Below are 72,089 nucleotides of genomic sequence, written 5' to 3'. Positions count from 1 at the left end.
GCGATGGCTTATGGCCTTAAAGGATGTTTGCTGAAATAGTAACCCGTCTTTGTTCGATTGAGGTCAAACTCTCCTCTTGGGCGAAGGCCCTTGGCCTTAAAGGGTGTTATTTCGAACTAATCGAAATAGTAACCCGTCGTTGTTTGATCGAGGTCGAACTTCTTCTTTTTGGCGAAGGCTCTTGGCCTTAAAGGGCATTATTTCGAACTTATCGAAATAGTAACCCGTCGTCGTTTGATCGAGGTCGAACTTCTTTTTTGGCGAAGGCCCTTGGCTCTAAAGGGTGTTATTTCGAACTTATCGAAATAGTAACCCGTCATTATTCGATCGAGGTCGAACTTCTTCTTTTTGGCGAAGGCCCTTGGCCTTAAAGGGTGTTATTTTGAACTTATCGAGATAGTAACCCGTCGTCGTTCGATCGAGGTCAAACTTCTTCTTTTTTGGTGAAGGCCCTTGGCCTTAAAGTGTGTTATTTCGAACTTATCGAAATAGTAACCCGTTGTCGTTCGATCGAGGTCGAACTTCTCCTTTTTGGCGAAGGCCCTTGGCCTTAAAGGATGTTATTTCAAATTCATCGAAATAGTAACCCGTCATCGTTCGATCGAGGTCGAACTTCTCCTTTTTGGCGAAGGCCCTTGGCCTTGAAGGGCGTTATTTCGAACTTATCAAAACAGTAACCCATCGTCGTTCGATCGAGGTCGAACTTCTTCTTTTTGGCGAAGGCTCTTGGCCTTAAAGGGTGTTATTTTGAACTTATCAAAATAGTAACCCGTCGTCGTTCGATGAAGGTGAAACTTCTCCTTTTTGGCGAAGGCTCTTGGCCTTAAAGGGTGTTATTTCGAACTTATCGAAATATTAACCCATCGTCGTTCGATCGAGGTTGAACTTCTCATTTTTGGCAAAGGCACTTGGCCTTAAAGGGAGTTATTTCGAACTTATCAAAATAGTAACTCGTCGTCGTTCGATCGAGGTCGAACTTCTCCTTTTTGGCGAAGGCCCTTGGCCTTAAAGGGTGTTATTTTGAACTTATCAAAATAGTAACCCGTCGTCGTTCGATTGAGGTTGAACTTCTTCTTTTTGGCGAAGTCTTTTTGCCTTAAAGGGTGTTATTTCGAACTTATCGAAATAGTAACCAGTCGTCGTTCAATTGAGGTCAAACTTCTTCTTTTTGGCGAAGGCTCTTGGCCTTAAAGGGTGTTATTTTGAACTTATCGAAATAGTAACCCATCGTCATTCGATCGAGGTCGAACTTCTTCTTTTTGGCGAAGGCTCTTGGCCTTAAAGGGCGTTATTTCGAACTTATCAAAATAGTAACCTGTCATCATTCGATCGAGGTCGAACATCTTCTTTTTGGCGAAGGATCTTGGCCTTAAATGGCGTTATTTCGAACTTATCGAAATAGTAACCCGTCATCGTTTGATCGAGGTCGATCTTCCTCTTTTTTAGCGTAGGCTCTTGGCCTTAAAGGGTGTTATTTCAAATTTATCAAAATAGTAACCCGTTGTCGTTTGATCGAGGTCAAACTTCTTCTTTTTTGGTGAAGGCCCTTAGCCTTAAAGGGCGTTATTTCGAACTTATCGAAATACTAACCCATCGTCAGTCCCAGTTTTTGGAGAGCCAGACATTTTCTGGGAGAGTCCCAGTTCGTTTGACATTGCTTGCATCAGGGGGTGCAACGTTGGAGAATACGAAACGTTGCTATTTCGCTTAGGTTTGTTCTGCTCACACATTGTAGTTTCCTTATCTGACTTCTGCCTTCCGGCTTGGAGGTGTCACTGTCAGGCAGTGTTTCGGTTGTTTTGCAGTAGTTTTTCGTTCTTTAGTTGAGATGTTTCTTCACACGCTCGTCCGCACGGCCTTTGTGTTCCTTCTTGAGAAAAGAGCAGAAGGTGAGTTAAAATGATACTTTCTTGCCCCTACTCAGTGGTCCAATGGGGGAGAACAGGTTGGTAACGTTGTTCGTCTTGTTTGGCATTTTGATGGTTGATGGGGCGAAGGTTTCTAAATTTGGTGATTCTACTCGGCTCTCCTCCCCCTATCGTGTTGTGCTTTTGTCTCGCGTGGGTTGGGTTTTTCCTTCTCGCTCTTTTCGGTGGGTGATCATATTTCTTGTCTTTGATCTGGGAGAGACTAGGAAATTTCACTAAGAAATCTCTAAAGACGGGGCAAGATTGTTTGACTCAAAAGATATCGAAACCTTTTTGGGCAAATCAATCAAAGAAGATGAAGGGGTAAATCTTAGTCAAGCATAATAAATTCCATATCAAAGAGCTAATAGTATGGATTGTATATATGACGAAAAAGATATAAACGATCTTATTGAAATTCAACATGGACTCTCATCGATTGATGGGAGAGATAGCTTTACATGTTCTTCTGTAGATTACTTCTTTCTTATCAAGATTATAAGAAGAGAGTTTCGGAGAGAGGAAAGAGGGAGAAGCCTCCCTTAATCGAAGGTTTTTCCCTACTATATATAGTCATGGCACCTTTGCCATTTACTTGGTCTGACGTTCTCTCGCCTCCAGTGTGTCTTGGTCGTCTTTTTAGGCATCGCTCTTTCCGACTCGACGGGTGTCGGGAAAGGGATGTAGAGTGGGCTATGTTATCTTTCACTGCCCAGTCACTTAAGCGGGATGTTGGTCAGTTCGGCCGTGACGGTCAGATTTTGACCAATACATGAATGACGCTCACTCGTCCAATTTTATTTGTCATGTTCTTTTGTGGTTTGGCTCTATAAGGTGCATATCCCGGAAATTTTGTTAAGTAAGCTTTTAACGTAAAAATTCAGAATATTGATTTTCCCTAATCTTTGAAGAGGTTTGCTATGTGTCTTGTTATCCACCTCATTTAAGAGGATAAAGAATTTTTTTTAATGAATAAAGTAAAATTTACTTCCGTTAAATGGTAGGGATTCATTCCAAAAATCATATTAACTGAGAAAATGAATAAAAAGACGTGATACTTGTGTTTTTAGTCCGAATTCCACAACTTGTTGCCTTACTATCGGATTTTAATGGGATTATGTTTTATTTGAGTCGAGCATCTATCCAAAATAACTTTTTTACCTTTACAAGGTAAGAACAAGAAATAAGATTTACGTACTCAATATCTTCTCTAGACCTTACTGATAGGATTTTACTGAACATGTTATTGTTGTTATTTATTGCTTTACTATATTTAAAGACAAAGTCACATTTTCCGGTATTCTCTCCTTTATTATACCTAACTTTAATATAGTTTCCTTATTATATATGAACATTTAAAAATGGTACATATAGAAGAAGATGGAACAGTACATGGGAAAGGAAAAAAGTTAGAAATCTTCTCTCATTCGCTTTCCAAATCCTCCAACGCTGACTTTGGAATGCTTAGCACGTCCTCACTAATTAATAAAATAAAAGTTACTTTATTTTTTATTTTTTTAAAAACACCATATAGGAGCAGGGTACATGCCCAACACCACGCGGCATTTGTATAAACAAGAAGAGAGAAACAAAAATTTGGAAGAGGGAATTTGAGGAAAAAGTTTTAAAAAAATGCACAGGTCGGTTCCAAAATTCATATTTACCCATCATGAATTTGAATTAGCCGATAAAAATGGGTGAGTATTGTATAACGGAGTATGAAGGCCAAAACCTAATTGTTAGGTAAATGTTCAGTGGTGGAGTTAGAGGCTACGTTTCGGGCTCCTAGGAATCTAATAATTTTAATCAATACGTTATATATGTATTAAAAAATTCATTAAATATCTATAAATATGTGACTGTGAATCCAATTATTAACTTGAGATTATTAAGATTAGTTATACATTTATCTCTAGTATTTAGTTTTCTCTTTCTTTTCCTCTTAGTTCTTTTCCAGTTGGTTAGTTTTGTTCCTTGTTAGTTTGTTAATATAGCTATTAGTTGTTATTAGTTAGTGGACAACTGTTGCCAGCTGTCAAGTGTGTGAGCCACTTGTATAAGTAAGGTGCTTGGATATTTTGTACAGTGAATATTCAATTCATTTTCAATTACATTTTCCCCAATTATGCTTCTCGAAGCTTCTCAGTTCTCTCTTCTCTCTTAGCTAGGGTTACTGATTTTCCTCTATTGGAGCTCGTCTGAGCTCAATTTTATCTCTTTCATTTAAGATTTTGTCATGGTATCAGAGCAGAAGTTCTAATCTCTAGCTCAATTTCATCTTTTCGGTCCAGGAAAAAAAAATCAAAGTTCAGTGTTGTTTCGTTTTGAGGCCTGAGGTTAACCGTAAAGTTGAGATCGGCATAGAAATCCAGTGATTGAGCTTCTTCTGCGCACACACATTGATTAAAATCATGGCGATTAAGGAAAACACATCAGATTCCACCAATCCGCTGCTTGATTCAAGTAATCCGCTTTACATGCATCCATCCGAAAACGCAGGTTCCATGCTTGTACCAGTAGCTTTTGATGGATCAGGGTACAGATCATGTAGGCGAGGAGTGCTTAGGGCACTTTCTGTGAAAAATAAAGTAGGCTTCATAAATGGTAAGTGTGGGAAACCAGACTCAAAGGACCCTACTTTTGATCAATAGAAACGGTATAATAATGTAGTGACCTCGTGAATTTTGAACTCTCTATCAAAGGACTTAACAGACAGCCTGCAGTATATAAACGATGCCAAAGAGCTTTGACAAGAGTTGGAGGACAAATATGATCAAATAAATGGGCAAAACTATATTAGTTGCAGAAAGAAATCAATGATTTGAGTCAAGGAACACTCGACATTACTGGATACTATACTAAGATGAAGAAGTTGTGGGAAGAGTTGAATACCCTGAATGCCCATACTCAATGCAAATGCCAGTGTACATGTGGTGCCAAGGCGAGTATGCATAAGGTTGAACAGGAAAGGAGGTTAATTCAGTTTCTAATGGGATTAAATGAAGTTTACATTGTTGTCAGGGGAAGCATTCTAATGATGAACCCCTTACCTTCCCTAGCACAAGCATTTGCCATTCTCATAAAATAGGGAAAAAGGAGATGAAGCCAAACAATCAATTGATGATTGATTCCAGTGCTTTGAGTGTGAACAGGACAACAAACAACAACTTCAAAACAAGTTATGGTCAACAAGAAAATGGATCTGGAGGGAGTCCTTACACGAACTACAACCAGCCAAGTGGGACTGGGGGCAATAGCTTCAGAGGAAATTACCCTACAAATAGACCACAACCAGTCTGTGATTATTGCAAGAAGCCTGGGCACACCAAGGACATATGCTACAAGCTCCATGATTATCCAGAAGACTCTAAGTACAATAAGGTAAAACGAGTAGCTTCAAATGTGTTTGGAGATTATAGGGATAAGGTTACAAGCATAGGAGAAGGGGAAAGGCTACAGACTCAGGAAGAAGGACGAGTGATGAAAAACTTGACCAAAGAGCAGTATAATCAACTAATCAGCATTCTAGAAAATTTTCAAACTGGAAACACAAAAGACAATTCTGAAATGAAGGCTGGAGCAGTAAATTTTGTAGGTATTTCAACTTGCTCTAGTTTTTCTGATTCTAATGTTCGTTCATATGAATATTTTAAACCAAATGCTGACTCTTGGATATTTGATTCCGGGGCCACAAATCACATGACATACAAAATCCATTCTAACTAATATCAAAACCTTAGTCTATCATTTTCTAGTCACACTGCCTAATGGATATAAAGTGAAGGTGACACTAGTGGATGATGTAGTTTTGAGTCTTAAATTCACCCTCAAAAGAGTTCTTTTTGTACCCAGTTTCAAATTCAACCTAATATCTATCCATTATTTGACAGACATGTTTGATTGCTATGTTATCTTTACCAAATTTTCATGTATTCTTCTGCAGGCCCCTTCACTGAAGAGGCTTCTGGAGATTGGTAAGGCTTCTGATGGCCTATACTATCACATTTCAGAACTCTACAAGAATATTTTAACACCTACTCAAATTCTTACTCAAATTTCATATAGTATTGTGACGACCCAAAGGGTCATCACCTGTTTTCTTATCCATTATGTGCTTCTGAGGCCTTGAAAACCTCATTTAGAGTTGCTTCGATTTGCGTGCGCAGTCTGGGCGCATAGCCGAAAAGCTTAAATATGAAATTCTGTGGAAAATGTTAAGTCTTGACTTTAAAATGAATAAATTTGTGTTCGGTCAGCATTTTGGGTAAACGGACCCGGACCCGTGATTTGACGGTCCCGGAGGGTGCATAGGAAAATATGTGACTTGGGCGTATGCCCGGAATCGGAATTCGAGGTCCCTAGCCCAAGAAATGAATTTTTAAGTGAAATTGTTTTCAGAAATTATTTAAGGAAATTCAAAGTGAAAACTGATTAGAAAGCAATGGTATCGGGCCCGTATTTTAGTTCTGGCACTCGGTACAGGTCTTATATATGACTTGAGTCATTCCTCTGAAATTTGGTTAAAAACGAATGTCGTTTGATGTGATCCGGACCTTAATTGAGAAATTTGATATTTAAAAGAGTTATGAGAAATTTTATTGATTTCGATGTTTAATTCGATGCTCGTGATGTTAATTTGGTCATTTGAGTACACATATATGTCCGTAGGATGTTTTTAAGGTTGTGTGTATACTTGGGTTGGAGTTTCGAGGGCTCGGGTGAGTTTCGAGTCAGCTCCAGAATGCCTTAGGCTTAGAAAGTCAGATGTTGCAGGTTTAGGAAGTTGCAGTCTCAGAACTCTCTAGTGCGGTCCGCGAAAAATCACGTGCGACCGTGGAATGGCCAGCGCGGCCGCAGTCGCCTTTGTGTGGTCCGCGGTGGACGTTATGCGGCTGCAGTCGCCGTTGTGCGGTCCGCCCAAGATGCTGAACTATAGGTCTTCAGGGAGGGGCCAGTGCGGCCGCGGTCGCCTTTGTGCGGTCCGCGGTGGAGGCTGTGCGGCCGCGGTCCATTTGATGCGGTCCGCACTGGGGGTCTGAGAGGGGTATAAATAAACAGGAATTTCAGTTATTTTTTCACTTTTTCAAAACCCCAAAACATAAGAGGCGATTTTTCAAACAACCTTTCTTCTCCAAAACGTTGGTAAATGATTTCTAACTCATTTTCTTCACTCCTTAACATCTTATAACATGATTTCAATTTCAAATCAAAGATTTTCATGGGGGAAATTGGGTGTTTTGGGTAGAACCTAGATTTTCTAAAATTGGGTATTTTGACCTCAATTTGAGGTCCGATTTCAAAACAAATTATATATTTGGATTCGTAGGGGAATGGGTAATCGAGTTTTGGTCTGAACCTCAGGTTTTGACCACGTGGGCCCTTCGGTGATTTCTGACTTTTGGGTAAAACTTTAGAAAACCCATTTTCATGCATTGGGGTTGATTCACTTAGCACTTATTCATGTAATTAAGTAACTTGTGGCTAGATTCGAGTGGATTGGTGGTGGAATCAAGGGGTAACTCTATATTTGAGACTTGAGTGGTGATAAAGGCATTGATGTAAGTTTTTGGTCTAACCCTAGCTTGAGGGATTAGGAGTCGAGTTCTATTTGCTACTTGCTTCTTGTTGAGTACGACGTATAGGCATGGTGACGAGTATTTATACGTTGGTGTCAAGCATGACTGTGAGTCTTAAATTGAAAGTTGTTGTTTTCTTAAATGACACATGGGTGCTTTACTTAATGATCTTCTATGATTGAGCATTTTCAATAATTGAACTGAGTACAAGTTGAGTTGAGGCTGGTTATAGCTGATTCTCTCTTGCCGGGTTGACTAATTCAATATTGTTGTTCCCTTGCCAGGAAAATTATAACATTATTGTGTTCCCTTGCTGGGAAGTTATTATATTATTTATGTTCCCTTGCCGGGATTTCTTGTGATTGTGTGATGAAATGTAAAAGGGAACAGGTGGTACGCCTACAACGAGATATAATGAAATGGGAGCGGGTGGTACGCCTACCACGAGATATAATGAAATGGGAGCGAGTGGTACGCCTACCACAAAATATAATGAAATGGGAACGGGTGGTACGCCTACCACAAGATATATTGAAATGGGAGCGGGTGGTACACCTACCACAAGATATAATGAAATGGGAGCGGGTGGTACGCCTACCACGAGATATAATAAAATGGGAGCGGGTGGTACGCCTACCACAATATATACTGAAATGGGAGCGGGTGGTACGCCTACCTCAAGATATGAGAAATGGGAGCGGGTGGCACGCCTGCAACAAGATGAAACTGAAAGTGAAAGTTGCCTTATTTCTCCTTATCCGTGTTAGAAGTTAAATTGTAGTTTCCTTACTATTCTTTGGTATTCTGTTTTATCTGCTACCCCCAGAGCATGTTTCCCCTTTCCAAGATTTGATTGCTTATTACCTGTTTACTTTTAAGCCATATAGTATATAACTGCACAGGTTTATCTGGAGTCTGGTTCTAGCCTCGTTACTACCTCGCCGGGGTTAGGCCAGACACTTACTAGCACATGGGGTCGATTGTGCTGATACTACACTCTGTGCTCTTTACACAGATCCAGGTCTTGAATAGCAACAGTAGCGCGGGAGCCAGCTTACAGTCCAGTGAGACACCGAGGTAGCCTTGCAAGTGTCTGCAGGCCCGGCGTCTCCTCTATCTTTATTTCAGTCTGTTATCTCATGTATTCGAGACAAACAGTTTATATTTTTCTTTCAACCGGCTGTATTTAGTACTCTTAGAAGTTCGTGAGTAATGTGACAACAGTTCTTGGGTAGAGACATATGTTGATTTCTGTATTATTGTTCAGTTTCTTTAATTTAAGTCTTCCGTACATTTATTAAATTCCGCTATTTTCATGCTATCACTGATAATCGTTAAAAGGAGTGATTTGTTAATGAAGTAGGCTGTTAAGGATTGGCTTGCCTAGTTCATATTAGTAGGCGCCATCACGACTCTCGAGGGTGGGAAATCTGAGTCGTGACAAGTTGGTATTGGAGCTCTAGGTTACATAGGTCTCACAACTCACGGACAAGCTCAGTAGAGTCTGAAGGATTGGTACGGAGACGTCTGTATTTATCCCCCAGAGGCTGCAGAGTTGGGAAAATCTCACATTTGTTCTTTCTTGTCGTGCGGATTTGTTCCTCAAATGCTAATTGGATTTCTACTATGTTCTTTCGCAGATGGCGAGAACACGCGCTTCCTCATCTACCGCTCATTAGCCCGAGCCCCCAGCAGCAGCTCCCACTAGGGGCAGAGGCCGAGGTCATGCTAGAGGCCGAGGTAGGGGCAGAGTTCAGCCCCGAGCAGCAGCATTAGTAGTGGAGCCTCAGGTTGATTTTGAGGAGGAGGTTCCAGCCTCAGCAATTCCAGTGGGCCCAGATCAGGTTCCAGAGGGTTTTATTGCTACCCCAGTTCTTCAGGATGCTCTGGTCCAATTGGTGGGCCTCATGGAGAGTGTCACCCGAACAGGTTTGCTTCTAGTATCCCCATCCACTTCTCAGGCTAGAGAAGGGGCTCAGACTCCTACTACACGCACTCCGGAGCAGGTAGCTCCTCAGATTTAACTCCAGCAGTTCAGCCAGTTGGAGCAGTTCAGTCGGGTGTAGTAGCTCAGACTGGTGATGGAGAGGCTATGTCTGTTGATGCTTTGTAGAGGCTGGATAGGTTCACCAAGCGCTTCACTACTACTTTCAGCGGTGTTTCTTCTGAGGATCCCTAGGATTTTCTATATAGCTGTCACGAGGTTCTTAGGAACATGGGTATCGTTGAGACCAATGGGGTTTATTTTGCTACATTTCGCTTGTCTGGATCCGCCAAGACTTGGTGGAGGGATTATTGTTTAGCTAGGCCAGTCGGGTCACCATCTTTGGCTTGGGAGCAGTTTAAAGTATTGTTTCTGTAGAAGTTTCTCCCTGTTACTCAGAGAGAGGCCTATCGGAGGCGGTTCGAGCGCCTCCAGCAGGGTTCCATGACGGTCACCCAGTATGAGACCAGGTTCATCGACTTAGCTCGCCATGCTCTTGTCATACTTCCTACCGAGAGAGAGGGTGAGGAGGTTTATCGACGGTCTTATTCAGCCAATTCGTTTTCAGATGGCCAAGGAGGCCGGGAGTGAGATCACTTTTCAGGAGGCGGCCAATGTGGCCCATAGAGTTGAGATGGTTCTGTCGCAGGTAGGTGATCAGGGGTTTGATAAAAGGCCCCGTCATTCAGGCAGATTTAGTGGTACCTCGTCTAGAGGTAGAGATTCATATGGTGGAGACCATCCTCCTAGGCCCTTTCAATCAGCTCTTCAGGCTTTTCACGGTGCTTCAAATAGCCGTGGTCCTCTGCTTTAGTATTCTGATCAGCAGTCCTTCAGTGTACTACCAGCACCTATCAGTGCACCACCACTTTAGAGTTTTCAAGGTTGTCAGACCCAGCAGCCGAAGGGCTTGTTTTACTTGTGGCGACACGAGGCACATTGCTAGGTATTGACCTCGGGCTTCGAGTAGTTCTCCGCATCAGGGTTCCCGTGCTATAGTTGAGGCACCAGATGTTCCACAGCCCGCCCATCCAGTTAGAGGTGGGGGTAGAGGTGCTAGAGGTGGAGATAGAGGTCCTAGAGGTAGAGCTCTGGACGCCATAGGTGGAGGCCAGCCAGCAGCAGGCTGTCCCAGAGAGGTAGTTTAGGGTGGTGGGGCCAAGCCCCGATGTTATGCTCTCCCAGCCAGGCCCGAGGCTGAGGCTTCAGGTGCAGTTATTACAGGTACGGTTCTGGTTTGTGATAGAGATGCTTCAGTGTTATTTGATCCGGGTCTACATACTCGTATGTGTCATCTTATTTTGCATCGTATCTAGTCATGCCTATTCGTTGAGTATTCATGTTTATGTGTCTACACCGGTGGGTGATTCTATTGTGGTAGATCGAGTCTATCGCTCTTGTGTAGTTGTGATTGGGGGTCTTGAGACTCGTGTGGATTTGTTGCTTCTAGACATGGTCGATTTCGATGTCATATTGGGGATGGACTGGCTATTACCTTATCATGCTATCTTGGATTGTCACGCCAAGACTGTGACCTTAGCTTTATCGGGTATGCCTCATTTAGAGTGGAGAGGGACTCCTGGTCATTCTACCTGTAGCATCATTTCTTATGTGAAGGCTCGGCGTATGGTCGAGAAGGGGTGCTTGGCCTATTTAGCTTATGTTCGTGATTGTAGTGCGGAGGTTTCCTCTATTGATTCTGTGCCCGTGGTTCGTGAGTTTCCTGAGGTATTCCCTTCAGACCTGCTGGGTATGCCGCCCGATAGGGATATTGACTTTTGCATTGACTTGGCTCCGGGCACTCAGCCCATTTCTATTCCGCCGTATCGCATGGCCCCGCCTGAGTTGAAAGAGTTGAAGGAGCAATTGCAGGACTTGCTTGAGAAGGGTTTCATTAGATCTAGTGTTTCGCCTTGGGGTGCGCCGGTGTTGTTTGTTAAGAAAAAGGATGGTTCGATGAGAATGTGCATTGATTACCGGCAGTTGAACAAGGTCACCATCAAGAATAAGTATCCACTACCGAGGATCGATGATTTGCTCGATCAGCTTCAGGGTGCCAAGGTATTTTCAAAGATCGACTTAAGATATGGCTACCATCAGTTGAGGAGTAAGGCATCCGATGTCCCTAAGACAGCTTTCCGCACTCAGTACGGGCATTATGAGTTCTTGGTCATGTCATTTGGGTTGATCAATGCCCCAGCGCCTTTTATGGATTTGATGAACCGAGTGTTCAGGCGTTATTTGGATTTGTTCGTGATAGTCTTCATTGATGATATTTTGATATATTCCCGCAGCCAAGAGGAGCACGAGCAGCATCTCAGAGTGGTTCTTCAGACTCTGAAGGATAGTCAGTTATATGCTAAGTTCTCGAAGTGTGAGTTCTGGCTGAGTTCAGTTGCATTTCTGGGTCATGTTGTATCAGCAGAGGGTATTCATGTTGATTCGAAGAAGATTGAGGCAGTCAAGAACTGGCCTAGACCAGCATCAGCTACAGAGATTCGGGTTTCTGGGGATTGCCAGGCTACTATCGTTGGTTTGTGGAGGGGTTCTCATCTATTGCAGCCCCGATGACCAGGTTGACCCAGAAGGGTGCCCAGTTCAGATGGTCAGACGAGTGTGAGGCGAGCTTTCAGAAGCTCAAGACAACTCTAACTACCGCACCGGTGTTGGTTTTGCCCACAGGTTCAGGGCCTTACACAGTTTATTGCGATGCTTCCCGTATTGGGCTTGGTGCAGTGTTGATGCAGGATGGCAAGGTCATTGCCTATGCTTCGAGGCAGTTGAAGATTCATGAGAACAACTATCTGGTCCATGATTTAGAGTTGGCAGCCATTGTTCACACATTGAAGATTTTGAGGCATTATTTGTATAGCGTGGCATGTAAGGTGTCCACTGATCACAAGAGTCTTCAGTATTTGTTCAAGCAAAAGAAGTTGAATTTGAGGCAGAGGAGATGGTTGAGTTGTTGAAGGATTATGATATCACTATCTTATATCACCGGGGAAAGGCCAACGTGGTGGCCGATGCTCTGAGTAGAAAGTCAGCCAGCATGGGCAGTCTTGCTTATATTCCGGTCGGTGAGAGGCCGCTTGCATTGGATGTTCAGGCTTTGGCCAATCTATTTGTGAGATTGGATATCTCTAAGCCTACCCGAGTATTAGCTTGTGATCACTGCCGACTCGACATAACACTATGGTAGGAAGAGCGGATCGCAATAGCTTTTACCCGAATACAGGTCCGGGATCGAATTTCCACAGGGACCTAGTAGTGGAGTTGTATTTTCTGTCTAGCCTAGAGTTCCGGTTGTGCTTCTAATGTCACTTCAACCATCTTTTGAGTTTTTGTATTTATAACTACTATTATAAAACTATGGATTAAAGCTAGATTATGCTAGGAGAATATTGCTAAGTTGTAATTATTGGGAAGGAAGAGCACTAGGGTTGTGGCATTACTTTGGTGGCTAATTGACGGGTAGATGTTACTTAGGTTCTATTGACTTATTTGGGGCTTATGCTATAACCGTTGCACAATTTTACCCACTCTCACACCTCTCGGTAGAGAGAGTGATTTTGCCCAATTGACTCTCTCGAGACCAATTGGGTTGGCAAATTAGACCAAGCAACTAGGGTTCAAGTAGGGTGATTACTCTCTCGAGATTTAACCTATTAATTGGGACTATCATTTCTCATGAGTCCATCTCAATTCCTTGTTGGGTCAATTTTGAGGTCACAGACTCTCTTTCTCAAGAAGAGTTAAACCCACAAAGCTTGAATCAGTGTTTGCAACTACCAATTCTAAATTAAATAATAAAATCAACCCAAATAACAAACACTCATAGTCAATCTAACCCTAGATGGCAACACCCATCAATTACCCACACTAGGGTTGAGCCACAACCCTAGCTAATGGGATTAGCTACACATAATTAAAAAAGAAACTGAAGAAATAGATGAAGAACTATACATATTAATTAATTACTAAGAAGAAACTACAATAATCTATTGTTAATGGGAAGCAAATATGCCAAAAATGGCTACAACACCAAGCGCAGCTGTTCTTCTGTTCTCAGATCTGACCATTCCTTTAAAAAAATAGTACAATGTTCTATTTATACTAGGCTGAAAAAACTGGACAAAAATACCCTTGTGGGGTCAGTGCGGGCCGCACAAAATGGACCGCGGCAGCACTAGCTCTTGGGCTTCAGTTGTTTGATGACTTGAATTGGGGGATGCGGACCGCGTGGGAGTGTACCGTGGCCGCGAAGGCAACTGGCTTGGTCCGCGCAGACGTGACCGCGGACCGCGTGGGGACAAATGCCCTTTGCTGAACCCTATGAACGCAAACCGCACAGAGCAGGAGTGCGGCCGCGCAACTTCTCCGTGGGCCGCGTGAATCCTACCGCGGCCGCGTGAATTTAAGCTTGAAAATTTCCAGTCTCTGAACCTTCTAGTACGGTCGCGGTCATTGTTACGCGGTTCGCACTAGGCCCCTTTTTCTTCACTTCTCTTGGTCTTTGATACATGAGCAGGTTTCACTCCTTTTTGAGATGATCTTTGACATTTCGTCACTTTGTCAATCAAGCACAACTTGTGAGCATTTTGGGACTGTTTTTGTATCAATTTATACTCAAAGCATAGGCAAGTAGGGACATAAACACTTTAAAATCCTAACTTATCAACTCCCTCAAACTTAAACCTTTGTTTGTCCTCAAGCAAACAAAATAAGACTCACCCCTTAAAGGAACATCCAAGTAATTCCAGCTATCCTAAAATAACCTCAACAAGCAACAATTGGACTAACAATTGCCCTCAATACGAATGCATAATTAACACATTTAAAACTTTGAAAACTATGGATCAAGTGTGACACAAGAGCACAAGAGTTGACACATTTCATCAAAGAGCTTTTCTCACTTACTTTGGTCATTGTGGAACCCAAACTCTCACATCCTCAACTCTCCCTAAGCGAACCTCACCTTTTAAATATTGACACACAAATCGAAGCAAATGAAATTTCACTCATCTCTCTCAAAAAGGAAGGTCACAAGTCCGGCTCTAAGTACCATATGCTTGCCCCTTATGTAAGTATCCGCTAATGTAAGATCCCTTCAACTTGAGATCAAATAGGGCTTTTGTGGAGTCATTGTGAAGGCTTTTAGGCAAGGGTATGACATATTTTTATTCACGTGGGTTCAATCTTCCCTTAAGCACTGCTTTTGATTTATTTCGGCGCAACTTTCTTGGCTCTTTTTGAGGATTTCACTTCTTCACAAGGGGTTAGAGGGACACATTGTCACTCTTTCTTATACAATTCAAAACATTTCTCCTTTTTCTACTTTCTCCACATCTTTTTCACTTTTGTTTTCCTTGATCCCTTTTTATTCTTGTTCACATGGGACTTTCTTTTTGCCCTTTTTATTTTCTTGCTTTTTCATTGCCTTCTTTTCTTTCTTTTGTACCTTACTGCTTTGCTTCCTTTCTTGTCTCTCCCCCCAAACTTAGATTTTTGCCATTACTCAAGGGAAGATTTGGGTGCCGAGAGAGGGTAATCGTTTAGAACGGGTATAGGCTTGTAGCATTAGTTCTTAAAAGAAAAAGGTTTAAGTCTCAAAAGGGTTAACTAGGGATTATTTCATTGGAAGGCTATGAAATTGTTCAACTTAGAATTTGGATCAAGGAGAGCCTATAATCATTTCTCAAGTCAAATTTCACCTAGGATTTCGCCTCAACAGACATTCAGGGAAAGTTCTAGACCATTGGCTCGGGAATTGGACTCAAATTTCATTTCCTCACCACACACGCTAGGGATTTGCTAAAGACATCGAGTCGAGGGCCCACAACGACCTTAGTTATAATTTAAACACACAATGGTCCAAAAAGACCACATGATGATCGTTTGGTCAACGCAAGAGTCTCAAAGCCACGACTTTCACCATCCTAAACACAACATTATGTCTTTGACCATGGGATCAAAGGCAAATGTGCTAGGCCCAAGTGAAGCTTTGTTTGAGGTGCCTATAACTACGCTATCAAAAACAAAAGAAAAATCAAAGAAACGGACTCAAACCCTTAAGAAGGTTGTCACGCCATCTATCATTGGGAAGAGCCACCCGGTTCGCACAATACTCCACCCTTGGAAAGAACCGTGGCATTAAGAAAAACAAGGGCTTATTGGAAACGCCAAAATCAAAACAAGCGGCTACGAGCCTAACTACAAAGCTAAAAACGAAAATTTTGCGAAAATAGAAAATAGAATGAATATGTACAATAGGGGAGTAGAATATACAACGGGGGATGAATATATACAGAAATGTAAAGTTATATATAGCCCAAAGTAAAAAAGCACAAAATCAATAAAAATAAACTAAAAAATATATATATACAGTCATCCAGAAAAAAGTAGGGCGCACCCCCACGAATAAAAGCTGGCATTGTCTTCAATGCCAACTATCAAATAAATATCAAAACAAAAGAAAGGATATAGGATCTCCCTAGGCTTGGTCCGTCTACATGGGATCATCAGTGGTCCCCAAGTCCTCTGTATGTATGGGAACCTTAGACTGGTTCCCGATCTCCAGCTGCTCAACTGCTAGGACTGGGGCCTGCTCTTGAACCGGCTGACTGATAGGTGCATCATTGGAGGGGGTCTCCTATGGGTCTGGTACTGTCTATGCACATTGAGGTTTAGGGGTAGAAGGTCTTTGTCAATAATTCTCCGCTCAAGTATCAACTTCCGTGACGGCCACCATTCTCTAAATTTGTGGAACGCCACCTGGCTGACAAATCGATCTTCCCAAACTTCAGGTTTTCTAGTTCTCTCAACACCCCCAACCTGGGGCACCCCGCTGTCCGGTACCTCATTTTTACTATTAGTCCCGCCTTCTGCACTCTCCCTAGATACAGAAGCTCTGGGGGAGGTGGAGTATTCACCACTACCTGCTGCTGAGCCATCAGACGACTCAGAAGGTATACGTTGTGGGGCTTGGGCAATATGTGAAGCCGGGACTGCAGTAGCTGGCCCTGAATCAGAAGAGAGGTCCTGAGAGGGTATGTACTCACTCCCCGATTGGTCGTCTTTAACAATTTGTTTCCTTGTTTTCAGTTTAGGTTGGGAAGTGAGTTTAACTTGTTTCCCTTTTCCTCCCCGGGAGGAGTCACCTCGGCCGGGTTGTTTAGCACCTCTTCCTCGTTGTTTTACCATTGTCTATAAACAAACACATCTAACATTGTTAGTTGAAGCACAGGCAGTGAAACATGTGACTGAATTAAAATTGCAAAAGCAAAATGAAAGTTGCAGACACTGCTGTAGAACCAGGAACCGCGGACCGCACCATCAAGAATGCAGCCACATTGGAGGCACCGAAGATCATGCTAAGGCGACCGCGGGCTGCACTGAACAAAACCTTAGGAAGGGTCTTCTCTGAATCTCACACCGCGGTCAACACAAAATGGGATCGCGGCCTCGGTGGGCCAGCGCGCACCGCACAAAAGTTACCACGGCCACGCTGGACACAAGTTGGTCCTCAGTCATTCAAGCATCGCGAACCGCGTGGAAGCATAACGTGGACCGCGTTAGGGCACCGCGGACCACGCTAAGGCGACCGCGGGCCGCACTGGGTTAGGTTTAGTGAGTAATCTAGGGATTGCATGCTTTTGTTCTATTTTTGTTCAACTTTTTACCCCTACTTGTCCCTACTCATGTACCCAATCCTTGGTTATTTCAAACTAACATGGAAGCTACCCTAGACTAACAATTCGAAGACAATTGTGAAGGCAAAGAAGTTACAGACTACTGGCAAGCAATTAAAATAAAAATAAAAGAGTAATAATCAAAAATGCATGAAATGTTACCAGGATTATGAAGAATGAATGCAATCTATCCACACAAGCAAGAATCTCAGTCTTGGACGGGGATGAACAGTAGAATTAGGGTTTTTGGTTTCCAATTTGCAAAAAGGGTAAAATGAGACCCTTGGTCTCGATTTATAGAGCCCCAGTAGGACCCGTACTTACCTACCAGTGCAGCCGCACAAAAGTGATCGCGGACCACACTGGATTTATTTGTGTGACCCCTCATGATGAAACCTACGCGGACCGCACAAATGTGTAATGCGGCCGCGTCAACCCAACACGGACCGCACTAACTTGACCACGACCGCGGTGAAGAACTTCAGAGAGTCCCCCTTTTAACTCATGCCAGCGCGGATCGCACAAAATGCACCGCGGCCGCGCTAGCAATCATCTGAGACTATGCCATTTTCTAACTTTGTTTTGCACTACTTCAACATAATCCCTGCAACATCTCATAAACAGTTAGCTCAAAAATCCTAAGCTACACATGGGTTGCCTCCCAAGAAGCGCCTGATTTAACGTCGCGGCACGACGCATGTTACCACCACATCACTTTAGATGAAGAAGTGCCACTACGTGGCTGCCATCGAACTTTCCGAAATAATGCTTGACCCGGTGACCATTGACTCTGAAGACTTCACCATTTTTGTTTTTTAGATCAAGAGCACCAAACAGGGTCACGAACACAACTTCAAATGACCCACTCCACTTTGACTTGAGCTTACCCGGAAACAGACGTAACCGGGAATTAAACAAGAGAACCATATCCCCAACTTTGAACTCCTTGCCCCGAGCATATTTGTCGTGAAGGTACTTCATTTTGTCCTTATACAAGGACGAGCTGGAGTATGCATGGAATCTAAACTCATCGATCATTCCCGACAGCCTTCCGAAAAGTGAAGCACTAGTTCCGAAGGAGTCAGAATTCCCCAGCAGAGTCGCCAGAGCTGTCACACCTCCTTTTTCCGCACCCGCGAGGGTGCAAGGGAGTTTTTTCCAATTAAAGGACAATCGAAACAGGATTGGTTTATTTATTTCAGAGTCGCCACTTGGGAGATTTAGGGTGTCCCAAGTCACCAATTTTAATCCCGAATCGAGGAAAATAATGACTCTATATTACAGTCTGCGTACCAGAAATCCGGATAAGGAATTCTGTTAACCCGGGAGAAGGTGTTAGGCATTCCCGAGTTCCGTGGTTCTAGCACGGTCGCTCAACTGTCATATTCGGCTTGATTATCTGATTTTATACAAATATGAACTTATGTGCAAATTTTAACTTTTTACCGCTTTTATAATTATTATTTTAAAAGAATGTGAACATCATTTAAAACACGTCTTTGGACTGCGTCACATGAAATGCACCCATAATCCGGAACACATTTTATTTGATGTTTTGGGATTGGGATTTGGGTCGCATGAAATGCACACCCATGTTTAAGAAAGTAAATTATTAAACACGCGCCTAAAGAGACTATCGCGCTATTATTTTGGGAAGGCCACGAAATTCGCTAAGCGGCCCTCCTGAATTCTAAGTAATTTAAAACAAGTATTTACTGAGGGCCCCGCAATTTGTATTTTTATTCGGCGAGGCTCATCTCATTCTTATTTTTTAAAGGAATTTGCAACGTCATGGAAATGCATCTCGGGCCACGCCACAATCAATGTGCCCGTGATTAGAGGCGTATTTCGATCCCGTTGAGATTTGGATTTGGGTCACATAAATGTGCACCCGAGTATAGGGAGATAACATTATTAAAGGCGTGCCTAACGCAACTAGCGTATTGTTATTTTGGGGAAGGCCGTAAAATTCGCTAACCGGCCTGTCCCGAATTCTAAGTGTTTTAATATATATACATTTAGAGGGCCCCGCAACTTTGTATTTTTTATTTGGCGAGGCTCATCTCATTCTATTATTAAAAGGAATTTCCAACGTCATGGAAATGCATCTCGGGCCACTCCACAATCAATGTGCCCGTGACTAGAGACATATTTCGATTCCATTGAGATTTGGATTTGGGTCACATAAATGTGCACCCGCGTTTAAGAAAGTAATTTAATTAAATCGCGTCTAAAGAGGCTAACGCGTTATTGTCTTTGGGGAAGGCAGTGAAATTCACTAAACGGCTCATCCCGAATTCTAAGCATTTATTATGACTAATTATTGAGGGCCCCGCAATTTGCATTTTTATTTGGCGAGGCTCGTCTCATTTATTATTTACAAAGGCAAACCTAAGGCAGCTACATTTTTTCTATTTTTTTTTGCGAGGGCTACGGAAAATCCAACCAATAGCACACCTCGATTTCTAAAGAGTTGAAATTTAATTAAGGGCCATGAGTTACGGAAAATCTTTACAAAAGGGAATGAACGACTTAACTGTTAAAACCCAAAAGACATATCGTAAAAATCTTTCAAAAAAATTCTTCCCTACAAGTTACTTTACAAATCACAACGAAACAGAAACGGAAATTAATTTATTCGAATCATCATTCCATACCCAAAATGCATGCCTTAAACAGATTATTTGCCAAAAATATAATTATAATATGAGTGATTTTTCTTGCCTGCACCAACAATTCTTAATACTTGACTATCCTAATAATTAAGAATTAAACCATATTGAATATCCATCACAACAAACTACAAGTAAGATAGCATTTGAATACAGTAACAACACTTATAAGAAAATAACTTTATTCAACTGTCATTCATCAATTTTAGGAGAATAAGATATCAAGAGAAGGATTAGAAGCGGACCTTACTTTGTCCTTAACGTAACGGACCTCGACGAACAACGACGACCTCAACGGAACCGACGACTCAAACCAAGATTGTCAATGACCTCGACACTCACCTTCTCTCTTTCGACGACCTTGACGGGCTGTGGGTTGTTTGGGTGATGACTGACGTAGGGTTGAGCCGGAGGTTTGGTGGACTGGTTGTCGACCGGTGGTGTTTGACGACGGGGAGTTGGGGAAGCTACCATGCTTCTGTTGGTGAAGCAGAAGAAACACAGCAGCAGCTGGGCTTAACAACGCAACAACGCAGCAACTGGGCATGCGAGTGGTGACGGGATAGTTACCTGATATGGCATTACTGCTGGTTCGTGGCTGGGGTGAGGAGGAGGCATGGGGTTATGGTCGCCGGACTGTTTGGATCAGCTGGGCGCGAGGGAGAAGCTATGGCGGTTCGTTTGGGCAAGATGGTGCAGCAGCCATGGTTGTCTTGGTGGAGCGGAAGCTCGCGAGCTGGGGGATAGGGTGGTTGACGACGGTTTTGGGACTGATTTGTCGACTGGTCGTTGCGGGTAGTGGTCGACGGTGGTTTCGGACAAGAGGGTGACGGAGTTAAGAGGAGACGCGGTGGTGTTTGGACGGTGGTGATGGAGTTGGGCTGGTAGTCTTTTCACAGTAGGTTTTCTTCTTTAGGAAGAAGAAGGTCTACAGTACATGTTTTCAAAAAAATGGAAGTCCCCCTTTCAAAAATGTTTGTCCGTGTATTTGACATGGCTTTGCCCAGGGAAATGAGCCCACGCGTGGTGGGGTTCGAGATTTGTGTCCCCCACGCGTGGTGGGGTTCCCCATGTGTCCTGGACTCGGTTTATTATGGGTTAGGTATGGAATTAGGCCTAAAACCGGGTAGTTTGAACCCGAATATTATTCTTTTGCCCGGACCCGAGAAATAGGAACACGACGTTGCTTAACTAGTCCTATATAAGCAAAATAGCTACTAAAATAAGACTAATTATTTAAAACAAAACTATATTATTATTTTCTTAATATTTTTCAAGATTTAAAATAGCTACAAAATATTAATAAAACTATTTTTTTGTAATTTTCGTTTTTTATATAAAGATAAAATATAAAGTAATATTTTTGCATTTTTTCCAAATTAAAATGACTACAAAACCTTAATAGAATTATATTTTTTTTGTAATTTTCGAAATTATATAGAGTACAAAAATAAAGTGCAATTTTTTGATTTTTTCAAGTTTATGAGGGATACATAAACTAAAATTTATATATATTTTTTTTGTAATTTTTTCTTTTGCGAGAAAAATAAAGTAAAAATATTCAAAATAGCTATATTAGTCCTAAATTAAATATTTAAGATAAGAATGTAAAAATTCCCGGGGAGGGTCAAAAATCACGTGCTTACAGCTGCCCCTCTTTGACTGGAAACACGAAGAGTTTTCCGACAAAGAATGACTAGACGTGTTTTTGACCCGACCATTACTTGGACGGACTACACTTAAGGAAAGGGAGGGAATGTGACCGAGCCCTGGTATCTGAGCTGCCTACATATCCTTGGTTTTACAGGAATCAGGCCACGCGTAGTTCGGATATGAGAGAGATAGTGAAGTGTACCGAGGTGAAGAGCCGATCGAGGTGCCGTTCCGTTGAGGTTCCGGTCCGCGGTCCTATCATTACAACAAAAATGAAAACTGAAAAAGACTAACTAAGCCTATCAGCTACTAGTTACAAGGATTCTTATCTCTAAGTCTTCTGAAACTTGATCTTGAGTCTTGAATGGTGCTTCATACAGACTTTGGATTTGAACCTTGATACTTGCTAGTTGTAGGCGCTAGTTCCTGAGCAGATCACATTTGTTCTCCACTTCCGTATTTTGGGCTCTTTTCTTTCTTTTTTTTCTTCTTCTTTTTTTTCTTGTTTTTTTGTTTTTGTGACCAGCTTCTGTTGATCATCCCAGACTATTGATTCGCGTTCTTGAGGCGAGCTTCTAACTTGGATTGAATGCTGGGGATTTCTGTTGTAATCCTTCTGCTTTCCAGTGGGTCACTGCTTGATCTTTGACAGGCGGACTCATGACTTCTTCGATCTTTGACATACCACAAACTCCGTTCTACAGGTGGGTCCCTGACAATCAAAACAAACAAAACAAACAAAATTTCCTAACCCAGTTTGCACTGGGAAGGTTTGTGAGTCGTTAGCAAAATCGTAGCCCACTGATACTACTGATGCAGTGCTGAGAGTGAACTAAACACTAGATTAGGATGTATTCCCTTGTTATACAGGTGGGCGCCTAACTTCAATGCTTGAAATGTAAGGACTGAAATGTATTCCTCTGTTCTATGGGCGGGCTCCCAACTTCAACACTTGTAATGAAAAAGACTGAAATGTATTCCTCTCGTTATACAGGTGGGCGCCTGGCAAGAAATTTAAAGACTGGAATGTATGCCTCTGTTCTATGGGAGGGCTCCCAATTTCAACACTTGAAAGTAAAGACTGAATGTATTCCTCTGTTATTATGGGCGGGCTCCCAATTTCAACACCTGAAAAGTAAAGACTGAAATGTATGCCTCTGTTATTATGGGCGGGCTCCCAATTTCAATACTTGAAAGTAAAAACTGAATGTATGCCTCTGTTATTATGGGCGGGCTCCCAATTTCAATACTTGAAAGTAAAAACTGAATGTATGCCTCTGTTATTATGGGCGGGCTCCCAATTTCAACACTTGAAAGTAAAGACTGAAATGTATTCCTCTCGTTATACAGGTGGGCGCCTGGATTTAGGAAAATGACTCTTTTTCAAAATGTTTTTTTTAGCATCTTAGGAGAAAGATTCATCGGACTAAGATTTTGATCCTAGGAGAAGGTTCGTCAGACTAGGTCTCTATCTTAGGAGAAAAATTCGTCAGACTAAGATTTTGATCCTAGGAGAAGGTTCATCAGACTAGGTCTTGTTTTTTTTGTTTTTTGGTTATCTTAGGAGAAAGATTCATCAGACTAAGATTATGATCCTAGGAGAAGGTTCATCAGACTAGGTCTCTATCTTAGGAGAAAAATTCGTCAGACTAAGATTTTGATCCTAGGAGAAGGTTCATCAGACTAGGTCTTTTCTTTTTGTTATCTTAGGAGAAAGATTCATCAGACTAAGATTTTGATCCTAGGAGAAGGTTCGTCAGACTAGGTCTCTATCTTAGGAGAAAAATTCGTCAGACTAAGATTTTGATCCTAGGAGAAGGTTCATCAGACTAGGTCTTTTCTTTTTGTTATCTTAGGAGAGAGATTCATCAGACTAAGATTTTGATCCTAGGAGAAGGTTCATCAGACTAGGTCTTTTCTTTTTGTTATTTTAGGAGAAAGATTCATCAGACTAAGATTTTGATCCTAGGAGAAGGTTCGTCAGACTAGGTCTTTTCTTTTTGTTATCTTAGGAGAAAGATTCATCAGACTAAGATTTTGATCCTAGGAGAAGGTTCGTCAGACTAGGTCTCTATCTTAGGAGAGAAATTCGTCAGACTAAGATTTTGATCCTAGGAGAAGGTTCATCAGACTAGGTCTTTTCTTTTTGTTATCTTAGGAGAAAGATTCATCAGACTAAGATTTTGATTTTTTTTTTTTTTTATCTTTAACAACCACTTAGGAGGAAATGCATCTCCTACGGGTGAAACTAAAACTTAAACTTAGGAGGAAATGCGTCTCCTATGGGTAAAATAAACTTAGGAGGAAAGGCATCTCCTATGGGTGAAAGTAAACTTAGGAGGAAATGCATCTCCTATGGGTAAAAACTAAACTTAGGAGGAAATGCATCTCCTATGGGTGAAACTAAACTTAGGAGGAAATGCATCTCCTATGGGTAAAAACTAAACCTAGGAGGAAATGCATCTCCTATGGGTAAAATAAACTTAGGAGGAAATGCATCTCCTATGGGTGAAAGTAAACTTAGGAGGAAATGCATCTCCTATGAGGCGAAACTAAAACAATCTTAGGAGGAAATGCATCTCCTATGGGTAAAACTAAAACTTAGGAGGAAATGCATCCCCTATGGGTAAAACTAAAACTTAGGAGGAAATGCATCTCCTATGGGTGAAAGTAAACTTAGGAGGAAATGCATCTCCTATGAGGCGAAACTAAAACAATCTTAGGAGGAAATGCATCTCCTATGGGTAAAACTAAAACTTAGGAGGAAATGCATCCCCTATGGGTAAAACTAAAACTTAGGAGGAAATGCATCTCCTATGGGTGAAAGTAAACTTAGGAGGAAATGCATCTCCTATGAGGCGAAACTAAAACAATCTTAGGAGGAAATGCATCTCCTATGGGTAAAACTAAAACTTAGGAGGAAATGCATCTCCTATGGGTGCAACTAAAACGAACTTAGGAGGAAATGCATCTCCTATGGGTAGAACTCTAACGATTTCAAACTAGGAAGTGCGTCTCCTATTAATGAAACCTTCGCTTTCTCTTTTTTTTGAATTATTTACTTACCTGTGTTGTCTTCCCTCGAAACTGTTGGGGATTATTTAGACGGGGATAACTTTCCTTTTCTTTTGCTTTTGTTTTTTTTATTTTATCTTTTTATTCTTTTTGTTTTTCTTTTTATTATTCTTTTTTTTATTCCTTTTTTGTTTTGTTTTTGCATAGCTTCTTCCTTCAAAGACTACCTCCCTTGATTTACTTACCTGTTGGGGGGTAAAATGCTATCTGCTGGGGGTACCTGACTTCCAGAAAATTTTCTAAATGGAAGGAAAATTTTCTGCCCCAGTTTGATAATATCCCTTGTGGCATGCGTTTCTGCATCAATGCCATTTCCTTTACCTGTTTCAAATCAAACAAAATTTGTTAGTTTAAAACATGGTGGTTGGCTGTGATACTCCTATTGGGATTGCTTTCCCTTTCTCCTTCATTGCGCTGTGCTCCACGACTTGTTGGGGATGATATTATGTGCTGGGGATAATCCCTTCCTGCTGGGGATATCCCTCTTCTTTTGTGGCATAGCTTGGAAACTGGCATTTCCCCGACCTTTTAGTCTAGTATGGATTTCGCCGAATCATGCTCACTGCTCTCCTTGCTTTGTTCACGGGCCTTGTCTTTGAGGTTTATAACCTTGGTTTTGGCAAGGATATCCTTCTTGACGCTCGTCAATCCTTTTTGTCAATTCCCTTTTGCTGGGGATATCTTTATTGACACTGGCCTCGCGCTTGTTCCTTGCTGACTATACCATTTGGATGTACTAGTCAGATCTCATCTTGAAAAGCTGATGGCATATTTGAAGTCATTTCATACTTGTTCTGGCCCGACAGACTCTATTGGGGAATTTTTCTATGAAAGGAGAAAGATAAAAGAAACAAAGTAAAAGACAAAGGAAACGAATGACTCTTTTACAGAAGAAACTATAAATAAAAATCTATCAAACGCAGATACTGACTCTAATGGCCATGACATGCGTATGTGGCCTATCTTCTGCCGTCAATCATCTTTTAAGATCTTCAATTGGCGATTCCCCCTCTGATTCTCAATCTTATTCGACTTGTAGTGCCTGAAGGGTTTTCACTATCAAGTCTCTCTCATTTTTGGGTTCTTCTCTCAGCTTTCATCGCCTTATGGTGCCTGTGAAGGTTTTCACCAATAAGACTCTCTCGTTTTATATCTCTCTCCAGCTGGGGATTTGGAGTGTTGCTGGTATGACTCTTTCTGTTAGAGATTAGAGTCCTTTCTGCTGTGGAACAGAATGTTATGTTCGCCGGTAAGACTCTTCATTTGTCTGACTTGGCATTTTTCGAAAACTGATCAGAAGGTCTTTCTTTGGACCGTAATGTGGGTTTTTGGATAGGGCTAGAAAAAAAGGGTATTAAACGCTCAAAAAAATGCATTAGTTTTGGGTTATTAGTTACAACCTTCGGAATTAGATTTATTTACAACGACCGCAACCTCTGCCCCAGTTTCTTGCTTGGGGATATCTTAATTGTTTTTTTTTCATTTTTCAAAACTATGACCGAGCCGTGAAGCGTCTACGTATCCTCTTTGAGGAATCAGGTCAAACGTAGTTCCCAATTCCTCTTTTTCATTTGACTTTCTTTTGTTTTTTTTTTGTTTTTGTTATCATTTTCTCTTTTTTTCCATTTTGTTGTTTTCTTTTTTTTCCCTTTTTTTTTCGTTGCTACTGATTCCGAACGAGGGGTATGAAAGAAGATAAATAAGGCTCAAAAGGGGTTAACGAAGGATAAAGTGTTTAGGTAGCAGAACAAAATGCCTTCGTCATTCCAATCTTCAAAACATGCCAAGTGCAAACAACACAATTTAAATTTGTAGTCTCTTCTGATGGTGCTGGACTTGACAATTATGTTAAACATTTTATTTTTCCTTTGTCATTTCTAAGCACCGTTGGGCGACACTCTCATTATCATGACCGACCCTCATGCCAATTTGGCGAACCTTGCTTTTAACGGTTTTCTTTGTGCTTAACTTGCCCCAGTTCCACATGACTCGAGCTCTGAATAATCTCAAACCGTCCTTATTTTCTTTAAATGGTCTGATCGCCTTTCCAGGGTTTTATGATTAACTTTAAAGACTAGGCCCAAAGTGTGTGCGCATGTCATGTCACTAGAATCGGCGTTGAATAAAAAATGATAAGAAGACTAAACAAAAGAAGACCGGAAATAATAGAAGACCGGAATTTGCATTAGATTGCCGGTGAAATAACAAAACAAACAAAACAATCCAGAACAAAATCCTAAAACAAACTGGACAAGACAATGTCCGACTTATAACCCTAAATCTGAACAATAGAAATGACAACAAAATAAGCCACCACAAGCTTCTCTCTTGTGGACCAAGGAAACGAAACGTCCTCCCACTTTATCAAAAACTGGCATCTTAGCCACTAAGCTTTGATCAATATTGCCAAGACTATTGCCAGCTTCAACATCATCAACCTCCGTCAACAAGTTCTTGATAGGGTTCGAGTGCTCCATGTCACTGTTATTAATCACAACCCGCCCTTCTCGGATCATTTTCTCTACTTCCCTTCTCCAACTATGACAGCTCTCAATGTTGTGTCCTATGACATTGGAGTGGTAGGCGCATCGCGCTGCCGGATCAAAGCTCCTTGCAAGTGGATTTAGAGTACATGCGGGGAGTGGCTCAATCGAGCCAGTATGCCTTAGCCTTTCAAACAGACTGGCATAAGATACCCCGATAGGGGTGAGAGCCTTTTCTCGTTTCAGCAACCTCTTCATTCTTGCATGTTGACAGGGCCGGAAACCTGATCCAGATGGCTTTTGGTAGGCCTGTATGGGTGGGTAAGCATTTCGTGGAGTCGGGTACCTGGGAAGTGAGGTATGGCTTTTGAGGTCACGGGGAAAGAAGTGGTGTTGGGGAGCAGAGAAGTATTGAGGAGTGATGGAGCTACTCGGATAGCAGGGAAAGCTGCCATAAGTGGGTTGGGATGGAGAGTATGGGGGATCTTCCATTATGGTGTTGGGTGCTTGGGAAATGACCGAGTTCAAGAGACTTGGCGGTGGAGGGGGTGGTGCTTTTCCTGTTATCCATGCCTGATACATGTCTGCCACATGCTGTCTCAGCATTTTCACTTCTTCTACCAACCCGTTGTTCCGTTCGACCAATTATTGTCGGTCATCAGTACCGACCCACTCGGTTCTGCGGTTCTGAGCCATTGTCCTTTGATTTTGCTTTGCAGGGAGGAGTTACCACAACCAACCACTCTCTATATATGGACATATCAAAGGGAAGTCATCACGTTAGTGTTAGGGCATTGGACAGACAATCATATATCAAAAATGTACCCAAGCAGTTAGACAATTGTGCCCCCTGAAAATCTTCCACACTCTCTTTTATTTATTTATTATTATATATTTTTTTTATTTTTTTTATTTTATTTTTTTTCATTTTAGTGGTGGTCGAATCTTATGGAGATTGCCTACGTATCATGTCCCCGCATGAATCAGACCTTGCGTAGTTCGGACCGCTGAAAGATAAACAATACTAAACCTTTTTCATATTAGAACAAACTGGGTTTCAAAGGTTTGAATATGACCTACAAACTCAAAAATCAAACAACACATATTTTAATCAAAAGCTTTACAAACTCAAAAACAAAAGGCTAGCTCCCTTTCTCTGTTCGACAAATGCAACCAAACGGTTATTTTTGCAAATGTGGCCCCTTCCAAATTTCACATGAATTTTGAGGCCGGGGAGGATTATTTATGACACTTTACAAACTTGTCCGTTCTTTTACGAAAATAGCCTTTCGACAACTGAAAGATACTCTAAGGCTATTTCGGCAAGAACGGTTTAAGACGCGGCCGAAGCTGGCTCGGCTTATTTTATTTTTTCATTTTTTTTTGACTAAACATCCAAACGGCATTCACCTGACCGTTTACTCTTTGTTTTTTTTTCAAATTACGATAAAAACCTTGTGCTGCAAACACGGCCTTTCGACGTCTCGGGGACGAAGCTTTTTAAGGCTGTGTGGGTCAACTGGACCAAACTCCTAGACATGACCCAAAAGGTGGCTGTTTACGCAAAGTCAGCCTTCCGGCGTCCCTTTCGGGAACATTCGGCTATTTATGACAAACAGCATCTCCTGACTTAGTTATGACTCTTTATCGTTTTTCAAAGATAGGAAACTCAATATTGCAAACACGGCCTGTCAACGTCTCGGGGACGAAGATTTTTAAGGCTGTGTGGGTCAACTGGACCAAAACTTAAAATGACCCAAAGGTGGCTGTTTATGCAAAGTCAGCCTTCCGGCGTCCCTTTCGGGGACATTCGGCTATGTCTTGATAAAACAGCGTCACTCGACTTCTTTATGACAAAAACTAAAATTTGACATATATATTTTTTTTTATTATTATTATTTGTTTTTTGGCTTTTTAGAAAAAGGTGGGGTTAGACCCGATGAGGGTTGCCTACGTATCTCACATCCGGTGAGAATCAAACCCGCGTAGTTCGGGCAAATAAACTATTTTTGAGAAGACCCTTTTCCATTTTTCTATTCTTTTTTTTATATATATAACAAACAAACAAACTATTATTTTTCATTCATAACAAACAAACTAACTAACGTAAAACCTAAAATATTCCTTCTTTTTCATTTGTTTTTCTTATTCTAAAGAAAATGTTTTTTTTTTTTTGGAATTTTTCCTTTAATAAAAGAAATGCTTGAATTTTTAAAGAAGAATCAAAATTTTTTTTGAAAATTTTTTTTTTGGATTATATACATATTTATTTTGGAACAAATAATAAAATCACGTTCAACGCCTGACTCTTTTTATTTTATTTTTGGCATTTTCATAGACAAATAAAATAAAATAAAACATTTTTTAAAAACCAGACTCTTTTTCATTTTCATTTTCATGGCAAAACAAACTATTTTCTTTTCTATATTTTTTGACAGAACAATGATGATTTTTTTTCTATTTTTCCTTTGCTTTTAATATAACAAACTAATAAGACATTTTTTTTCATTTTCAAAATTTCGGCAGAGTTTCGATACTACTCGGACATTCGTTTTTTTATTATTATTTATAAGTAGTTATATCTCTACACTGTTATTTTCTCATTTTTTCACATTTTTTTTAATCCGTGGAAAATGATGGAAACATACAAAATCTTTTGAATTTTCATGCTTTGTTTTTATATGTATTTTTTTATATTTATATATATATATATATATATATATATATATATATATATATATATATATATATATATATATATATATATATATATATATATATATATATATATATATATATATATATATATATATATATATATATATATATATATATATAATGGGGGACATAGGGAATTTCAAGACTTCTTGGATTCCGCAAATGTTCTCCATGTGCTTTTTCCAAAAATGAAGCGTGGGGGACATAGGGGAATTCCAAGGCTTCTTGAATTCCACAAATGTTCCCCATGCTTTGATTAAAATAATACCATGTTGGAAATAACCAAATGACTCATTCGCCCTTGACTAAATACAACATGTAGCACATAGGATGCCGAAAGATGGTCTATTATTTTCAGGTTGCTTGTCCTAGACGGACCCAACCCCTATGTTGAGTCCCCTAAGTCAAATGCACATGATGCAAATAAACGTTCCTACTAGGGATCCGGCATGTGGCTTTGTTATACTAGGTTCAAAAACCTGGGTCGGTGTTCTAGACAGTGTACCCGAGCGGACAACTCGAGCTGAGGAAGGAGCTCCTTTCCGGGAACCAAAAGGCCAGCCGGCTTAGAAACTTTCCGAGCCTCTTTTATTCAGGGTATGACACTAACAGAATAGGGAGTCTCAACCAGTAAGCACATCCCCGAAGGTAAGAAGAGAAAGGTTTCGGCACAATTTATATACAGTTCAAATAATATCAAAGCGGTAAAAGCAGCATTTAGCACATTAGGCTCAAAACACGTAATAAAATCAGATAATAAACAAAGCCAAATAATAACAATTATTCTAAGCTCGAATTCTTAACCCTGAACCAGTGGTTCTGGGTTGTGTCCCCAGCAGAGTCGCCAGAGCTGTCACACCTACTTTTTACGCACCCGCGAGGGGGCAAGGGAGTTTTTTCCAATTAAAGGACAATCGAAACGGGATTGGTTTATTTATTTCAGAGTCGCCACTTAGGAGATTTAGGGTGTCCCAAGTCACCAATTTTAATCCCGAATCGAGGAAAATAATGACTCTATATTACAGTCTGCGTACCAGAAATTCGGATAAGGAATTCTGTTAACCCGGGAGAAGGTGTTAGGCATTCCCGAGTTCCGTGGTTCTAGCACGGTCGCTCAACTGTCATATTTTGCTTGATTATCTGATTTTATACAACTATGAACTTATGTGCAAATTTTAACTTTTTACCGCTTTTATAATTATTATTTTAAAAGAATGTGAACATCATTTAAAACACGTCTTTGGACTACGTCACATGAAATGCACTCATAATCCGGAACACATTTTATTTGATGTTTTGGGATTGGGATTTGGGTCGCATGAAATGCACACCCATGTTTAAGAAAGTAAATTATTAAACACGCGCCTAAAGAGACTATCGCGCTATTATTTTGGGAAGGCCACGAAATTCGCTAAGCGGCCCTCCTGAATTCTAAGTAATTTAAAACAAGTATTTACTGAGGGCCCCGCAATTTGTATTTTTATTCGGCGAGGCTCATCTCATTCTTATTTTTTAAAGGAATTTGCAACGTCATGGAAATGCATCTCGGGCCACGCCACAATCAATGTGCCCGTGATTAGAGGCGTATTTCGATCCCGTTGAGATTTGGATTTGGGTCACATAAATGTGCACCCGAGTATAGGGAGATAACATTATTAAAGGCGTGCCTAACGCAACTAGCGTATTGTTATTTTGGGGAAGGCCGTAAAATTCGCTAACCGGCCTGTCCCGAATTCTAAGTGTTTTAATATATATACATTTAGAGGGCCCCGCAACTTTGTATTTTTTATTTGGCGAGGCTCATCTCATTCTATTATTAAAAGGAATTTACAACGTCATGGAAATGCATCTCGGGCCACTCCACAATCAATGTGCCCGTGACTAGAGACATATTTCGATTCCATTGAGATTTGGATTTGGGTCACATAAATGTGCACCCGCGTTTAAGAAAGTAATTTAATTAAATCGCGTCTAAAGAGGCTAATGCGTTATTGTCTTTGGGGAAGGCAGTGAAATTCACTAAATAGCTCATCCCGAATTCTAAGCATTTATTATGACTAATTATTGAGGGCCCCGCAATTTGCATTTTTATTTGGCGAGGCTCGTCTCATTTATTATTTACAAAGGCAAACCTAAGGCAGCTACATTTTTTCTATTTTTTTTTGCGAGGGCTACGGAAAATCCAATCAATAGCACACCTCGATTTCTAAAGAGTTGAAATTTAATTAAGGGGCCATGAGTTACGGAAAATATTTACAAAGGGGAATGAACGACTTAACTGTTAAAACCCAAAAGACATATCGTAAATAAAAATCTTTCAAAAAAATTCTTCCCTACAAGTTACTTTACAAATCACAACGAAACAGAAACAGAAATTAATTTATTCGAATCATCATTCCATACCCAAAATGCATGCCTTAAACAGATTATTTGCCAAAAATATAATTATAATATGAGTGATTTTTCTTGCCTGCACCAACAATTCTTAATACTTGACTATCCTAATAATTAAGAATTAAACCATATTGAATATCCATCACAACAAACTACAAGTAAGATAGCATTTGAATACAGTAACAACACTTATAAGAAAATAACTTTATTCAACTGTCATTCATCAATTTTAGGAGAATAAGATCTCAAGAGAAGGATTAGAAGCGAACCTTACTTTGTCCTTAACGTAACGGACCTCGACGAACAACGACGACCTCAACGGAACCGACGACACGAACCAAGATTGTCAATGACCTCGACACACACCTTCTCACTTTCGACGACCTTGACGGGCTGTGGGTTGTTTGGGTGATGACTGACGTAGGGTTGAGCCGGAGGTTTGGTGGACTGGTTGTCGACCGGTGGTGTTTGACGACGGGGAGTTGGGGAAGCTACCATGCTTCTGTTGGTGAAGCAGAAGAAACACAGCAGCAGCTGGGTTTAACAACGCAGCAACTGGGCATGCGAGTGGTGACGGGATAGTCACCTGATATGGCGTTACTGCTGGTTCGTGGCTGGGGTGAGGAGGAGGCCTGGGGTTATGGTCGCCGGACTGTTTGGATCAGCTGGGCGCGAGGGAGAAGCTATGGCGGGTCGTTTGGGCAAGATGGTGCAGCAGCCATGGTTGTCTTGGTGGAGCGGAAGCTCGCGAGCTGGGGGATAGGGTGGTTGACGACGGTTTTGGGACTGATTTGTCGACTGGTCGTCGCGGGTAGTGGTCGACGGTGGTTTCGGACAAGAGGGTGACGGAGTTAAGAGGAGACGCGGTGGTGTTTGGACGGTGGTGATGGAGTTGGGCTGGTAGTCTTTTCACAGTAGGTTTTCTTCTTCTTCTTTAGGAAGAAGAAGGTCTACAGTACATGTTTTCAAAAAAATGGAAGTCCCCCTTTCAAAAATGTTTGTCCGTGTATTTGACATGGCTTTGCCCAGGGAAATGAGCCCACGCGTGGTGGGGTTCGAGATTTGTGTCCCCCACGCGTTGTGGGGTTCCCCATGTGTCCTGGACTCGGTTTATTATGGGTTAGGTCTGGAATTAGGCCTAAAACCGGGTAGTTTGAACCTGAATATTATTCTTTTGCACGGACCCGAGAAATAGGAACACGACGTTGCTTAACTAGTCCTATATAAGCAAAATAGCTACTAAAATAAGACTAATTATTTAAAACAAAACTATATTATTATTTTCTTAATATTTTTCAAGATTTAAAATAGCTACAAAATATTAATAAAACTATTTTTTTGTAATTTTCGTTTTTTATATAAAGATAAAATATAAAGTAATATTTTTGCATTTTTTCCAAATTAAAATGACTACAAAACCTTAATAGAATTATATTTTTTTTGTAATTTTCGAAATTATATAAAGTACAAAAATAAAGTGCAATTTTTTGATTTTTTCAAGTTTATGAGGGATACATAAACTAAAATTTATATATATATTTTTTGTAATTTTTTCTTTTGCGAGAAAAATAAAGTAAAAATAGTCAAAATAGCTATATTAGTCCTAAATTAAATATTTAAGCTAAGAATGTAAAAATTCCCGGGGAGGGTCAAAAATCACGTGCTTACACCACCGGAAGATGGCAAGCTTTCCCAAACACCAACCGGTACGGGGACATGCCAATCGGAGTCTTGTAACTTGTCCGATAGGCCCAAAGAGCACCATCCAATTTTTTCGACCAATCGGTCCTATTTGCATTTACAATTTTAGACAAGATACTCTTAATTTCTCGGTTGGAGACTTCCACTTGACCGCTAGCTTGAAGATGATAGGGGGTGGTTACTTTGTGATTAACTCCATATTTGACTAGCAATGAATCAAAAGCTTTGTTGTAAAAGTGAGATCCCCCATCACTAATGATAGCACGGGGAATGTCAAACCTCGTGAAGATACTCTTTTTAAGAAATGCCACAACACTCCGGGCTTCATTGTTGGGCAAAGCCACGGCTTCAACCCACTTGGAGACATTATCTACCGCCACTAGAATGTAAGTGTTTCCACAAGAGCTCACGAAAGGACCCATGAAGTCGATGCCCCAAACATCAAAAATGTCTACCTCGAGAATTGTATTGAGGGGCATTTCATCCCTTTTTGAAATTCCACCGGCTCGTTGGCATTCATCATATCTTTTGACCACATCACCGGCATATTTAAACAAAGTAGGCCAATAAAATCCGCAACTAAGCACTTTAGAAGCCGTTCTCGCCCCGCTATGATGGCCACCATAGGGTGAGGAATGTCAAGCTTCCAAAATACCCAATTGCTCCTCTTCCAAGACACATCGTCGAATTACACCATCGGTGCAAATCTTAAACAAATAGGGCTTGTCCCAATAATAATCCAAGCTATCCCATTTGAGCTTCTTCCTTTGGTTAGAAGAGAGCTCACATGGGATGATTCCAGTAACAAGATAGTTTGCAATATCCACAAACCACAGTATTCCACTCATTGACACCGCAAGGAGTTGATCATTGGGAAATGTATCATTGATATCAAGGCCGTCACAAGACCTCCCCTCCTTCTCCAAACGGGACAAGTGGTTCGCCACTTGATTCTCGCTACCCTTCCGGTCAACAATTTCTAAATCAAACTCTTAAAGGAGAAGAACCCATCTCATCAATATTGCCTTTAAATCTTTCTTGGTCATCAAATACCTAAGGGCGACATGGTCGGTGTGCACAATAACTTTTGCCCCCATAAGGTAAGGATGGAACTTTTCCATAGCAAAAACAATAGCCAACAACTCCTTTTCGGTGACTGCGTAGTTCCTTTGAGCCTCATTCATGGTCTTGCTTGAGTAGTACACCGGATGGAACATCTTGTTGATCCTTTGGCCTAAATCTGCCCCACCGCAACGTCACTCACGTCGCACATGAGCTCGAATGGTAAGCTCCAATTTGGTGCGGTGATGATGGGGGTAGTTGTCAACTTTTGTTTAAGGAGCTCAAAAGCCTCCATGCATTTCTCATCAAAAACAAACTTGGCATCTTTCTCTAGCAATTTGCACAACGGGTTAACTACCTTAGAAAAATCTTTGATGAACCTCCGGTAGAAACCCGCATGTCCAAGAAAACTCCTCAACCCTTTGACAGAAGTAGGGGGAGGAAGCCTTGAAATAACCTCGATCTTGGCCTTATCAACTTCAATTCCTCACTTCGAGATCTTGTGACCCAACACTATACACTCTTCTACCATAAAATGGCACTTTTCCCAGTTTAGAACAAGGTTGGTATCTTCACACCGGGCCAACACTCTATCCAAGTTTACCAAGAACTCCTCAAAAGAATCCCCAACCACGCTAAAATCATCCATGAAGACCTCCAAGATATCCTCCACCATGTCGGTGAAAATAGCCATCATGCAACGTTGGAAGGTCGTCGGAGCATTACATAATCTAAATGGCATTCTGGAGAAAGCGAATGTGCCATAAGGACATGTGAAAGTCGTCTTCTCTTTGTCCTCTAGGGCAATGAGAATTTGATTGTATCCCAAGTAACCATCCAAAAAACAATATAAAGCCCGGCCCGCAAGACGATCAAGCATTTGGTCAAGGAATGGCAATAGAAAATGATCTTTTCTAGTCACCTTGTTCAGCTTCCAGTAATCTATGCAAACTCTCCAACCTGTCACTATCCGAGTCGGAATAAGCTCATTGTTGTCATTGGTCACTACAGTCATTCCACCTTTTTTCGGTACGCATTGCACCGGAAAAGTCCATGAACTGTCATAAATAGGATAAACCACACCTGCGTCAAGCAACTTGATAACCTCTTTCTTTACCATTTCTTGCATAGCCTCATTTAGTCTTCTTTGATGCTCAAGTGAATGCCTCGCATCCTCCTCCAATATGATTTTATGCATGAAAAAGGCGGGGCTTATACCCCGAATATCAACTAGAGTCCATCCGATTGCACTTTTTCGCTTTTGAAGAACCGCCAAGGTGGCCTTAACCTGCATGTTAGTAAGGCAAGAAGAAAGAATGATAGGTAAAGTAGAATTTGAACCCAAGAATTCATACCTGAGGTGTGGAGGAAGTGGCTTCAACTCCAACACCGGTGGCTCCTCAATCGATGGCTTCGTTGGTGGAGTTTTGCGGTTTTCAAGATCTAAAGATGGCCTTCTAGGCTCATAAGAATATGAACCCATACCATGTAATTCATTCACGCACTCCACTCTACTTGCATCATCTTTGACATCCATGTTAAGAAGCACGGCCTTAAGAGGATCTTCAACATTGATCATGGAACTTGTGTCATCCACTATCACGGCTGTGACAATGTCCACAAAAGAACACACCTCTGTGCTATTTGGTTGTCTCATTAACATGGAATACCACCTTCTCATATCCCACTTGGAATGTCAACTCACCAGCTTCAACATCAACTAATGCCTTCCCCGTAGCTAGGAAAGGTCTTCCAATAATAATCGGCACTTCAAAATCCACCTCACAATCTAATATGACAAAGTCGGATGGCAATATGAATTTATCAACATGGACAAGAACATCATCGATTATGCCCAAGGGTCGCTTCATCAATCGATCTGCCATTTGAAGTCTCATTGAGGTAGGTCGAGGTTGCCCAATTCCCAAAGTCTTGAAGACTGAGTACGACATCAAATTAATACTAGCCCCCAAGTCACAAAGGGATTTAGCAAAATCCGCACTTCCGATAGTACAAGGGATAGTAAAAGCTCCGGGATCCTCAAGCTTGGGTGCCATTGAATGCACTATGGCACTCACTTGATGAGTCATCTTAATTGTTTCACACTCCATCGACCTCTTCTTTGTAACCAAATCTTTCATGAACTTTGCATACCCCGGCATTTGTTCAAGTGCCTCAACCAAGGGGACACTGATTGTGAGGCTTTTCATCATGTCAATGAATTTTTTGAATTAATTGTCACTCTTTTACTTTGCTAACCGTTGAGGATAAGGTGGAGGTAGCCTAGACAAAGGTGCCTTGGCTTTTTGTACAACCGGCTCGGGCATATCAATCACATGTTCCCTAGACGGGTTCATGGCATCTTGAGTTTCTACCTTGGCCTCATCATTAATATCAATCCGCACATCATTGTTCTCATTTTGATTATCCACATCATCAACAATCAAAGGTACATCATCATCCCGCAACTCAACATCTTAATTCATAACTTGCTTTTGCATTGCGGCATTCACATCACCGCCTCTCCCACTTCTTGTTGTAACCGCCATCACATGATTATTATTCCCACCCTTTGGATTCACCACCGTATCACTTGGTAGCGCACCCTTGGGGCGAGTATCCAATGCTTGAGAGATTTGGCCTAATTGCACTTCCAAGTTCCGGATAGATGTGTTATGCGAAGCTAGTTGGGCCTCGGAATCTTGGTTCTTTTTCATCATTTGCCCGAACATGCTTTCAATTCTCCCCATATCACTTCCGGACGAACTCGGACCTTGAGAAGGAAAGGGTGTGGGTTGTTCGGTTGTTGGTACATGGGGGGCCTTTGAAAGCTTTTCCCCCGATTACCTTGGTTCCCGCTATTGTTCCACCCTCCTTGATTTGTTGTTGTTGCCCCAATTATTGCTACTACCATTCCAATTTCCTTGGTTGTTTTGATTACCCCAATTGTTGTTTTGATTGTTGTTATTCCAATTACCTCCGCCTTATTGTTGATTGCCCCAATTTCCTTGAGGGCGCCATTGTTGATTTGAAGAGTTACCTCTATTCCCTTGGTAGTTGTTGACATATTAGATCTCTTCGCTTTGATCATCATAGCACTCATTTGAATAACCACCACCATCATTATTGTTGTCATATTGTTCACAATTACCTTGAGGTTGTTGTCCTCTTTGCCTCCTTTTCAACATAGAAACACCTTCCATTGCATTGACTTGGTGCGGGTTTTGGACTTGTTGCAATTGCGCCTTTGCCAAATGATTCATAGCTATTGTAAGCTCGGTGATGGCTTGGCCATGATCGTGCAATTCCTTATGCAAATGGATGACCGTGGGGTCACCTTCAGGAACATTTGCTCGACTTTGCCATGCCGAAGAGGTGTCGGCCATTTCATCAAGTATATCACATGCATCTTGGTAAGAAAGTTTCATAAAGTTCCCTCTTGCCAATTGGTTCACAATGCATTGATTTGTGGTGTTGATGCCCCGATAAAATGTTTGTTGAATCATAGCCTCGGTCATGTCGTTATTAGGGCATTCTTTCACCATTGTTCTATATCTTTCCCATATCTCATGTAAAAGTTCCGTTGGCTCTTGCTTGAAAGCTAGAATTTCATCCCGAAGAGCTGACATATGACTTGGAGAGAAGAATTTGGTAATAAATTTGTCCGCCAATTCATCCCATGTTGTAATAGAATGATTTGGGAGCCTTTTTAACCAATCCAATGCTTTACCCCGAAGAGAGAACAGAAAAAGCCTCAATCTCAACGCATCCTCGGACACATTTGTCTGTTGGCTACCCCAGCATGTATCTACGAACCCCTTCAAGTGCTTGTAGGCATTTTGATCGGAGGCACCCGTGAAATACCCTCTTTGCTCGAGCAAGGTCAGCATAACATTTGTGATTTGAAAGTTCCCCGCCCAGATTCGAGGAGGAACAATAGCACTGGCGTATCCTTGATTTGGTAAAACTCTAGGATCCACTCTCGGTGGTGCCGGAGGAGGGTCTGGAATGTTGTTGTTCTCATTTGCATTTACATTGACATGTCGGCCTCTCCGTGGAACTTGAGGTAAGACCTCATCTAGTTCTAGATCCTCTACCTCCTCCCCCGCTATCACATTGCCGAGAGGGTCATTTGCATTAAGATCCATTGTACCTGATTGATCGACACAAAAAAAATTTGTAAACAAGAAGGAAAGAGAAGTACAACACAAAACTAACTAAACAGATAGTCAACACCGTAAGCTCCCCGGCAACGGCGCCAAAAAGTTGATCGCTGCCGACTCGACACTACACTATGGTAGGAAGAGCGGATTGCAATAGCTTTTACCCGAATAGAGGTCCGGGATCGAATTTCCACAGGGAGCTAGTAGTGGAGTTGTATTTTCTATCTAGCCTAGAGTTGCGGTTGTGCTTCTAATGTCACTTCAAGCATATTTTGAGTTTTTGTATTTATAACTACTATTATAAAACTATGGATTAAAGCTAGATTATGCTAGGAGAATATTGCTAAGTTGTAATTATTGGGAAGGAAGAGCACTAGGGTTGTGGCATTACTTTGGTGGCTAATTGACGGGTAGATGTTACTTAGGTTCAATTGACTTATTTGAGGCTTATGCTATACAATTTTACTCACTCTCACACCTCTCGGCAGAGAGAGTGATTTTGCCCAATTGACTCTCTCGAGACCAATTGGGTTGGCAAATTAGACCAAGCAACTAGGGTTCAAGTAGGGTGATTACTCTCTCGAGATTTAACCCGTTAATTGGAACTATCATTTCTCATGAGTCTATCCCAATTCCTTTTTGGGTCAATTTTGAGGTCATAGACTCTCTTTCTCAAGAAGAATTAAACCCACAAAGCTTGAATTAGTGTTTTCAACCACCAATTCTAAATTAAATCATAAAATCAACCCAAATAACAAACACTCATAGTCAATTTAACCCTAGATGGCAACACCCATCAATTACCCACACTAGGGTTGAGCCACAACCCTAGCTAATGGGTTTAGCTACACATAATTAAAGAAGAAACTGAAGAAATAGATGAAGAACTACACATATTAATTAATTACTAAGAAGAAACTACAATAATCTATTGTTAATAGGAAGCAAATATGCCAAAAATGGCTACAACACCAAGCGCAGCTGTTCTTCTATTCTCAGATCTGACCGCTCCCTTAAAAAATTAGTAAAATGTTCTATTTATACTAGGCTGGAAAAACTGGACAAAAATACCCTTGTGGGGTTAGTAAGGGCTCACAAAACGGACCGCGACCGCATTGGCTCTTGGGCTTCAGTTGTTTGATGACTTGAACTGGGGGATGCGGACCGCGTGGGAGTGTACCGCAGTAGTGAAGGCAACTGGCACGGTCCGCGCAGACGTGACCGTGGACCGCGTGAGGACAAATGCCCTTTTGTTGAACCCTATGAACGCGGACCACACAGAGCAGGAGTGCGGCCGCGCAACTTCTCCGCGGGCCGCGTGAATCCTATCGCGGCCGCGTGACCTTAAGTTTGAAAATGTCCAGTCTCTGAACCTCCTAGTGCGACCGCGGTCATTGTTACGCGGTCCGCACTAGGCCCCTTTTTCTTCACTTCTCTTGGTCTTTGATACTTGAGCAGGTTTCACTCCTTTTTGAGCCGATCTTTGACATTTCGTCACTTTGTCAATCAACCCTGCAATCAAGCACATCTTGTGAGCATTTTGGGACTGTTTTTGTATCAATTTATACTCAAAGCATAGGCAAGTAGGGATATAAACACTTTAAAATCCTAACTTATGAGCTTGCACGGTCGCTCGATCTTTATTATTGGAGCGTATCCGTGATCAACGGTTTGATGATCCCCATTTGTGTGTCCTTAGAGACACGGTGCAGCGTGGATGTGCCAAGAAGGTTACCTTAGGTGATGATGGAGTTTTGAGATTGCAGGGGCGAGTTTGTGTGCCTAATATGGATGGGCTTTGAGAGTTGATTTTAGAGGAGGCCCATAGTTCCCGGTACTCTATTCATCCAGGTGAAGCGAAGATGTATCAGGATTTGCGGCACCATTATTGGTGGCGTAGAATGAAGAAGGATATTGTTGCATATGTGACTCGATATTTGAATTGTCAGCATGTTAAGTATGAGCATCAGAGGCCTGGTAGATTGTTTCAGAGGATTAAGCTTCCCGAGTGGAAGTGGGAGCGGATCACTACGGACTTCGTTACTGGACTTCCGCTGACTCGGAAGAAGTTTGATGCACTTTGGGTCATTTTTGATAGGCTGACCAAGTCATCGCATTTCATTCTTGTGACAGTCTCCTATTCATCCGAGAGGTTAGCTGAGATCTATATTCGGGAGATTGTTCGCCTTCATGGTGTGCCTGTGTCTATCATTTCGGAACGAGGTACGTAGTTTACCTCGCGTTTCTGGAGAGCAGTTCAGCGAGAGTTGGGCACTCAGGTGGAGTTGAGTACAGCCTTTCATCCCCAGACGGACGGCCAGTCCGAGCGGACTATTTAGATTCTGGAGGATATGCTCCGAGCTTGTGTCATTGATTTTGGAGGTTCGTGGGATCAGTTTTTGCCTTTAGCAGAGTTTGCCTACAACAACAGCTACCAGTCGAGTATCCAAATGGCTCCTTATGAGGCTTTGTATGGTAGGCGTATCGATCTCCGGTTGGATGGTTTGAGTTGGGAGAGGCTCGGTTGTTGGGTACGGATCTGGTTCAGGAGGCCTTGGACAAGGTCAGGATCATTCAGGAGAGGCTTTGTACGGCTCAGTCTAGGCAAAAGAGTTATGCAGACCGCAAAGTTCGAGATGTGGCTTTTATGGTTGGTGAGCGGGTATTGCTCCGAGTGTCGCCTATGAAGGGCGTGATGAGATTCAGGAAGAAGGGCAAGCTTAGCCCTAGGTTCATTGGTCCATTTGAGATTCTTGATCGAGTGAGAGAGGTGGCTTATAGACTTGCATTGCCACCTAGCTTATCAGTCGTGCATCCAATATTTCATGTGTCTATGCTTCGGAAGTATCACGGCGATCCATCCCACGTGTTAGATTTCAGTACTGTCCAGTTGGACAAGGACTTGTCTTATGAGGAGGAGCCGGTGGCTATTCTAGACCGGCGGGTCTGTTAGTTGAGATCGAAGAGTTTTCCTTTGGTTCATGTTCAGTGGAGAGGTCAGCCTTATGAGGCATCGACCTGGGAGTTCGAGTTCGATATGCGGAGCCGTTATCCGCATGTATTCCCTGACTCAGGTACTTCCTTCTTTTGTCTGTTCGAGGACGAACAGTTGTTTTAGAGGTGGAGAATGTGACGACCCAAAGGGTCATCACCTGTTTTCTTACCCATTATGTTCTTCCGAGGCCTTGAAAACCTCATTTAGAGTCGCTTCGATTTGCTTGCGCAATCCGGGCGCGTAGCCGAAAAGCTTAAATACAAAATTCTATGAAAAATGGTGTTGACTTTAAAATGAATAAATTTGACTTCGGTCAATATTTTGGGTAAATGGACCTGGACCCGTGATTTGACGATTCCGGAGGGTCCGTAAAAAAATATGGGACTTGTGCGTATGCCCGGAATCAGAATCCGAGGTCCCTAGCCCGAAAAATAAATTTTTAAGTGAAATTGTTTTCAAAAATTGTTTAAGGAAATTCGAAGTGAAAACTGATTAGAAAGCAATGGTATCGGGCCCGTATTTTGGTTCCGGTGCCCAGTACAGGTCTTATATATGACTTGAGTCATTCCTGTGAAATTTGGTTAAAACGGATGTCGTTTGACGTGATCCGGGCCTTAATTGAGAAATTTGATGTTTAAAAGGGTTTTGAGAAATTTTATCGATCTCGAGGTTTAATTTGATGCTCGTGATGTTATTTTGGTCATTTGAGTACACAAATATGTCCGTAAGATGTTTTTGAGGTTGTGTGTATACTTGGGTTGGAGTTTCGAGGGCTCAGGTGAGTTTCGAATGGGCTCCGGAATGCCTTAGGCTTAGAAAGTCAGATGTTGCAGGTTCAGGAAGTTGCAGTCTCTGAACCCTCTAGTGTGGTCCACGAGAAATCGTGTGCGACCGCGGAGGGGCCAGCGCGGCCGCAGTCGCCTTTGTGCGGTCCGTGGTGGAGGTTGTGCGACCGCAGTCGCCTTTGTGCGGTCCGCCCAGGGTGCTGAACTGCAGGTCTTCAGGGAGGGGCCAGCACGGTCGTGGTCGCCTTTGTGCAGTCCGCGGTGGAGGCTGTACGGCCACGGTCCATTTAATGCGGTCCGCACTGGGGGTCTGAGAGGGGTATAAATAAACGGGAATTTCAGTTATTTTTTCACTTTTTCAAAACCCCAAAACATAAGAGGCGATTTTTCAAACAACCTTTCTTCTCCAAAACGTTGGTAAGTGATTTCTAACTCATTTTCTTCACTCCTTAACATCTTTTAACATGATTTCAATTTCAAATCAAAAATTTTCATGGGGGAAATTGGGTGTTTTGGGTAGAACCTAGGTTTTCTAAAATTGGGGATTTGGACCTCTTTTGAGGTCCGATTTCAAAACAAATTATATATTGGGATTCGTGGGGGAATGCATAATAGGGTTTTGGTCCGAACCTCGGGTTTCGACCACATGGGTCCGGGGGTAATTTCTGACTTTTGGGTAAAACTTTAGAAAACCCATTTTCATGCATTGGGGTTGATTCACTTAGCACTTATTTATGTAATTAAGTAACTTGTGACTAGATTCGAGCGGATTGGTGGTGGAATCAAGGGGTAAAGCTATAGTGAGACTTGAGTGGTGATCAAGGCATGAAGTAAGTGCTTGTTCTAACCCTAGCTTGAGGGATTAGGAGTTGAGTCCTATTTGCTACTTGCTTCTTGTTGAGTACGACGTATAGGCATGGTGACGAGTATTTATACGTTGGTGTCAAGCATGACTGTGAGTCTTAAATTGAAAGTTGTTGTGTTCTTAAATGACACTTGGGTGCTTTACTTAATGAACTTCTGTGATTGAGCATTTTCAATAATTGAACTGAGTACAAGTTGAGTTGAGGCTGGTTATAGCTGATTCTCTCTTACCGGGATGACTAATTCAATATTGTTGTTCCCTTGCCGGAAAAATTATAACATTGTTGTGTTCCCTTGCCGGGAAGTTATTATATTTTTTATGTTCCCTTGCCAGGATTTCTTGTGATTGTGTGATGAAATGTAAAAGGGGGCGGGTGGTATGCCTACCACGAGATATAATGAAATGGGAGCGGGTGGTACGCCTACCACGAGATATAATAAAATGGGAGTGGGTGGTACGCCTACCACAAGATATTATGAAATGGGAGCGAGTGGTACGCCTACCACAAGAAATAATGAAATGAGAGCTGGTGGTACGCCTACCACAAGATATAATGAAATGGGAGCGGGTGGTACGCCTACCACGAGATATAATGAAATGGGAGCGGGTGGTACGCCTACCACAAGATATACTGAAATGGGAGCGGGTGGTATGCCTACCACAAGATATACTATAATGGGAGCGGGTGGTACGCCTACCACAAGATATGAGAAATGGGATCGGGTTGCATGCCTGCAACAAGATGAAACTGAAAGTGAAAGTTGTTTTATTTCTCCTTATCCGTGTTAGAAGTTAAATTGTAGTTTCCTTACTATTCTTTAGTATTCTGTTTTATCTGCTACCCCTGAAGCATGTTTCCCCTTTCCAAGCTTTGATTGCTTATTACCTGTTTACTTTTCTGCCATATAGTATATAACTGCACAGGTTTATTTGGAGTCTGGTTCTAGCCTCGTCACTACCAGACACTTACCAGCACATGGGGTCGGTTGTGCTGATACTACACTTTGTGCTCTTTGCACAGATCTAGGTCTTGGACAGCAGCAGTAGTACGGGAGCCAGCTTTCAGTCCAGTGAGACACCGAGGTAACCTTGCAAGCATCTGCAGGCCCGGCGTCTCCTCTATCTTTATTTCAGTCTGTTATCTCATGTATTCGAGACAAACAGTTTATATTTTTCTTTCAAACGACTGTATTTAGTACTCTTAGAAGTTCGTGAGTAATGTGACACCAGTTCTTGGGTAGAGGCATATGTTGATTTCCGTATTATTGTTCGGTTTCTTTAATTTAAGTTTTCCGTACATTTATTAAATTTCGATGTTTTCATGCTATCAATGATAATCGTTAAAAGAAGTGATTTGTTAATGAAGTAGGCTGTTAAGGATTGGCTTGCCTAGCTCACATTAGTAGGCGTCATCACGACTCCCGAGGGTGGAAAATCCGGGTCGTGACAAGTTGATATCAGAGCCCTAGGTTACATAGGTCTCACAATTCACAGATAAGCTTAGTAGAGTCGGGCTTATAATAAGAGGTGTGTTGATTCACATGAATACTCCAGTGTAAATACTTCATCCTCAAGTAGTAAAGAAAATATTTCTCTGTCAAATATATCTACCTCTGTCTCTACTTTCACATCTGCATCCGATGGAAATATGGTTGAACTTTTGTGGCACAATAGACTAGGACATGTTCCATTTGCCAAGATGAAGGGAATTAATGAGATACCTGTCAAATTCACACCTACACAACCTTTTCTTTGCCCTATATGCCCAATGGCCATACAAAGCAGACTACATTTTCCGGAAAGAACCACTCTTACAACTAAATTTTTAAATATTACATGTTGATTTGTGGGGACCATATCACATTGCAACTCATGATAGACACAAGTATTTCATCATCTTTGTAGATGATTACAGTAGGTGTACATGGACACATATGTTGAGTTGTAAGAGCAATACTCTACAAATCATAAAAGCTTTCTTTGTTATGGCGAAAACTCAGTTTAACACCTCTATCAAAACTATAAGAACAGATAATGGGATTGAGTTCATCAATTTGGAAACTACCTCTTTCTTTCAATCTTGGGGAGTTAATCACCAAAGAACCTGTCCATACACACCTCAATAAAATAGGGTAGTGGAGAAAAAACATAAGTACTTGTTAGAAACAGCAAGAGAACTGTTGTATCAATCAAAACTACCCTTAGGGGTTGTTTGGTTGGAATATGATTTATACCGATATAAGTTATGTCAGTATAAGTTATATTGAGATAAGTTATGCTGGGATTAATTATGCTAGAATTGTTGTTTATTCATTGTTTGGTATGTTGTATTAAGAATGACAATTGCATAATTTCTAAGAAGGTATAAGCTATACATGTACTAATTACCCCACCTTCTATAAGGTATAAGTTATCCCAGTGTTAAAATTAATACCAGGATAACTTATACCTGGTTTGCTAACTAAATAGAGTATTAAGATGGTATTAAATTTTTATACCACCCTTATACCTTCTTATACCTCATACCAAATAACCTCTTACAGTATTGGGGAGAGTGCATTCTTACCTCCACTTACATAATAAACAGATTACCTTCTTCTTCTCTCAAAGGCAAATGCCCTATTGAGCTACTCTATAAGAAAAAGCCCTCCTATTCACATCTCAAGAGTTTTGGTTGCATGTGCTTCCCTACCACACTTAAGATTCATAGGGACAAATTTGAGGCTAGAACTCTGCCTCATGTGTTTGTGGGGTACCCCTTTGGGACAAAGGGCTACAAGGTGTTAAATCTAATCACAAAGAGGATCCATATTTCAAGAGATGTAGTTTTCCATGAGGATGTCTTTCCTTTCACCTTGCTTTCTAAGTCAAACAAAGTTTTTCCTTCATTTCCCCAAGTCAATACAGACTTAGCTTCTGATTTCTTTCCTCCCAGAGAAACAGTCTCAAACCCATCAAACCACCATCACAATGCAGTGTCACCTGAACCTTCACATAGGCAGTTTTCACCACAATCCATCTCCAACAGGACACAGTTCACAGAGTTCAACCACAGTGAACACATGTCAGCTAACAATGAATACCAAGAATCTTCACCCAATACAGGCAGTCCAAGCATTGCAAGCTAACAAGAGTATCATTTAGGACCCACACAAACTAGACCCTCTAGAACACACAAAATTCCTACATACCTAAAATATTATAACTATTCTCTTCCTAAGCTACATGACCTACAACATCAATCTTCTCCACAGACTGATTTTTCAAATGACGGTAACTCTTCTCTTTCTTTTGCCACTTATGTATCTAATGCACAATATATCTCTTAATATGTTAAGTTCTGATAGTCAGCAATTGATAAGAAATATTTCATATGAACGTGAACCTGCTTCTTTTGAAGAGGCAGCTCTAAGCCCTGCATGATAATCAACCATGAATCAAGAGTTTGAGGCTTTGATGGTTAACAATACATGAAGTCTTGTACTACTGCCAGTTGGTAAAAGTGCAATAGGGTGTAAGTGTGTGTATAAAATAAAATATAAGTTTGATGGTAGTATTGAGAGGTTTAAGGCTAGATTAGTGGTAAAAGGATACACACAAAAAGCAGGAATTGATTACATAGAAACATTCTCACCTGTTGTAAAAGTGACAATTGTGCGAGCACTAATAGGGACTATTGTGAAGAAGGGTTGGCAGATGTTTCAATTAGATGTAAACAATGCCTTCCTTCATGGAGATCTATATGAGGAAGTATACATGGAGGTGCCTCAGGGCCTAGTAGTAGACAGGCCAGGTTTAGTATGCAAGTTGAATAAGTCTCTATATGGACTCAAGCAAATATACAGGCAATGGTATGAGAAATTGACTACAGCTTTATGTTACAAAGGATACACACACTCACTGTTGGACTATTCCTTATTTCACAAAAAGAAGGGACCTTTAGTGGTATTTGTGGCTATATATGTAGATGATGTTATTGTAACAGGGACTCACCAGGAAGAGATTGATTCTTTGAAGAGTTTCCTGCGTGAAACTTTCAAGATAAAAGATTTAGGAAGGTTACACTACTTCTTAGGAATGGAAGTACTTTACAAGGAATATGGAGTGCTGATATCTCAAAAAAAAGTTCACTATGGATCTGCTGAAAGAGATTGAGTGTGCTCAATATTCCAGCCTAACATCACCTCTTGATCCCTCTACAAAGCTGAAGGCAGATGAAAGTTCATTGTTGATTGACCCTTCCAACTACAGAAAACTAGTAGGTGAGCTGAATTTTTTGACAAATACAAGGCTTGATATATCCTACATTGTCTAGCACCTCAGTCAATACATGTAATCACCTAAAAAAAACTCATTTGAAAGTTGCATATCATGTTCTGAGATATTTAAAGGGTGATCCAAGCCTGAGGATATTCTTTTCCAACAGTAGGGACTATGGAATAAGAGCTTTTTGTGACTCTGATTTAGCAGCATGCCCTGAGACTAGAAAGTCAGTCAGTGGCTTCATTGTGTTGCTTGGAAACAGTCATATTGGTTGGAAATCAAAGAAACAGTCCACCATATCTTTATCTTCAGCTGAAGCAGAGTATAGAGCAGCTAGACAAGTTGTGGGTGAACTAGTTTGGTTGGTTACACTTCTTGAAGAGTTAACTATACCCATGAATCTTCTCATTCCGTTTTGTGACAGTCAAGCTGCCTTGCAGATAGCCAGAAATTTAGTGTTTCATGAACGCACAAAACATATAGAAGTTGACTGCCATTTTGTTAGAAACAAGCTACAAGAGGGACTGATCTCTTTACACCATGTGTCCACCAGCAATCAGCTCGCAGACTTTTTCACTAAGTCCTTAACTGGAATCAAACATTCAGACATACTCAGCAAGTTGGCAGTGCATTCCTACCTTGCAACTGGGGGAGGAGGGGTATTAAGATTAGTTATACATTTATCTCTTGTATTTATTTTCCTCTTCCTTTTTCTCCTATTTTTTTTCCAGTTGGTTAGTTTTGTTAATAGCTGTTCGTTGTTAATAGATGTTAATTGTTATCAGTTAGTGGACAGTTGTTGCCAGCTGTCAAGGGAATGAGTAGGAAGAGCCATGTATATGTATATAATATTTGGACATTTTTTGTAAGGTGGAATATTCAATTACATTTTCTCCAATTATGCTTCTCGAAGCTTCTCAGTTCTCTCTTCTCTCTTAGCTAGGGTTATTGCTTTTCCTCCATTGGAGCTCGTTTGAGCTCAATTTTATTCTCTTTCATTTACGATTTTGTTAGAGATAACAATAAAACCCTATGAATTTTAAACTATGAATCCGCCTTTATAAATATATTTTTTACTTCTACAGAAACTTGAAATTCTGATGAACAGTACAATGTCAATTTTCAGCAATATTACGAAATTCTAAGCTTTAGTCCAAGTCTCTTAGGTAATGAGTATTACGGTATATGCTTTTATTTAATGTCTAAAATATATAAAAATCAAAAAAAGGTATAGAGTAATCTGGACTACTTCGCCCTCGAAATAAGAAAAGAGGAAAGAGAAATAAAAGGTAGTAACACACGAAGGTTAACAAGGATTATTAAACAACTAAGTAAAGTTTTTTGTGTGTATAAGAGATGGAACCGTCTAATTTTGACCGAATCAATCATACTCAAACGAGAAAAAAACATAGTCAAACAACAAGAAGTCTTTCTTTCTTTTAAAGCATTAAATAAATAAACTACTATAACCCACTAGCTGGCATGTGAGTTCCATCACAGCAAAACTCGAAAATTTGTTACTTGCAAGATAGATTTTTTATTTTTTATTTTAAAAAAAAAAATCGAACCAAATAATTTAGGAAACAAAATAATTCAGAGATAGGGCTTTCAAAATTTCACACACATACTCTCCAATAACTTTTTCAAATTTAAATTTGATTTGAAATAATTTATGCTATGTACATACAATATAGAATATATTATACAATTAAATTATTACAATTAATTTTAGATTTAGAAATAGGTAACCTAATAAAAATTACTATAATTAATTCATTAGTATAAGTTTAAATTGATAAATTATGTAAAGAATTGAGATCCAAATCCACACGCCCATGACTCGTCAGCCAGTGATGTTAGCTTCAACTGACAGACGGTTACTTTATCTTTCCCTTCCCAAACCAAAATCTCTGGCCTCCCTTATTTTCTCAGTCTCTCTCTCTCTTTCTCTCTCTGTCATTTACAGTTTCAAAAGAAAAAAAAAATAGAATCAATATGTCACAGCGTCGTTCATTTCTCTCACGAAGAATCCTTAGTCGATCCTTTACATTTTCCAAATCCTTCAAAGAATTCAAACTTCCAGAAACTTCTACTCAATCGGATTTCGCTGTTTTTAGCGGCGGTTCGAACAAATTAGTATTAGGAGGTGAAAATGACGGCGCCGTCGAATCGGATTCCGGCGATGCCACGTCATCGTGGTCAAATATGTTGCCGGAGCTGCTAGTAGATATCATACAGCGAGTGGAAGCTTCTGAGGACCGCTGGCCGCTCCGTCAAAATGTCGTCGCATGTGGATGTGTGTGTAAGAGATGGCGGCAACTTACTGAGGAAGTTGTTGAGTCGTCTCTTCAGGCTGGAAAAATTACCTTCCCTTCTTGCCTTAAACAGGTGCTAATTACTTTTTTCAAATATTTTTTGTTGTTTAAGAAAAAAATAAAACGATTTTTAAAAATATTTTCTGTGATTTTCCGTAATTGGAGGTTCAATTGGATATAATCTAGGTCGTTTGAGCTTTAATCTGTGCTTACATTGTGAGGGGAATTTGTTGCGGGTAATTTTTTTTATGCTTTTTTATAGTTCTCATTGTTGCATAAGCTTAATTGTCGTGGTGTTCTGATAAATGAAGCACTGAGGAAAGGGAAAGAGTTCGTACTTTGGGTTGGGGTTGGGGGGGGGGATGAAATGGGCCTGAGTAGAGCTGAATAGAAATAGAGGATTTATGTAGCCGTCATAGTTGATTGATTTTAGTTCCGTAGTCAAGTGAACTTGTTGCTTTGGAGCCGGGAGCAAGGGACAGATCCAGGATTTAAGCTCTACGGGTTCAACCTTTAAGGTTTTAGTGTTGAACGCGTTGTATTTCTTAAATTGGGTTCATATCTAGTATTTTTGCAATTTTAGTGGATTCTTACATAAATTTTTGCTATGCATCGAAAGTGCTGGGTTTAAATGAGCCCGGTGCCCCTCTGACTGTGAGTGCAAAGGGACTCTCTTTTTAGGTGTTTGGATTGTCCGTGTTGGATACATGCTAGGCTAAATCAAATTTTTCCGGAGAGGTTAGTAGGCCAATTTTGATTATGGTTTAATTTCAGCGAGCTGAGTCCATCCAAACTTGATCAACTCGTACTACACAGGGTTTCCTGTATGTGCAAAAGTTGGGCCCATAATAGTTCTGATAGAACATAGAAGAAGCAATCCCAGGGAAAAAAGGGAAATTATTTTACTGTTCTTTTCGAATACTGGGTTTGTTTTAGTAATTATTTCAGTTGAAAGAAATATTGTAGCTTGATCATCTGTGTAATGTATGTAATTAGGAGCTTAGCATACCTCATTCTTGTAGTGAAAATTCTCTAAGCATTTGTTATTTTTAATTCTATAGTATTTTAAAGTGATGTCTTTTCCCGTCTCCAATTTTCTACTGCAGCCTGGGCCTCGAGACTCTCCTCTTCAATGTTTCATAAAACGTGACAAGAAAAACGCCACATTTTACCTGTATCTTGCTCTTTCACCTGGTGAGTTCTTACTTTAACAAATATTATTTTCAGGAACCTAACTTTGGGAAATTGGCTGCTACCTGCAATAATAGATGCTTGACTTGATGAAAACATGATGGTTGGACTGTACTTTAGGTGTTAATTAGCAACTGAATAGTCATACTCTTTATTAAAATACCTATGAATTTTTTCTGGGTCAACTGACTTGGTCTATGTTTTCTTGTTAGACTTTATTTCAGCAGAGACTATTCAACTGTGCATGTGCTATTGACTTATTAATGGAAGTCTCAATTGTCTATTGTCTACATGCTGACACCTATCTTTATCGTGCTCCCAATTTTCTGTCGTAAAGATTTGAAATTATTCCTAATCATCTTTATTATCTTAATCTTTTTATTAGAATAGTCGAAAACATTAGAAAGTTTCCCTTGCTTAACAGTGTACAGAGTCTACAAACCTTCACCGTCTTTAAGATCTATTTTTACAAGTACGATAAAGAAGATTCATTATGCTTGTTTATTTTAATTTCACATGTTATTGAGACTCCTTGTAATAAAAGACTGCTGTATTACTGCTATTTTACTTAAGCTATCAGCTTGAAGGATGCCTTGAGTCTGATACTCCAACTACCAATACATATTCTTTTTCAAAGACATATGGAGTCACCAGTTATAATATGTTGCTCTGTTTTAGAAATTTCTCTGTGATTTGACTGTTTTTCTCGTTATTTATCTTTGGCAGCATTAATGGACCAGGGGAAGTTTCTCTTAGCAGCCCGGAGGTACAGAAATGGTGCTCACATTGAATATATAGTATCTCTTGATGCAGATGATTTGTCTCAGAGAAGTAACGCATATGTTGGGAAGTTAAGGTAAAAATTGGTTGACCCCTGAAACTGAACACTGAGGAAAGCAATTTCTTTTTTGTAATATGTGTTTATCTCTGCCAGGCTAAATGAGTCTGAAGGGCTAAAGCTAAGTCCTAATGATAAAAAATATCAAAGTTCTCAGTAACATGTCTAGTTTCATACATGTACCTTGACAAGATGCTGATCAAGGACTTAGGAGAATTGATGTTTGTACAAAAATATAACATGATGTGGCTAGAACTTGGTAGAGTACAATTGAAAAATTACATTATTATTTTGGTTCTTTAAGATTGACATAACCTAAATTCGAATGAAAGATGCCCGGAGTGTATAATAAATAGTTATTGTGATTAGAGTATCATGTACAAATGGATTATGTTTCATGAATCACAAGGCGTTTCACCCTTCTCTTGCTTCTTCTTATTGCATGTTTTGCTGATCCTGTAAGTGCCTTTTCACAAAAGAAAGGGGAAATAGTGGAATATCCAACCTTCAAAGTCTGATCCACAGAGATGATTTCCAATACTAAAAGATATTCTAGATGCGCAACATGTGTCAGTAGTATCAAATGTGTTTTTCTTCGCGGTGCGTCTGTTAGATACATACCTTGTTTTCTTGTGAGATATTTGGGGGACACAGATTAGAACCCTAAGTCTGAACCCTAACTTATTTTGTTGATCTTAAAAGGATTGATTTGGTGCTATTTACTCGTCTCTTTTTCAAAGTATTACAACTTCAATATATCCAAGTCTCAGAACACACAATTGTTTGGTATATAGATGTTTGCCCATCTTTGCTGCTATGTAATGGGGAACTCTAATCCCCATCTTTGCTGCCATGTAATGGGGAACTCTAATCTTGCTTTTACAATGCATTAGTTTTCTGAGTATGTGAAATCATACATTCATACTGCTTCTGATCATTCATACAATGTTGGCTTCAAGTGTTGGTGTTCCTGTTTAGTTAGTTTTTTCATGAAACCATTACTTTAATAGAAATATGACAGATTAATGACAGAGGAAATGTACACTTTCCTATTATAGATTGTCATTAAGGAATCTGTTCTATCATATAGAAATTGATGACGCGGTTAAATACACAGCTGTATCCCCCCTTAACGGAAGTTTGTGCTGATACCCTTTTCATTTAGTGGCCCAGAGAAGGTTCTTAAAGATAGCCCCGTTAATTCTATTTCTTTCTTAAGGTTTTTGTCCTGCGAGGAGGTTAGAAAGTTGAAAACTTTGCTTGGAGCTTTTTGTTAAGTTCACTCCTATCCATGTTTTTTAACTAGATTTTCCATCAGGTCTTGTGTTCAATGTTGTTAGCTGGAGAAACAAATGTAACATCAGTGGAAAAACCAATACAACTAAGCATGTCATGTCACTTGTCTGCTGGCAAGCTTCTCTTTTCCCTTTAACTTGCATACCCCACCCCAATACATGTATTTACCTGTCGTTATGATATTCGAATAAGGGGAGAAAAAAAGGTGTGTTTTGATTTTCATTTTAGTTTGTTCATTCATGTTCTAACATTCCCACTGAATCCAACTAACAGGTCGGACTTTCTTGGGACCAATTTTACCATATATGATAGTCAACCCCCACACAATGGGGCAAAGCCATCAAGCAGCCGGTCTTGTCGTCGTTTTGCGAGTAAGCAAATTAGTCCCCAATTACCAGCTGGTAATTTTGAAGTTGGACATGTTTCCTACAAGTTAAACCTGTTGAAATCAAGAGGGCCAAGGAGGATGCTATGTTCACTCAAGTGTCCCTGTCCTGGAGATGCTGTTATGGACAAATCTCAGGATGCTCTGAAGAAGCAGCAGCTTGGTTCTGCAGAAAACAGCGGCACTATTTTGAAAAATAAAGCTCCACGGTGGCATGAGCACTTGCAATGTTGGTGTTTAAATTTCCACGGCAGAGTCACTGTTGCATCTGTTAAGAATTTTCAGCTAGTTGCAACACTGGACCAAAGCCAGCCTGGTGGAAAAGGCGATGAGGATACAGTAATCCTTCAGTTTGGGAAGGTAGGAGATGATGTTTTTACAATGGACTACAGGAAGCCTCTGTCTGCCTTCCAAGCGTTTGCAATTTGCCTGACCAGCTTTGGCACAAAGTTGGCCTGTGAATAGATTCTTACTCTTAATCGTTGCAAGCATGCTTGTAATGCACAACGGAACGTTTTTCGTTTAATTTAATATTCTCTACTCGTTGCTACCTGTGTAATTTAGAGCCTATTTGGATTGGCTTAAAAAGCTGGTCAAACTAGCTTTTAAGCCATATTTAGATGTTGGGACGACAACAACAACAACGACCCAGGAAAATCCCACAAGTGGGGTCTGGGGAGGGTAGTATGTACGCAGATCTTACCCCTACCCCAAAGGGGTAGAGAGACTGTTTTCGAAAGACCCTCGGCTCAAGATAATAAGAAAAACCAGAAAAACAAAAGGGGAGAATATTAGTTTCACCACAGAGATCATAGGAAAAATAGGAACCTAAAATGCATAAGAAAAATACAAGACAGAAATGATGGCTAGTAAATAGATCTAGCACTGAAAAGAGAAAATATTAAGACACGACAATGCCCCTAGTAATTTTCGATTAAAACCTTACCAGACTAGGCTCACAATGGAACAAAGTAACGCAAGACTCAACTAGCTCCTAGCCTACAACTGTAATATTCGACCTCCACAAATTTCTATCAAGTGTCATGTCCTCGGAAATCTGAAGTCTCGCCATATCCTGCCTGATCACTTCTCCCCAATAGCTTAAAAAAAAGTTAAAATTGGCTTAAAAAAAGCCAAAATCCACAAGTTGGCTGATCCCAACTTTTTTTTAGCTTAAAAGCCAACTATCTTTGACCAAGTATTTTACCCTCTTATCCCTAATAATATTTATTATTCCAAAAATGTCCTTCACAACAAAATCTCAATTTAACTCTATTCTTTCCCGTTCTCTATTCCTACGACTTCCTCCCTTGTATTTCTTCATTTTGCACTTTTTCTTTCTGGTTCTTCTCCGATTGGTAACACTTGATTTGATTCACATTTTGAGTTTTTACTTCATTTTTTTGTCCACCGCCACTCATCTAGATGGGATTATCTAAAGTATTTCCCAACTGTTTTCTTTTCATTTCATACTATTTTTTTATATCAATAATCATACAATTCATATGTTTCGCCAGTAAGCTTGGAATTTCAAGAAATAAATAAAAAATTTACATGATTGAAAGAAGTGAATAATAAGAGTTCAACAACAACAACAACCCAGTGTAATCCCACAAGTGGGGTCTGGGGAGGGTAATATGTACGCAGACCTTACCTCTACCCGAGGGGCAAAGAGGCTGTTTCGAGGAGACCCTCGGCTCAAAGAGGCAACAAGAGACACTATATTAGTACTATCAATAGACTCATAATAAAACAACATAAAATACCATAAAATCCATAACATAACATAAATACCATAAAAACAAAGTAACTGCAATATAAGAGATATAGGAAATACGAGAAAGATGTAAGGTATTAATACACAGCAGATAAAGCCCATCATCAGTAGTTGATCAATAGCATCTTAAGACTAACTCCTAACTGGCTAGTCTCACTCTAGTACGCTGTAAAAAGACATCACAATTTCCCCTAACCTACAACCTTAATGCTCGATCTCCACAATTCCCTGTTTAGGGCCATGTCCTCAGTAACCCTAAGTCGCGCCATATCCTGCCTGATCACCTCTCCCCAATACTTCTTAGGTCTCCCTCTACCTCTCTTCGTACCCACCACCGCCAGTCGTTCACACCTTCTCACCGGTGCATCAGTGTTCCTCCTCTGAATGTGCCCGAACCATCTGAGTCTTGCTTCCCGCATCTTGTCCTCCATGGGGGCCACACCCACCTTCTCTCGAATATCTTCATTTCTAATCTTATCCTTCCTTGTATGCCCGCACATCCACCTCAACATCCTCATATCTGCAACTTTCATCCTCTGGATGTGTGAGATCTTCACCGGCCAACACTCGGTCCCATACAACATAGCAGGCCTAACCACTGCCCTATAAAATTTACCTTTCAGTAACAGTGGCACTTTCTTGTCATACAGGACTCCCGACGCTAACCTCCATTTCATCCACCCCACCCTATACGGTGTGTGACATCCTCGTCGATCTCCCCAGACCCCTGAATAAACGACCCCAGGTACTTGAAACTACCCCTCTTAGGGATGACTTGAGAATCAAGCCTCACTTCCACTCCCGCTTCCGTCGGCTCTGTCCCAAATTTGCACTCAAAGTATTCCGTCTTCGTCCTGCTCAACCTGAAACCTTTGGACTCAAGGGTATGTCTCCAAACCTCTAACCTCTCGCTGACGCCGCGTCGTGTCTCGTCGATTAGGACTATGTCATCAGCAAATAGCATGCACCATGGCACATCCCCTTGAATATGATGTGTTATAGCATCCATCACCAGGGCAAATAGGAAAGGGCTGAACGCAGACCCTTGGTGCAACCCCGTAATAACCGGAAAATAATCGGAATCGACTCCTGTTGTCCTAACCCGAGTCTTAGCTCCATCATACATGTCCTTAATCGCCCTAATGTAGGCAACTGGGACCCTTTTAGCCTCTAAGCATCTCCATAATACCTCCCTAGGAACCATGTCGTACGCTTTCTCTATATCGATAAACACCATGTGGAGATCCTTCTTCTTATCCCTGTATTGTTCCACCATCCTCCTAATAAGGTGGATAGCTTCTGTGGTAGATCGCCCCGGCATAAACCCGAACTGGTTGTCTGAAATAGACACCGTCCTTTGCACTCTCATTTCTACCACTCTCTCCCAAACTTTCATAGTATGACTTAGTAATTTAATACCCCTATAGTTGTTACAGATCTGGATATCGCCTTTGTTCTTATACAACAGGACCATTGTACTCCACCTCCACTCTTCGGGCATCCTATTAGTCTTGGATATATCATTAAGCAACTTAGTAAGTCATTCCAAACCTGCTCTACCCACACACCTCCAAAGCTCAACCGGAATTTCATTTGGTCCGGTAGCTCTGCCCCATCTCATCTTACGCATTGCCTCCATGACCTCATCGACCTCAATGTCCCGACAATCACTTAGTTCATGGGGGCTATCGGCGTTCCTCAATTCACCTAGTACAATATCCTTATCCCCTTCCTCATTTAGAAGTATATGAAAGTAGGTCTGTCATCTCCTCTTAATCTGGTCATCCCCCAACAAAACTTTATCGTCCTCATCTTTTATGCACCTCACTTGGTCCAAATCCCGAGCCGTCCTCTCTCTCACCTTAGCGAGTCGGAGTAACTTCTTCTCCCCACCTTTGTTCCCTATTTCCTCATACAAACGAGCAAAAGCTGTCGGCTTTGCCTCCATCACTGCCATCTTTGCCTCCTTCCTAGCTACCTTATATCTCGCAATGTTCGCTCTCTTCTCCTCCTCTCAGTGCTCCCCACTAACCGCAGGTAAGCCACCTTCTTCGCTTTCACTTTACCTTGTACAACTGCATTCCACCACCAGTCTCCTTTGTGGCCACCGGTGCGGCCTGAAGATACCCCTAACACCTCTCTCGCCGCCTTCCTTATATAGTCCGCCGTCGTCGACCACATAGTGTTTGCGTCCCCACTACTTCTCCAAGCTCCCATTGCCGACAACCTTCCTTCCAACTCCTGGGCTTTAACCTTAGTCAAGGCGCCCCACCTAATCCTCGGGCGGCCTCGTACTGACCTCTGTTTCCTTCTTATCATAATACTAACGTCCATCACCAAGAGCCTATGTTGCGTTGCAAGGGTCTCACCTGGGATAACTTTGCAATCCTCGCACAACCTTCTGTCGCATCTCCTGAGGAGGAGATAGTCAATTTGAGTCTTCGCCACCAAACTTTGGTAAGTAACCAAATGCTCCTCTCGCTTCGGAAAACTCGAGTTTGCAATCACTAGATCGAATGCCTTGGCAAAATCCAGCAGTGAGGTGCCCCCTCCGTTCCGTTCCCCGAAACCAAAGTCGTCATGCACCTCAGTATAACCACCTGCAGACGACCCAATATGACCATTGAAATCCCCTCCTATGAATAACCTCTCGGAAGGTGGAATACTACGAATAATGTCATCCAACCCTTCCCAAAAACGCCTTTTAATCTCCTCATCACAACCTACTTGCGGTGCGTACGCGCTAACGACGTTTAAAGTACACTCACCCACCATCAATTTAATAATCATTAGTCTACCATTCACACGCCTGACCTCTACCACCGACTCCCTAAGATGGCTATCTACTAGGATACCCACTCCATTCTTACCCCTCACGACTCCAGAATACCACAACTTATACCCATCCGCGTTTCTCGCCCTCGATCCGACCCACCTAGTCACCTGGATACACGCTATATTAATCTTCCTCTTCTGAAGGATCTTCGCCAACTCTATAGACTTACTCGTTAGCGAACCTATGTTCCATGACCCGATTCTCAACCTATAGGCTCCCTTGCCCCCTCTACCTCCCCTGCCTCCCGACCCACCCCCTGACCCCCGGGCCCACTATTTGCCCCACACTCTGCCCCACCTGAGGACATGCATTTAATCTATCATCCCAGACTGCCGCCACTACACCTACGACAGATCTACAAAAGACTCGCTAGTGCACAACGGACAACAAATCAAACTAGAAAGAAACAAGTGACTACTTGTACACCTATTGGATGATTTAACTATTGTGATCTAAAGTAACATCAATTTAGCTAACACCAAAAGGAAAACAGTAGAACGGGAGGTACCAATTCCCGAGAACCAAACCTGTGTTGATTTGCAGCCCTCGATATACTTGCAAGCTCACGCACCGCTTCCCACTGCCCTTTGCTGACGCTCGTCCAGGTTGCTCTCCTTTGCTAGTGCTCGTGCGCCCAACTTGTCTCCAACAACTTTGAGAATTTTCCTGAAAACACAGAAAATACCACGACCCAAAGACCAAAAAGGGCTATCACCGCTACCACTGGTGTAGCACCGAAAGTAACTAGCAGCAGCGCAAAGCACTCTAAAGTCAATGCTAGTTTTTCGTTTCAAAATCCTCGAACCAATTGTTTCTTAGAAACAATGTCGGAAGAAATTTTCTTTAGGTGCTCTCGAGCTCCTCTCTTTCGACCTTTCAGATCTATTTGCTTATAGATGAACTGGAATCAACCGAATCGAAGCTAATAAAACAACTAACGAGTAAGCTCAACCGGATCAGCAACAGAAATCAGAAGAACAACCCCAAATCTCAGCTATACGAGAGAGTGACGACAACAACAAAAAAGATTCAACAATTATATTTATAAAAATTATCTTAGGTGATCAGTTCAAATATTAATTATTTCGTATTTATATTAATAAGTTTAAAATAAAATATTATAGTAATAAGCTTCTTTATAGTGTTAACAGCTTTAAAGATATTTCAGTCATTTTAATAGAAAAAGTTGCTTACCAACACTTATTTACCAAATATTTCAACAGCTTTTTTTCAGTTTCAACATTTTTATCCAAACACATAACTGCTTATTTATAAAATCAGCTCCAGCACTTAAAAAGTGTTTTTAAGCACTTGTGCTTAAAAGCTACTTTTTTTTTTAAGTTAATCCATACGAGCTCTTAGTTTTATAATGTAGTAGATGTGTGACGATGTTAGTGTAATCTAACTTTCATGCGAATCCCAACATACTGTAACAAAAGCTCGATCATTCATACCGGTGTTTCTATCTACTAATGCCAATTCCTCGAAACTCATTCGTCTTCACATTAAATTGTTTCTTTTAATCTGTGGAAACTCACTCTTCATATTTAACTGAATTCTTCTTCCACTTCTCACTCTGATCATAATTCGCTGAATTATTAACAAAAAGATTGCTGGCGGCCGCCTAAAAGGAGTTCGAGCTTTTCACGTGTAGCCTACTTTTGGACGTTTCTGAGGCTTAAGCAAATGTACTCGATTTTGGGGTTATCATTAAAGTCATATACACATTGCACAAAAATTTGCAAATTACCCCCTTTGAAACACATTTTAGACATACACGTCTTAGGTTTCGAAAATTGGCGTCTGGGGTTGTCGAAGTGTAATCTCCAAATAATCGGGTCTTATGTTCTTTTTTGGTAATGCAAACTTAGGATGGATTATTTTGAAGTTACAAATTTCGGTGTGGGTCCATCATAGTGTAAGCTTTAGAAAACTCGAGTCTGAAGTTATTCCGTCCAAGTGCAAACTTTAGACAATCAAGTCTGAAATTCTTCCGTCGTAGTGTAAACTTCGGAGACATTAGTCTGAGGCAGACAAACTTCAAACAAATTATAGTCTGAAGTGATGCAACAGATACGAACAAAAAAACAGACACACTAAAATCAATGTAACTCCAATTAACCACACAACTCCGCAACTAGAAGATTTAGAAGAAGCTGAAGTAGAGTCCTTTTATTTTTTGGAATCTTCTGCTACTGCTAGTCACTAATATAACTCACTCATCAATACTTGCACTAAAGACAAAGCATTTGTGTTTTTCTCGTGATGAGAGATCACTCTGTTTTGACTTTGTGGGTACAGTGAAAGCGAAGGAAGCGGCCACGTCTTGGGGAGACTCAGATAGACCATGCTGCAACAGATACGAACAGAATATGAAACTTTAAAGTGTAGCCTTTCACGGCATTAATTTCTTTTTCCCAATTCCATGCCACAGGGTCTTTTCTAGCATACGAATTTTTACACATGCAGGCAAAAGTTTTAGTGCGGCACTAATACTTATAGACCTATTCATGCCCACCACTAATCTGTAACTGACGGCATTCAGGCTCTGCAGATTTTTAATCTATTCCTAATAATTTTAGGTAGGGCGCATCCGACTGTCACAACTCACAAGGAAAATCAAATATGATCACAGAAACAGGGTCACCTTTCGCAAGTAAACCAGTGCTAGTACCTGAAAAGACTCCCGGCGTGATTCTTTTCTTTTTCTTTTTCTTTTTTTGTGTGGATTTCTACTACGAGGGGAAACAATGCTCAGACAAAATCATTCCCATATGCCAATTATTTTTTAATAGAGAAAGTAACACTTCAATAGCATCAAATTATATTCCATTGCAAATGGATATACTTTGCATATTCCCATGTGCCTGTTACGTGCCCCATTATATATCTAAGTAAAGAAGTTCTGAAGAACAACAGGGTCATCATACCACAATGATAACTGAGAACAATCTCTAAAGCAAACAGGAAACACAAGATAACACCACTTGCTTAAGCATATACGCCTTTATTTTCCATATTACTAACACCCGTTTAGCCAGGAAATCCACAACCATCAATCCATACACAGGCACAAGCACCGAAGTGGTTACAGAAAGAGGGCTAACATAGGAAGATGTTCATGTACATGACCACTTTTAGGACTGGAACGGAGATTTGAGAAACCCAAAAGGCACTTCATTTCTTTCCTCTAAGTTTCGCACCAAGAGCTCTCTCCAGTTTAGAGATTATCTGTTGATTTGGAATCGCCTTTCCAGACTCATACTCCTGGATGATTTGAGGCTTCTCATTTATCAACTGCAAAACAACAAGAAGTATCAGACCCATTTTCATACAGATTGTGGAATCACACACCTGGTACAGTCAATCTTTTCATTTTTTCCCTTTCCTACTTCCTTTTTCAGTTTTTGGGGGTCGGTTGGGGAGGGTGAGACAGAATGGTGTTCATACCTGGGCAAGTTGAGCCTGGGTCAGCTTCTTATCTTGTCGAGCTTGCATGATGGCTTTCTTCAGTTCAGTTGGTACCTTTTGATCTGATAACAAGGCCAAAAATGAAAAATTACATGCGGATATTATCATAGGAAAGAATAAGTTTGTGCTGGTACAAAATACCACTATTAATGAAAAGCATACATAAAAGAGTGGAAGTAGAGACAGGAGTCAAAACAGCTCAAACAACAAAACCAGGTCATAAAGTAGCAGGAGATTCCTCAGAGCGAAAGAAAGAGAACATTTAAAGAGAAAAGAGAGATCACATATGAAACAAAGTACCCCCAGCAACGAGACACTTCAAAAGAACAACTGGAAGCAAGCATTATTAAATGATAAAAAGTGTTGCTTTAACTTACGAGCCAAATTCTCAGTATCTTCATCAAGTTTCCTGGTGTTCAAGGTCGTACTACTGGAGGCAGCTTTGTTTGTGCCAGCAGCAGCTGCAACAGAAGATAGATGTTGTAAGTACAGATTAGCACTCAATAAAATATACACAAGTTAACCAAAAGAAAAATAGGCAACATAGAAATTGAAAAAAAAAAGGAAAGGAAGATTTAATCCACAAACCAACTGATGGAAAGGGGGAAAAAAGGTACTACAAAAAGAGAATACTCTATTGAGTTCATCCTATTTCCATCCAAGGACCTCATATTTGTAGAAATTTACACACTAACAATAAAGCGTTTGAGAGTATTTGTGAATGTAAATCAAGAATGACCAAATGTTAGATAGGTGCCATCAGTCATCTCATCCCCATCAAATAAACTAAAGACTCCCAGTTTCACTGAAGATTAGAAAAAAGTTCAGGTTTCATGATACAATGCTAATGATGATTGATAGTTCCAAAATGGAAGTCGTCTCAAAGGACCTAAAATCTACCCAAATCCATGCGACTTATCAAAACAAAACACATGGGAATTGGGATGAGAAAAATTCAATACAGACAATATCACTTAGTTGAGATTAAGGCGTAGTATTGCAACATTTACATCCGATCTCGTTTTTGCCAAGAATTGTTTTAGTTTAATACAGATTTGTGTGCCAGTGCAAGTATGAATATGAATTGTAGAGAACCTCCAGCTTCGAAGAATCCCTAAAGACAAATATTATCCAGTATCTGAATGGGATGGGCTCAAATAGAGCACATTAGTACAAAGGGTTCATATAGCTGACCACAAAAATTTGGAATTCTATCTTCCTCCAGTTTTTGTAGGGGAACGGACAGGAAAGGAAGACAATGTTTAGTATTTTACTTCCAATCAACTTTCCTAGTTATGAATATTGGGAAGAATATGGAAATTTTTCACTGGCAATGGAAGGATGATAATAGACTTCCATTCACACAAACTTAAGCAGAAAACAATTCACTGTCGTTCTACTAACTGATTTCAATGAAAATGAACAACTTTAGGCATCAGATGAACGTGAACCCCACAGCACAGCAGATATTACACCAGGCCTTAAGGTCATAATTACCCACAAAATTTCAATTAAACAAAAACAGATGCTTGGAGTAGCATATATAGGCACGTAGAAGAATCAATCAAAGATATACATACAGGTGATAATCTAATACTTAAAAAATGAAAACCCTAGCTGACAGAATTTGCACATATACGTATATTTAGATAGCAAAATTGGAGCCGTAGAGAGAGAAATAAAAATTGAAAACGCGCGCGCACAAAACACACACACACACACACACAGAGGGAGAGAGGACAGAATAGCATAAATAAGAATCGAGATAAAAAAAAAGTTATCGAAAAAAATTAAAACTGAAAAATCAACAGATATTATGAGCAACAGAAGAAAAGGTTATTATAAAATTAATAAGGCTAAGATCGAAAAATAAAGTAATATTATATATGACGTTGTAGGAATGATAAAAAGAAGCTGGGAATAAGAGGATACGAACATTTTCGGATGGTTTCGATCTCAGCACCGGAGCGACGGGCGGCGTTGACGGCTTTCTCATCCTTGCGTGCAGCGGCGGTAGGCGCCTTCTTGCGGATCACCACCGGCTCCCAGTCTTGTGCTATTCCTCCACTCATCCTTTTTTTCTTCTTCTTCTCGGGATAAAATCTCTCTCTTGACCCTTGCTTTTCTTTCGCTTTGTTACTACGCTCTTTAGAAAATATTCCGTCTCTGTGCTTGGCCCTTTATATAGAGGGATACTTTAGGGCATGTTTGGTTGCTGGTCTATCCGAATTGGTTTCTCTCTATTCATTTTTTATTTTTTATTTTTGTAATTTTATACACCTTCTTCTCTACTTTTCGTTTTTCGAATACACCTTATCTATTTGTTTTTTCCAACATACTTTCTCTTCAAAATAGAAGATTCTGTGGAGTTCCTATAACCTATTTTTACACACTCCGTTAACAGAGAGAAGGAAAATTAAATTTATGACATTGTAGTTCAAATTGAGACTTGTTGACTACTTTAGGTTATTCAATTAGGGACTATCCACTAGTATAAATTAAAAGTTTGATTCCTCAACTATTGTAATCATTCACAGCGCTTCCAGAGTTCAAAAATTCTTTTGGTTTTTAGCTTAAAACCAGAACTAGAGTTGTCTCCCTTTTAGATTCCGAAATTAATATCTTGTCATACAAGTTTCTTGAGAAGACACATTATATGTCAAAATATTGCTAAAACTAAATTGTTTGTAACTTTGCTACTGAAACCATTAAAGAGCAACACGCAAATACGCGTCCTGGATAATAGTGGTGTCCGAGCCAGCTTGCTCTCCACTAACACTTACGCATTTAGATCATTGTTGTCATCGCCAATTGGACGAGATAGAGAAACAACTAGGGTGTCATTCCATCAACTATTATGTCTCCTTAGACCAAGTGGTTCACCTAGATCATTGACCAAGTGTTGTTCATCGTTCATCGAAGAAAGATTTTACATCTGAACACAAAACTTTATCCTCCCAACTACATGCAACTAAACAAGCAAACTACACGTTAACACATGACCTAGAACAAGAGATCTCAAATGCATACAGCAACTTGAGACATTAAAATCTTTCCACCTTGCATCCCCTGTCTTCTGGATAGCAACTCCTGTCATTTATGAACATCATCATCCTTCTGACTCTCTTTTTCTTCATTTGCAACAACTGGACACTCTTTGGAAGGTTCCTGGATAACATTCAACCATAATTGAGTTTGAAAGTAATTATAAGGGATATAATTTGTTAGAAGTCCAAAAGAGAAAAGAAAACTAGAGGTTGGGTCAAGATTGAAGTACTAGCAGGATGCAAAAACAAGTAACTCCCAGCAGAAAATTATTTTCTTATTTGGCAAAGATTGAAGAGTAGTACACCGATCAATCCCCATGTACATAGTACACAAGTCCTGATGTATGAACTATGCAAAATCTACCACGTAAAAAACTTATGATGACATTTTTGTTTTCGTTCTTTTCAAATTCAATATAGCTTATGAAATTTATGAAAGCTCCTTTGGCACAGTGGGTCAGATGGGGTGATGTGACTTATAAAGTATGCTTAGATACATTTGATTGTTTAACAAGTTTAGGATGAATTCATTGTTGGAGGACTAGTGGGTGCAACCCACGTAAAAATAAGAAGAATATGCGAATAAGACACCAAAAACAGCAGTTAGCAAATTCTGCCAATTCATTCTCCATTAGACCTATCCAAGTCTGAGAACTAACCCTCTTCCTCACAAGCATACTCACAGGTCACCTTCCTCCAATCTTACCCTCTCCATTTGCAAACCTGGTTAGTCTTTTTTTTTTTAATAGATAAAGGTAAACCTGGTCATTCTTTAACCAAGCATGCCTGGTTAACAAGTCAAAGATTTCTACAACAGTCCCCTCTCCAGGGATCATTAACTTTTTTCCTTTTTACTTATATCAAGGTTACACCGTTACACCTATCAAACTCGACACTTCCATTGAACCGTAAAGCATTTTATTCTAGTAATTCACAATCAGATCTAAACTTAATGTTTGTGATTGACTTTTTTCATGTGATGAGAAATCATTTATACGTAAATCTCAAACTTAGAAACCACTTCAAAAATTACCTATCAAAAAAAGAGAGCTTCTTAAGAAATACAAGCAGCTATATTCATGTTCAAATGTTTAAGATATACTTGGTTCCTAGAAGAAACACTCACATAGGCAATCCCTCCATCCCAAGTCAAAAACAACTAAATTTCAGTGTGGTTTAGGACATTCATTTCTTGATTTATTTATTTGTTTATTTTTGAAAGAAAAAAAAGTACTACCAAACTTATCTATACTTTTTGACTGGGGTAAGATATTAATTTCGCTTGTATAAAATAAGTAATAGTGGAGGAAATATTAAAGAGTTGAAATTTTGGTTTGACAACCAAAATATCACATCAAGTTTGAATTCAATCAGTTAAATGATTTGAGCTCTTCATTGATAAGGTAAAGTAAGCTAAAAGATTTGAATGCTTGAAACATATGAAAGTTTCTTAAAAATAATATTATTAATGAAATAGTGTCAAGCATTTCGACATTCCAAAATAAAACATATAAATTGAACCAGATAAAAGTACTATAAATATTATCCTTATATAATTAAACATATTTTGAAAATAATTGCAAAAATGGTAGCTGTGCTACCTTTTAATATAATAGTGACTTATATCATGGCCAGAGGGAGTAGGCCACAAATTAATCATCTTAGAAACATCAAAATAAACATTGTACAGCAACCTAGTAAGAGATATCCATAGAACATTCAATTAAGAAGTAAAAGCAAAGCCTTACCACCCAATTGGATGCAACCTCTTCATTCACTTTCAGTGTTTCGAGACTTAAACAGCTGAGATCTTCCAAGAGTCCATCAGCACCGTCTTTGCTCACAGTATTCCCCTAAAAACAAAATACAAGCCAATCAACTGGGGTGAAATTACAGCTCCGTAATAATCATAGCATAGAAGTAATATAGAGATACCCACCGGGGAAAAAAAATCAAGAGAAGAGATACAAGTCCAGAAACTTCACCAGACAATCCCTGAAACCCTCCCAGTTCCATTTTAGTGTTTTTATAATCCAATTTTAGATATCTTCACGACATCCATTAGCACTGGCATCAAGTTTATTATGCTAAAGATAAAGTAGAGTTACTAACATGCGTGCAAAATGTAGCCACTCTTACTAGCTGGAGATCTCCATGGGAACTAAATGCAAAATAAACACTCACCAGGCAATTAAAGACCCCCTCTGCGCTCTCTTTGGTTGTTTCAGGAATACCTTTGCCGAGATCTCCCAAGCTTCTATCAGCAGTGGCTGCACTTGGAGAATTGTGCTAAAGACAAAATACAAGTCAGCTAACACTTAGCATAATCTTATTCAACTGTCAACTTTACAAATAGCACACTTAAAGCCGTCAAACGAACCTCTAATTCAGTGGAGCCACCACATTTTCCTTGTTGGCTTTCATTAATCAAAGACACTTTCGACAGAGACGCTTCAATACTGCTGACACTTACAGAATTTGTGGTTTTGCAATGACCACTCAAACATTCTTCACCACCATCGTCTACATTCCCCTGCAACATGTCAAACTGATAATATATTGGCTTTGCATAACAGGTAATGACTTAACATCCATCTTTTTTCACTCTGTTTGACATGAGCATTATAGGATAGCTCAAAGCTTCTATAAATGGAACATAAAGGGAGTAGTACCTTCTCAAAAAGAAGAAAAAAATGTAAAGGGAGTAGTAAAATTAAAATCCACCCCCCCTCCGTCCCCCCCCCCCCCCAACTAAAACATTTTAAACAATCTCAGCATCTTGATATTATGTAACTGCTTATCTACCTATTCGGGATGGGTTTAAGATCAAATTTGACTCAATCCCAAATTAGTTGACTTTGAGTTCACTATACCTATGTCCAATTTCTTCTATTTTTAGGTGGATAATGGGCTCGTCCCTTTACCCTTCTCTACTTAAATACCAGGCTTTTGTATGCAGCAGGGTTCTAACCCATGGCGTGTGCCCAACATAGCCTAACATGCACATCAGGCGCTGTGATCTTACCATTAGACCAAAGCCATCTATGTCGAATTGAAACCAATACGAACAGTAAAAAGTTACCTGAGCCTTATCACCTGCAGAAAGTACAATGGAGGGGAGGCGATTAAAGTCCCAACCAAGGATATCGCAAACGACCTGACAATAAGCCCGATGAGCCCGTCTCTTTTTTGTCTTAGCAATGGTTATGGCATGCTGAACAAGAGCCCCACAGTTCTTAAACCTCTTCCACCCTTTCTCACGCACCCCACAACACACGAGACAACAAAACTCTCCATTCTCACGATTTCTCTCATAATACTCTCTCAAACCATTATCTCCCTTGAACAATTTCATGAAAAAATCGTAGTCTTTAAAACCCTCTTCTTCCTCATCCTCACTGTCGAAATCATCCTCGTCGTCAGTTATATACTCGGGGAAATCATCTTCATCGTCGTCTAGGGTGAGTGTAGGCTTCAAATATTCGGAAACAGCGAGCAATGCCGGAAGCTGAGCCTTGTTCGCGGCCTCGTCTTCGGCGGTGGGCAAAGGGGTTTGTAACTTTGATTTTGAACTGTCATTTGGCCAGCAGGAAGGCCAACCTGACGATTCAGCAGTGGGTTTACAGGGCCACTCAACAACACCGGAGTTTGGCAATGGGTCGGAATTTTCGAGGTCATTTTGGGTTTTCTTTGCCATCTTAATTGTTTGATTTCTCTGTAGGAGTGGACGGCTGAAGGCTGAAACAGTGGTACCTAGTGTTGGTCTTGAGGAGTCCTAGGCGCTATATAGAGGGGAGGTAGGCAACTTTTGAATTAAAAAAGAAAATAGACATTGGTTACCATTATTATAAAACGTAATTCCACTATAAAATTTGGTAGCTGTTATGAAATTTAGTAAAACATGAACAAGAAATAAAAGCAATTTAGTAAAACATGAACAAGAAATAGAGATAGAAAAAAGGAAGAGATTTTATTTTTTAATTATGTGTATTTTCCTATCTATTACAAGGCCTTTATATAGGCATAAAAAGTGAAGAAAATATGTCATAGAATATGTCATTGAACATACAAAATATGTCATTAAGCATTTGAGATGAAGATCATGGAAGAATAGTAGACATCCAACATAATGTGATATTTATCATAACACTCCCCCTTGTATGTCCAAGATAATATGCCTCGTTAAAACCTTATTAGGAAAAAACCCTATGGAAAAAAATTCTAGTGAAGAAAAAGAGTACACATGTTTGGAAATACGCCTTTTAGTTGCCTCGTTAAAAACCTTGCAAGGAAAAATCCAGTAGGACAAAATATTGTAAGGGAAAAAGAGTACAACACGTATTAACTCCCCCTGATGAGAGCATCAATTCACATCCTTGATCATTCACATCCCAATCTTGTATACTAGTTTCTTGAAGGTTGACGCCGGTAGAGATTTGGTGAACAAATCAGTCATATTATCACTTGAACGAATCTGTTGCACATTGATAGCACCATTCTTTTGAAGATCATATATGAAAAATAACTTTGGTGAAATGTGCTTTGTCCTAGCTCCTTTTTATGAATCCTCATTCAATTGGGCTATGCATGTTGTATTATCTTTATACAAAATCGTGAGTAGTTTGTAACACTTCAAACCACATTTGTCTCGAATAATATGTATTATATACCTCAACCATACACATTCTCGACTTTCTTCAAAAATAGAAATTATCTCAGCATGATTAGATAAAGTAGCCACGATTAATTGCTTAGTCGATCGCCAAGATATGGCATTGCCTCCATATGTAAACACATAGCATGTTGGAGATCAAGCCTTGTGTGTGTTAGATAAATACCCCACATCGGCATAACCAACAAGATTGGTATTGCAATCATTGCCATAAATAAGCCCACATCGGTAATCCTCCTTAGACAACGCAATATGTGCTTGATTTCATTCAATGTCACCTTGAGCGGAGCTATATCTTGCTAAGACATTAACTGAAAAAGTTATGTCACGCTTTGTAGTGTTAGCAAGATACATTAGTGCATCAATTGCACTAAGATATGGTACTTCAGGACCAATAAGTTCTTCATTATTTTCATGAGGTCGGAATGGATCTTTATTTATATGGAGTGATCTCACAACCATCAGGGTACAATGGATGTGCTTTATGTGATGACCCAAAAGGTCATCACTTGTATTGAAAGTGAATTCAATGTTCTGAGGCCTAAAAACCACCCTTTTACCTCACCTTGATTTGCGTGCGTGGTCCAGACCTATATTTGGAAAGTCTTCTATGTGAAAATATGAGAAATAGAAATTCTAGAGTTAAAATTTAATTATGGTTGACTTTGGTCAACATTTTGAGCAAACGGACCCGGATCCGTGTTTCGACGATCCCGGAAGGTCCGCAGTAAAATATGGAACTTGGGCGTATGCCCGGAAATGAATTCCGAGATCCCAAGCCTTAGAAATAAATTTTTGAAAGAAATTGTTTTACTGAATTATCTAAGAAATAAAAAAAAAATATTTGAAACCATTGTTATCGGGCCCGTATTTTGGTTCCGGAGTCCGTTACAAACTTGTTATAGTATTTGAAAGATAACTATGAAATTTGGTGAAAATGGAGTTTATTTGACGTGAGTTGGACTTTCGGTTGAAGAGTTATGAACTTTGAGCGTTCTTGATGAAAATATTGAGTTTTGAGGTTCAATTCATGATTTTACATGTTATTTTGATGATATGATCGCACGAGTAGGTCCATATGATGTTTTTGAGTTAGTATGCAAACTTGGTTTGGAGTTCCGATGGCTCGGGTGAGTTTCGGGTAGGTTCTAGGATGTCTTAGGCTTAAAAACATAGTTGTTGCAGGTTCAGAGAAGTGGAAGGCCTCTGAACAAACCAGTGTGGTCCGCACAAAAAGGAATGTTGCCGCGGTGAGGGCTTTGCAGCCGCACTAGATTTCGTGCGGTCCGCGGTGAGGAATACTTCACTGGTCGACTTCGGAAGCCTATATCTTTTGATCTACAAGGAATTTTGAGATGATTCAAACATGAAAGTTGTAGCCCTTTGTGTCTAGTTTCCATAAAGGTAAAGAAATCACAATTTAGACATCTGTAGAGAAAGTTATGGTCAAAATACTAAAGTATATCACTGCAGTCCACATGGGAGCTGTGCGGCCGCAGTTGATTTTGTGCAGTCCGCACAGGGCATCTGAAAGTAGTATCTTAAGATGGTATTTTCAGTTATTTTTCATTTTTCAAAACCCCAAAACATAAGAGGCGATTTTTCAAATAACCTTTCTTCTCCAAAACATTGGTAAGTGATTTCTAACTCGTTTTCTTCAATCATTAACATCTTTTCACACGATTTCAACTCAAAATCAATAATTTTCATGGGGGAAATTGAGTATTTTGGGTAAAACCTAGGTTTTTCAAAAATTGGGGATTTGGAACTCGATTTGAGGTCCGATTTCAAAATAAATTATATATTTGGGTTCATGAGGGAATGGGTAATCGGGTTTTGGTTCGAACCTCGGGTTTTGACCATGTGGGCCCGGGGGCGACTTTTGACTTTTTGGGTAAAACTTTAGAAAACTCATTTTTCATGCATTGGGGTTGATTCATTTAGCGTTTATTGATGTAATTAAGTAACTTGTGACTAGATACGAGCGAATTGGTGGTGGAATCAAGGGATAAAGCTATAATTGAAAGGTGAATTGTGTTTGTGGCATCGAGGTAAGTGTTTGGTCTAACCTTAGCTTGAGGGATTAGGAGTTGTGTCTTATTTGCTACATGTTAATTATGGAGTACGAAATATAGGCATGGTGACGAGTATCTATACGTTGGTGTCAAGCATGCCCGTGAGTCTTGTATTATAATTGTTATGACTCTGTTGTGGTTTATTACGCTTCATATGTTATTATCACCATTGTTCCCTTGCCGCGATGTTTGTTTTGATAGT

The 72,089-nt window shown here is 40.3% G+C and overlaps 3 protein-coding genes across 4 annotated transcripts; 1 reads left to right on the top strand and 2 right to left on the bottom strand.

Annotated features, from left to right (window-relative positions):
• The first annotated feature begins 49,901 nt into the window (after positions 1-49,901).
• On the top strand, positions 49,902-54,565 carry LOC107792621 (tubby-like F-box protein 7). The gene is made up of 4 exons (XM_016614858.2): positions 49,902-50,372; positions 51,406-51,493; positions 52,217-52,346; positions 53,898-54,565. Exons 1-4 carry the CDS (start codon positions 49,980-49,982, stop codon positions 54,472-54,474), a joined length of 1,188 nt encoding a protein of 395 aa, XP_016470344.1. The 5' UTR covers positions 49,902-49,979; the 3' UTR covers positions 54,475-54,565.
• A 7,044-nt stretch (positions 54,566-61,609) lies between these two features.
• On the bottom strand, positions 61,610-64,383 carry LOC107792623 (multiprotein-bridging factor 1b). Its single transcript, XM_016614861.2, has 4 exons — positions 64,030-64,383; positions 62,471-62,554; positions 62,073-62,155; positions 61,610-61,919 (listed from the first exon to the last, which is right to left on the bottom strand). The coding sequence occupies exons 1-4, from the start codon at positions 64,163-64,165 to the stop codon at positions 61,800-61,802; spliced, it is 423 nt and encodes a 140-aa protein (XP_016470347.1). The 5' UTR covers positions 64,166-64,383; the 3' UTR covers positions 61,610-61,799.
• Positions 64,384-64,916: 533 nt separating this feature from the next.
• Positions 64,917-68,916, bottom strand: LOC107792622 (uncharacterized). Of its 2 annotated transcripts, none has more exons than XM_075223229.1 (5): positions 68,223-68,916; positions 67,521-67,688; positions 67,325-67,429; positions 66,889-66,993; positions 64,917-65,261 (listed from the first exon to the last, which is right to left on the bottom strand). In XM_075223229.1, exons 1-5 carry the CDS (start codon positions 68,835-68,837, stop codon positions 65,187-65,189), a joined length of 1,068 nt encoding a protein of 355 aa, XP_075079330.1. In that variant the 5' UTR covers positions 68,838-68,916; the 3' UTR covers positions 64,917-65,186. The 2 variants fall into 2 exon arrangements, with proteins under 2 accessions (XP_075079330.1, XP_016470345.1); XM_016614859.2 differs by having other exon boundaries at positions 67,521-67,673; positions 68,223-68,915.
• Positions 68,917-72,089: the final 3,173 nt, after the last annotated feature.

Source organism: Nicotiana tabacum, chromosome 10 (genome assembly GCF_000715075.1).
Source record: "Nicotiana tabacum cultivar K326 chromosome 10, ASM71507v2, whole genome shotgun sequence".
In the NCBI taxonomy this organism is placed as follows: Eukaryota; Viridiplantae; Streptophyta; class Magnoliopsida; order Solanales; family Solanaceae; genus Nicotiana; species Nicotiana tabacum.
This window is presented reverse-complemented; position numbering and strand designations above follow the sequence as displayed.

Excerpts from the sequence above, each read along its gene's own strand:
- LOC107792621 (XM_016614858.2), top strand. The coding sequence starts at position 49,980 with ATGTCACAGCGTCGTTCATTTCTCTCACGAAGAATCCTTAGTCGATCC. Across the intron at positions 51,494-52,216 it reads GTATCTTGCTCTTTCACCTG|CATTAATGGACCAGGGGAAG; the intron begins GTGAGTTCTTAC and ends TATCTTTGGCAG. Across the intron at positions 52,347-53,897 it reads GCATATGTTGGGAAGTTAAG|GTCGGACTTTCTTGGGACCA; the intron begins GTAAAAATTGGT and ends TCCAACTAACAG.
- LOC107792623 (XM_016614861.2), bottom strand. The coding sequence starts at position 64,165 with ATGAGTGGAGGAATAGCACAAGACTGGGAGCCGGTGGTGATCCGCAAG. Across the intron at positions 62,156-62,470 it reads AGATACTGAGAATTTGGCTC|ATCAAAAGGTACCAACTGAA; the intron begins GTAAGTTAAAGC and ends CCTTGTTATCAG. Across the intron at positions 61,920-62,072 it reads CCCAGGCTCAACTTGCCCAG|TTGATAAATGAGAAGCCTCA; the intron begins GTATGAACACCA and ends GTTGTTTTGCAG.
- LOC107792622 (XM_075223229.1), bottom strand. The coding sequence starts at position 68,837 with ATGGCAAAGAAAACCCAAAATGACCTCGAAAATTCCGACCCATTGCCA. Across the intron at positions 66,994-67,324 it reads AGGGGGTCTTTAATTGCCTG|GGGAATACTGTGAGCAAAGA; the intron begins GTGAGTGTTTAT and ends TTTTGTTTTTAG. Across the intron at positions 65,262-66,888 it reads AGGTTGCATCCAATTGGGTG|GAACCTTCCAAAGAGTGTCC; the intron begins GTAAGGCTTTGC and ends AATGTTATCCAG.